The 72,089-nt window shown below is 45.6% G+C and overlaps 3 protein-coding genes across 3 annotated transcripts in view; 1 reads left to right on the top strand and 2 right to left on the bottom strand.

Moving 5' to 3' along the window:
• LOC149361510 (uncharacterized) overlaps nucleotides 1-244 on the top strand; it is a 17,009-nt gene extending 16,765 nt beyond the window's left edge. Inside the window, exon 2 of the mRNA XM_089572695.1 lies at nucleotides 1-244. This exon is cut by the window's left edge and continues 2,313 nt beyond it. The gene's annotated coding sequence lies outside the window, so the exon portion shown is untranslated.
• LOC149361509 (uncharacterized) overlaps nucleotides 1-1,209 on the bottom strand; it is a 3,897-nt gene extending 2,688 nt beyond the window's left edge. Inside the window, exon 1 of the mRNA XM_089568100.1 lies at nucleotides 544-1,209. Coding sequence (XP_089424226.1) covers nucleotides 544-1,101 — 558 coding nt within the window. The 5' untranslated portion in view covers nucleotides 1,102-1,209. The remainder of the gene's footprint in view (nucleotides 1-543) is intronic.
• A 12,829-nt stretch (nucleotides 1,210-14,038) lies between these two features.
• Nucleotides 14,039-49,597, bottom strand: LOC149361508 (uncharacterized). The gene is made up of 12 exons (XM_089568099.1): nucleotides 49,513-49,597; nucleotides 26,060-26,193; nucleotides 24,635-24,860; nucleotides 23,944-24,039; nucleotides 22,701-22,967; nucleotides 20,756-20,844; nucleotides 18,509-18,803; nucleotides 15,844-15,927; nucleotides 15,709-15,756; nucleotides 15,259-15,306; nucleotides 15,089-15,133; nucleotides 14,039-14,148 (listed from the first exon to the last, which is right to left on the bottom strand). Exons 1-12 carry the CDS (start codon nucleotides 49,595-49,597, stop codon nucleotides 14,039-14,041), a joined length of 1,527 nt encoding a protein of 508 aa, XP_089424225.1.
• Nucleotides 49,598-72,089: the final 22,492 nt, after the last annotated feature.

Here is a 72,089-nt window from a genome sequence, read left to right as displayed (position 1 = left end):
ATTTAGCCCAACGTTTCGGGACCAACTCGGTCCCTTCATCAGGGGTGACTAAAGTGTGCCAGCAGCAGCGGGGTGTTGCCTTCGCTCTCCCTTTGTTAGCACGTGGCGGAGTCCACTAACGTACGCAGAGGGGGGCGTTCCTGGAGTTCTATTCATCGCCGCCTTTGTGAGCCGGATGTGCTATGACTCCACATGTCGCCTCTTGAACAGGTTTGGCTCCACGGCCAAGACGCTCACCTCCTCGAAGGCTATTGGATGGTCGGCGCGGTCGCAGTGTTCGGCGAGGGGGTTGGCTTCCGAATTCATTAGCCGGACGTCATTCTTGTGTTGCCTAATTCTTTGGGGCAGTTTTTTCGTCTCGCCGACGTATGAAGCCGGACTCCTGGAGCACGGGATTTTTTAAATGACACCAGGTTGTTTTTCTTTGGGGACGCGGTCTTTCGGTCGTGGCAAGAAGCGGCTTATTGTTGAAACAGGTTTGTCAGCAACGTAGATTCCATATTTTCCCGGAATGCGTGCAAGTGCTTCGCTGGTTCTCCTCACGTAGGGAAGCACCACGCGCGCGCGTTTCGTTGTTTCATTTTTGGCTGTTGTTCCCCCTGTCCTCTGAGCCTGACGGCGACCAACTCGTTGAATGAAGCCGCGTGTGTAGCCATTCCTTTGTAGGTCGGCGGGAACGGTGGCCTCTTCGGCAGTTTTTTCTGCTTCCGATGAGCAGATTGCCTTTGACCTTCTCGGAAGAGAGGAGACCACGGATTCCTTGTGGCTAGTAGGGTGGTTGGAATTAAAATTTAGGTAGCGGCCGGTGTGGGTTGGCTTCCTATAGACACCGAACTTTGGATCTGCCCCTTCTCTTCTTATGAAGACGTCCAGGAATGGCAATGTGTCGTTCACTTCTCGTTCCATTGTAAACTGAATTGAAGGTTCGACTGAGTTCAGGTGTGCCAGGAAATTTTCGACCCGCGACGTCTTCAGAATGCAGAAGCAGTCGTCAATGTAACGAATGAAAACCTTTGGTTTTCCTTGAAAGGTCTTGAGTGCCTCCTCTTCGATGGCCTCCATCGTCAGGTTGGCAGCAGTCACCGAGATCGCGGCGCCCATGGCAGTGCCGCTGGTCTGCTTGTAAAATTCTCCTTTGAAGGAAAAAGCTGTGCTCCTTAGGCAAAACTCCAAAAGCTGGCAAAGTTCCTCCGGGCTCAGGCTCGTCCTTGTGGCTAGGCCAGCGTCCGCTTCGAGGGCTTCCTTCACTGCAGAAACAGCAAAGGGCATAGGAAGGCTGGTGAAGAGCGAGACCACGTCGAACGAAACCATGCACTCGTAAGCTTCCAGTTGAACGTGGGACAGACGCGCGACGAAGTGGCTGGAGTTTCGCACGTGCGTTGATGTTTTGCTTGTTAGGGGTGATAGGACACGGTGGAGGTAGGCTGAGAGTGCCTTAAGAGGTGAGGTTGTGAAGTTGCGAAGAAAGGGCCCAACTTCGCAACTTCAGACCAGAATGAACAAACTTCTAGCATCCATCTTCAAGCACCACCCGGAATCAAAATATCTCTACTTACGCTTGACCTGCTGAAACGACTCAGCACCGGCCTTTTACGGACTGCCAAAAATCCATAAACCTGGCGTTCCGCTGCGCCCCATCGTCGACTCCGTGAATGCCGACTTTATGGCTTATTACAAAGAAAAAAACACGTGCCAAACGATAAGGACAGCAAATTGAGGTATGGAAAGAAAAATGATAAGTCTAACATTAGGAGACAAAAAGGGGGCGGAGTGGGTGAGGGAACAAACGCGGGTTAATGACATGCTACTTGAAATTAAGAGGAAGAAATGATCTTGGGCGGGGCTTGTAATGCGAAGACAAGATAACTGCTGGTCCTTAAGGGTAACGGAGTGGATTCTAAAAGAATGCAAGCATAGCAGGGGGTGGAAGAAAGTTAGATGGACGGATGAGATTACGAAGTTTGCGGGGATATGGTGGCCACACCTAGCAAAGGACAGGGTTAATGTGGAGACATGGGTGAGTACTTTGCCCTGCAGTGGGCGTAGTCACGCTGATGATGATGGTACGTGTCGCGCTTGCTGCTTCGTGCTATCAGCTGGCCCATGCTTGGCCGACCAGACTAGCCAAATTTGTGATGTGGATTTTCTATTGCACCTGCATTTGCGTACACAGAGGACTTGAATGGTAGCAGGTGATCCTGTGCATCTGTTCCCGCCACAGCACACATGACCCACACTGAAAGCTTCTCTGCCTTTAGCTTCTCTGTAACCCATTCGTGTCGATGTAAATTAGAAAGTCCTTAGAGCCCTCTACTTTTTAATGATAATAACAAGGTAATGCAGCAATTCAATTGTACCTGTTCTCTTTCAACACAGTAAAGTGCTGCTGGGTCGAGTTCACAGTTTCACTTTGTAGGTGTGCTCAGGATGTCATCATCATCATCAGCAGCAGCAGCAGCAGCAGCAGCCTGACAACACCCACTGCAGGGCAAAGCCTTTCCCATGTCTCTCCAATTACCCTGTCCTTTGAGAGTTGCGGCCACTGCATCCCCACAAACTTCTTAATCTCATGCGCCCACCATTATCATTACCAAGCTCATACAAATGGATTGATGCACGTAGAGTCAGGTGCGTAATGTGATACCACCAGCTCACCCAAGCTCTGCTCAGATTTGCCTCATTGCTGCAGGAGAAATAAGGCAGGCTGGAGGCTGAGAGGTGCAAAAACATGATTTTTCAAGAATGTCTTTGTGGAAATTGCAATTAATCATGTGAATTTGCTTTCATTTTAGGAGCTGCACACACGCTGTGCGCCGTTCCATACTGATCATGCTGGCCAGGTACGCTTATGGTTACATTACTAGGTTGTTTTCATAATGGCAGTTGTGGATTTCTGTGTGGTTTTGAAACATAAATTGTATAAGTATTTGGCCTGCCACAAAAGTATAGTGGTGCATTCAGGGCCAGTGCTACAAAGGGATGTTTTGATTGCTGCAAGAACTTGAAGGCGCCTGTGTGGTCACTGTGGAAGGCCCCCTCCCTACTTAGGAATTGCTATTTGGGTTACTCAGTCATTTGGCAGAGGAATAGTGTATAGAGATAAGGGATGGAAGAATGCTTCCAACTAAAGAAAAAAATCCAGCAAGCAGTCATAGAAGCAGAAGTACAAAAATGGCAAGGCTTTCTCTAATTTACATCGAATCTTTTTCATTTAGACTTCTTATTGCATAGAACGGCTGATGCTTGGCTTACACACATATTTTCTTTAGGTATGCAGTAGGTCTCATATTCTTGTATGGTATGGTCACGGTGCCAAAAATGATGGTGGTGTTAGAAAACTCGGAATACAGAGGAATGTCTTACAATCAGCAGCGACACGTGAGGCCAGTGTTCCACGAACTAAGTTCGTACACCTTTCATGTCTGGCTGATGCAGCAGCTGTTCTGGTTATACACCTTCGAGTACAAGTTAGATACAGAGCACCAATAGCACTATCTAGACAAGTCGCAGCGTGCTCGATACTGCACTCGTTTCGCTTACATGCTCCCATCTTTCATTTGTTAAAAAGTGGCCAAAAGTGCTCAATAAGCTGAGTAGGCATCAGAAAGGCACTTCGACCTCGTGTATAGCAGTAGAGTTCTTACAGAATAATATAACTTGTGTAAGTATGGAATGACCACAATTGAAAAGCCACATTTCTTTTCAACTAAAGTGGCTGTTTGGACTTGTTGGTCAGTGATCATGGTTAAAGAATGCAGTGTGAAAAAACAAGGACAAATGAAAAAGTTGACAGGACTGGCGGGTGTCCATTTCTTCGTTTGTTTTTGTCATTTCGCACTGTATTCTTTAACCGTGATCACATTTCTTTGTCCATTACATTGTTTTACAAAGCTTGTGCTCGAAAATGTTAGAACATACAAAAAAAATGAAGCCTGGCTGATAACCGCCAGAAATTTTGTCCTGCCAAATATACTCACGAATGCAACAGTGAGACAGGTGGGCAAAAACAGCAGTACAGCTTTGTTAGATTTTTGACAGTGGTGCTTGTACTGCAGCTACTGCTAGGATAACATGTTTTGCCTCTGCAGCTCTGTTGCCTTCGTGCATATATTTTGTAAATGAAAGGTTTTTGTGACTTTTAGCAGGCCTTCAAGGTGCTGGTGTTTTGGCATCTGTTTTAACCTCTGTAGCAAAAGCCTTGCCAAAAATATCTATCAGGAAATGCGTCCATTGGAAGAAAAGTGACATAGGATTGCGATCATTCCGTACATACACCAGTTATCGCATTCTTTGAAGAATGCTGGAGCCAGGTGCAAGGTTGTGAGGGCCTTTTGGCCCCTAATAAGCTTGAGCACCTTTGCCCACTGATTGACTAATGGAAGGCAGGCATTAGTGAGTGAAAAAAGCACAATATCAAGCACAGCTTAACAAATGTGAACTGTGCTCGGTTGTGTTTTTTCTCATTCCTTTGCTACATGATTGAAGATAAAGGTGCTATCAAAGTAAATTAAAGTAAATGGAAGGCAGTATTAGTGAAAATTTTTGATTTCGTAGCCTAATTTAGAGATTGTGCAAATTATATAGTGCACCAATAAATTTCGCACATTACGGTTTGAAGGCAGGTGTACTTTGTCCAGGCACGCTGTTGCATCAACCCAATATTAAGGGAGTAGAACTTGCATACCGAGCTGCCTCATCTCCACAATCTTGTGGGTCATTGTAACTTCTCCATCTGGACAGGGGAATTTTTCCAATGCTGCCTTTGTTTTTCGGCACCATGTCTAGCAGATGCAGGGGACTGCCAAGCTCCGGACCGCTCAGCTAAAAACAGTGTCATGCGCAATGCAAGCATCAACCTTCCTACATGATTACAATTGTAATTACGATTACAATGAGGTTTCTGGCAGTAAATTCAGTTGTGAGTCATTGCTCATGCTGTGCACTTCCTTTGCCCCTCATCTCTGGGTGCTATTCCTTCTTGATAGTCTTCCTGGTCTGAGCTTCTGTCATAGCCTGTTGACATACACGAGAGATGGCATCTATGAATTTAGTGTTTTATTGGCTCTGACTGGGAAACATGCACTTTCCAGGACTACTACCTGCAGATGTGCCGTATCTGTTTTCATAGCCACTGTAGTGCTGTAGTTGTCTATCCACTTCCCTATTTTGTAATGGAAGATTTCTAGGCTGTAGCAGGCCAGACATATATAACTGTAATGCATAGAGTGCTGTATACATTAGTTAAAATTCATCGTCATCAGCCTAACTACACCCACTGCAGAGCAAAGGCCTCTCTCATGTCTCTCCAATTAACCCTGTCCTGTGCCAATTGTGGCCACCGTATCCCCGCAAACTTCTTAATCTCATCCGCCCACCTAATTTTCTGCCGCCCCCTGCTACATTAATCTCCTCATGGAATCCACTCTGTTACCCCCAAGGATCAGCGATTATCTTGCCTTCGCCTTACATTCCTTGCCCGAGCCCATTTCTGCCTCTTGATTTCAAATAGGATGTCATTAACCCGCGTTTTTTCCCTCATCACTCCGCCCGCTTCCGGTCTCTTAACGTTACACCTATAATTTTTCTTTCCATAGCTCGCTGCGTTGTCCTTGAATTAAGCTGAACCCTCAATGTTAGCCTCCACATTTCTGCCCCATAGGTGAGTACCAGTAAGATACAGCTGTGTTAGAATTTTCTCTTGGGGGATATTGGCAAACTGGCTTTCACGATCTGAGAGAACCTGCCATATGCGCTCCACCCCGTTCTTATTTTTCTAGTTATTTCCCTCTCGTGATCCGGATCAGCGGTCACTACCTGCCGTAAGTATACATATCCTCTTACTACTTCTAGCACCTCGTTACCAATTGTAAACTGTTGTTCCCTTGATAGACTGTTGAGCATTACGTTGGTTTTCTGCATGTTCATTTCTAGCCCCACAATTCTGCTCTGCCTGTCTAACTCATTCATCATGCTTTGCAGTTCATATCCTGAGTGGCTTAGCCAGGCAATGTCATCAGGGAATCGCAAATTACTTAGGTATTCTCCAATAAATCTTGTCCCCAACTGTTCCCATTTCAGGCCCCGGAACACCTCGTGTAAACAGGCGGTGAATAGAATTGGTGAAATCGTGTCTCCCTGCCTGACACCTTGCCTTATTGGAATTTTACTGCTGACCTTATGGAGAACTATGGTAGCTGTGCAGACGTTATGAATATCTTCCAATATTTTCACATAACACTCTTCTACACCCTGATTCCACAATGCCTGCATGACAGCTGTGGTTCCATCGAGTCAATTGCTGTCTGGTAGTCAATGAAGGCTATATATTGGGGTTCGTTATATTCTGCCCATTTCTCAATCACCTGATTGATTGCATGAATGTGGTCTCTTGTTGAGTATCCTTTACGAAAGCCTGCCCGATCATTTGGTTGATTGAATTCGAAGGTTGTCCTTAGTCTATGAGTGATTACCTTAGTAAATACCTTGGAGACAATGGATAGTAAGCTGATCGGTCAGTAAATCTTCAAGTCGTTGACATCTTCTTTCTTATGAATTAAAATAATGTTCGCATTCTTCCAAGCTCCTGATACGCTCGTGGTCACGAAGCAAGCGTATACAGGGTGGCTAGTTTCTCTAGCATAATCTCTCCTCCATACGTCAACAAATCTGCTGTTACCTGATCCTCACCAGCTGCTTTACCCCTTTGCATTGCTCCTGAGGCTCTCTTTACTTCCTCCCTCGTTACTGGCGGGATGTCCCATTGCTGTGCTCTACTGCCTCTCTCTGTAACGTTCTGATTACATTCACTGCTGTAGAGATTTGTGTAGAACTCTTCGGCTACTTTAACTATCTTATCCATATTGCTTATGACATTGCCCTCTTTGTCTTTTAGTGCATAGATCTGGTTTTTACCTGTGATTAGTTTTCTCTTCACTGATTTTAGGCTACCTCCATGCTTTAGAGCATGCTGGGTTTTCTCCATGTTAAACGTTCTTATGTTGGCTACCTTGCACTTATAAATAACTTCGATAGCTCTCCTAGTTCTATTCTATCTCTGAAGTTAGACGTCCTCATGCGTTGGCGTTTCTTCATCAGATCTTTCGTCTCCTGAGATAGCTTTCAGGTATCCTCTCGAATGATCTGACCACCTACTTCTGCAGCACACTCCAATGAATTTAAATATGTATTTAAAGATAACAGTTAAGGTGGGAGATTGAGCTTTGAGATTTGCACTTCAACTCTGGAGTTATGCCGCTGCTACACAGAATACTTGGTCGCCGTAGAGATATTTCATCATCTCGCACTAAGCTGTTGTGGCGCCACTGTCACAGTTGGTAATTTAGCCGGGAAGCTGTTGTAGCACTCACGCAGTTTTGAAAAGGTGGTATTTATTGTTTTTGTGCTATTGGCAACAGTGATAATATGCTTGCTGCAGTGTTTTGTGGCCAGCCTTCTTTTTTTTTTCAGTGAAATAAGTTGTACATTTCATGTTGAGTATTCTTTCAGCGATTAAATTACTTTGATTTTATTGCTTAGTGTATAGTTGCGAGTGCTCCATGTCTGAGTGCAAATTTCTACCACTGAAAAGTCTTCAAAACCTTGATAGATGTCCATACTGTTCTAGGGACTCTGTGGCTACTGGAAATCCCCATTTAGCTGCATTCAAGTGCGACTGAGTTCATAGCCATTTGAAAGCCTTCAAAATGCCTGTGTGACACGGTTATTAGATTTTGTGCAGGTTTGATGCTGAGCAGCCTGCGTGCTTGAGTCGGGTTTTCCAATGTCTGTATTTCAAACCTGAAAGTTTTCGAAATCATCATTAGTTCATTAATGGAGGAACTACTTGTGCCCTTTTCTGGACTTTCCAGAAAACAGATTAACTGATTTTTTTTGCATATAATGCTGCGTTTTTGCAGGTGCTGCATAGTGAGAACCTGTATCAAGACGCCAACCTGCAGGACTTGGAGAAACTGAAGAAATTGTTTAGCCACTTTGTGGCACCCGTCATGAGGGATGTGGCATTAATAAAGGCAGTTAAGGTGACCTTATCTGTCTTTTTGCAAGCATGCTACACACATGAGAGCCATCCCACGAAGCACCATTTCTGCAAAGCTTGTTAGCTCACAACCTGCATGCTGAATGAGGCAGTGACAGACAGATGAGGAGGCCTTAAGTTAGGGCATTGGCGTAACTTGTTGAGCAGTGATGTAGGAGCCTTGTAGCAATGCAAGGTTTTATCGGTATCATGATGGTAACTCCATTTGACACTGTCTAGTGCTCTGTGAGCCAGAGTCGGCTTTGTACATTTGGGGCTCACCCTTGGCTCTCGGACATTCTGGAAGCCTCACCCGGCTTGTGCATATTAGGCGAGGATGTCTCCTGCTGTGCGAGCCTGACGCGGCTTGCGCACTTTCTGTGAGTGATGTCTCAGGTTTGCGAGCTTGCTCGGCTTGCGCAAATTATGTGAAATATGTCTCGCGTTCTGTGACCTCGCTCAATCGTCGCATTTTGCGTGGCAATAAACACGCAAAGATAGGCACGCAGAATCCACGCTCAATACTTTCAATAGGGTAGTACTATCAATAGAACTATCGATATACTATCAAAATAACTATCGATAGCGCGCTATCGATAGTACTATCGATAGTCTTTTTTTACCATCGATAGTTTGACAGTGACTCAACAATCGATAGTATGGATAGTACTATCGATAGTTTTGCCTCACTATGTAGTCCCTTCTTGCTATGACCGGCAGCAGCTTTCTCTTTCCTCTCCTCTCCGATAGCTGCTTTCGGTGGCATCGCGCACACCTTGCACAAGCAGCCGCCGTGTCTCTTCCGGCCGCATTGTTCGTATCGGCCGGCACACCCAGCATGGCGCGGTCGCAGGGAAGTGAGGTGGAGGCCCCGTACGTCTCGCGACAATCCGCACCGCTGCCGCCAGCCGTCGGTTGAGCGTGAAGGGGAGTACCAAGAGTTGCGGTAGGAACCCCGAACGAGGTGGTCCTGCATCTCCTCTCCCACTAAAAAAAGGGAGTCGCTAGGTGAAATTCACGCTTTCAGCCTCCCGCGACGAAGGGAGGGAGAAACAGGGGGTTGTAAATCATCGTCGAGGCAGCTGAGAAACAATGAAAACAATACTTTGGAAACAAAGAGCACGGGTGGTCCCGTTGTTATTCGAGACGTAAGTGGGCTGCTTTCAACCTGGACAGGACGCTGACGAGTTAAAAAAAATATTCAGGAATTATATGGTCTCGAACGAAGCAAAATTGAAGAAAAGAAAATTTGTCCATTAATCATGCCCAAGGGGTCGTAATTAACGCGGAGCCCTCGAATACGTAACTCTCTTTTCCTTTCTTCTTTAACTTCCTCCTTTACCTCTTCCCTTACAGCGCAGCACGGGTCTCCATCGAGATACGTGAGGCAGTTACTGCTCCATTTCCTTTCCTCCTAACCAATGTTCAATTTTCGAAGATTGTCCATTGGCATACCATAAGTAACGGCCATGAGTCAGACCAGTCCTAAACCTGTAAACCTCCCAAAGCAGACGAAACCCCACACTAATGGGACTGGGCGGGCGCCAGTACTTTCACTCTGTTGTTTAATCGGAGGTAGTGCTATTGCAATGGCACCCTTTTTTTTCCGCGCACTCAGAGCCAAAGCAGACTTCTTACGGCGTACGTCCCCAGCGCAAGTGTGAACGCGTTCGTAGCAAAAACATTCGGACACTGAAGTAAGTTACATAGCACAACCTGAGGCCTCTGTAATTATGAGAGGAAAGGCACGAGATAAGCGCGTGAAGACGAGAGTGGAACGCGTGTGATACACTTGTAGGTCACGTACACGACACGTGGTGAGGCCAAGAATGGCGTTTCTATCCACGATGTCACTCCAGCCCCGGTCTCTTAGTCACTTCGTTTATATGGAGGGGGGGGGGGGGGGGACGTAAGTCTTTGCGGATCGTACTAGGCACGCGCCGCGTAACACCCGTTCATTATCAATTGGCGAGGCTTGACAAAATTTGTTCACTGTTATGCCGGTTCGTCAAAAAGCATCTAACGGTCTGGTGTACCAGCCACAGACTACCTTGCCGCATTTGCTTGCAATTAACTCAAAAACAGCGATTAAGGGCAGTGACATTTCCCCACTTATCGCGCAGTTGCATATCCAGTTCAAAACGGCAGCTGCATATCGTTGCACATTCGATGAAAACAATACCATTCGGTTAGATTTCGGTAGTCGTGAAATAATACCATATTAAGTAATCGGGAGCAGTATTTCGCAATTCGACTGTTTTCGTGCCTTAACAACTTCAGAATAACTTAGAAATAGTTACATAAAAAATTTCCTGCTGCTTAACTCATGTTAAACCTGGAGTGATGCGATATCTACAGCTGGGTGAGTGTACCTCGCTGAGTCGAGTTGCAAAGCCAGTCTTTCGCCGCTCCGTTTCTGTGGGCGTTCCTTCTTTATCTTCGTCCCTGAGCGTGGATTCGCTCTCTCCCTCTCTCCCCTTTACCACTCCTCCCCCTCTCAATTTCGCCGCAGTGCCGCGCCGCCGGCATCTGCGCCGCAACACGTGACCAGCCACGGCGCCGCCACGATGAAGGCTGGAAATGCTAGCGTAATGTAAGCGTGCGGTGCGCACTCCAGCTGCGTGCTTCGACGTCACCCCGTGCATGTGAACAACTGACGTCACTCCTAACATGCGAACAACTGACGAGGCTGGCGGCGTCTGCTCCACCGTCGGCGCATTTGCGAGGCCTACTGCGTGCACACCAGCAAGGGCTACCCGTCACTCCTCACATGGGCACTGCTGGCGGAGTGGTGGTGCCATGGCTGAGCGCCACACGTCCGACCGGAGCAGCAGCGCCCGCTTGGCAGCACTACCGTAAGCCGTGGACGTTTAGCTGGAAGGCTGGCGAAGATGTAGAAGATTGGCTCACCAATTACCCGGTCGAGCAAATACAACCATTGGGATGCCACTCTGGAGCTGGCCAATGTCGTTTTCTTTCTGGATGGTACCGCTTTAACATGGCTGGCAAACAATGAAGCCTCTTTAACGAGTTGGGACCGCTTCGTGGAAGAGCTCCACAGCTGCTTCGGGGACACCGTTGCGAAGCGAAAATGCGTTGAGTAGTCTTTTATTCAGAGAGCGCAAGTGCCTGGATAGACCTGGAATACGTACATAGAAGAGGTATTGCAGCTGTGCAAAGTCGTTAATCCCAGTATGTCCGACGAAGATCGCGTTAGCGATCTCCTCAAGGGCATCGCAGAGGACGTCTACAGTTTTCTTATTAGTAAAGAAAACTTAGACTCCCCCACGGATGTCATCAAGGACTGTCGCACCTTTGAAGCTCTTAAGCTGCGGCGAATTCCTCCCAAGTTCGGCCGCCTGCCTAGCGTCGCCACTCTCGCCAGAGTGGATTTCCACGAGCCTGTGAAGATGTGACCCTTCCTGACGTCATTCGTCATCTTGTGCGCCGCAGTGACTTTTCGTGTGAGAGCTGTTCTCTGCAGGCTGCTCCGGCCTACCGCTCATCCCCTTCGAGTTTGTCCAGTCAAGCTACTACCAGTGCCACTTGCATCGACTACAGCGACGCTCCCTGGATCACTCGCCCCAACCCCAGAGCGGCAGTTCGTCCGCAACGCCACCTGCGGCAGCCAGAGTACGATGGCCACTTCGACACTGGATACGAAGAGTGTTATTTCGAGTGTCCCCGTGACCCACCTGTTTGTTACCGATGGGGTTGATCGGTCACATCTCCAGATTGTGCCGTCACTGGGCCCTGTTTTCCCGCTACCAGCGCCAACGGTCGCACCCCCATCCCAGTTCCAATGCGCCTGTTCATGACCGTGTCTTTACGTCATCTCAGCGCCCATCCAGCTACGCGCCACTACAGAACGAGGCCTCTCACCGTAGCCTCACTCCACCTCCGCACCGCTCTCGCCGCTCGCCTTCTCTCTAACGTCGTTCCCCATCGTCACCGGGAAACTAACGTGCGCGGCCGATGCAGGAGCAGGTCGCCCGGTCATCGATATTGCCAATTCCTCTGGCAATTGTTATGTTAAGGAACCGCATTTAAGTTTTAGTGGACGGTACTTGTGTCGTGGCCTTAGTGGACACTGGTGCCACAGTGTCGGTGATGGGTTTAAAGTTGAAAGTTGTTGAAAGTTTATTGAGGAATACAATAAAAGTTGCAATTGTATACAGCGAGAGGTCCCATGGTACAAGACCGCGGGCGGGACCTCCCATGAAAATAAATTTCAATATGCAACATAATATAAAATACACAACACATTAATTAGCGACGCAATAGAATAAATATATGCACATAGTGCAATATTAGTTACTGAAAATATTTAAATACAAACAATGTAATGCACGATAATGTACAATAAAACACTCACAGATGCCGCGATACATAGAATCAATAACAAAAAAAATCAGAAATTAAGAACAAAAAGCTTTAGTTTGACCTTGAATAAAGAAAGCGTATTAGTTTGTTTGACGTCTATGTTCAAAGAGTTCTAAAATGATAAGGATGAAAAATGAAGGCATTGTTTCCCGTAGTTAGTTCTGACCTTAGGTAGTAAAAAGTTATTACGCAGCGCAAAACGTTTGACCATGTTGCTCATGATCGGGCCGGCAGAAAATATGCTTAGCGGGAGATAATGATGAAGAATCTTAAAGAATAGGATTCCAATGTTGTAAAAATAAAGGGCCGAGACAGGTAGAACGTTTAAATCTATGAACAAAATGCGGGAGGGTGACATTCGAGGGGTATTGGTTATGATGCGCATGGCTTGCTTTTGCAGTTTTATTGAAGACCAGAGATGAATATGATAGGCGTTACCCCAAGATGAGATACCGTAGTTTAAGTGGCTGTGGATGAATTCGTAGTAAAGTGAGAATAAAGTTTGGACTGGAAAATAGCTTCGGGCTTTAATTAGTGCGCGTAACCCATAAAAAAATTTTCTTGCACGTTTCAGCTACATGATGATGGAATTTTAAGTGAGGGTCAATGATAATACCCAGAAAAGAAACTCGATCTTGCGGCGAAATATCAGCAGAATTGAGGTATAGAAGTGGTGTGATGGGCAATAGCTTCTGACGGGGATGGCAAATCTGAAAACAAGTTTTAGTGACGTTCACGGACAGGCGGTTAATGTGGCACCAGCGCTCAAGAGAATTAAGACCATTCTGTAGGTTAAGTATCAGCTGATTATTGTCCGGGTGCGATGATGCCCAATTGAAAATTCCACCAGGCCGTATGTGGTGTTAACACCAGAGTGGAATTTCAGACACGGTTCTGGTGTTTCCGGGCTGGTGTTTCCGGGCTGGTGTTCCCGGGCTGGTGTTTCCGGGCTGGTGTTTCCGGGCTGGTGTTTCCGGGCTGGTGTTTCTGGGCTGGTGTTTTTGGGGCTGAGAAACCCACGAGGTTGTGCCTGGTGTTAACACCAGAAAATACGGTTTGGTGTCTCCGGGCTGGTGTTTCCGGGCTGATGTTTATGGGCATAAAAATCCACCAGGCCGTGACAACCCTATCAGAAAATCCAACAGGCTGTAGGTTTGTTGGCAATCCGTAAATTGGGACCCTGCTGGTGTCGGGCCTGCTGGTGTTGGGCCTATTGGTGTTGGGCCTATTGGTGTTGGGTGTATTGCTGTCGGGCCTATTGGTGTTGGACCTAATGGTGTCGGCCTACTGGAATCGGCCTACTGGTATTGGCCTGGTGGTGTCGGCCTACTGGTATTGGCCTGCTTTTGTGCATGCCTGAAGGCCTGTTGGCCCGTGAGCATGAAGCTCACGCAGACACATGACCATGGCACCTTCACATTGTTTCAACACACAATCCTGCTGGTATCTTTGGACAAGCTTAAAACGATTATCTGAATACTTGAAAAGAAGAACTTGGATAAACTGGAAAATTATTTCTGCATGCTGCAAATAAACGGTGCAATAACTTTTTTAGCAAAATGTGTGTCTCTAGATAACAGTCACAAAAAATTTCACAGAACACCTTTATTATGTTGCGCACTATTTGCGCTGTACATCACCCAGTTTCTGAGCAAGATGCTTGCGCACCGCTTTCAGCCGTTTTGCAGACTCCTCTGGGCTTGTGTCCCCCATGTAGAGGCGGAACAAAGCTGCAGAAAGAATAAATATTAAGGGCAATGTATGGATTGAGGGGCATTACACAAAAATTTCCACAAGCAACTCTCAAAAGAAGAAGTAAAGCAAAGAAACCCAATGCAGTCAAGGACTGCAGTTTCAAAAGTTGCATATAGTGCATTATATATAGCCAAATGAAAAATTGCTTTGTGACTAAGGGCCAGCCCAATCTGGAACACAATAGCCACTGGTGGTTCATACAAGTGCATTGTAGCACTTTGCCTTTGGCAACATACATTTTACACAATAAACTGACAAAATAGTGGCAGCATAAAAGCACCATCATGTTACTCTGCAAGGTAGAAACTTTTTTCTGAGATGATTCGACGCGGTCAAGAGCTTTTAGGTAGTCAGTGCAGACTGCGACATATTCATGAGAAGGACTAGCTGTAGTTGCTTAGTGGTTAGGATTTCAGAAACCGAGCCTGAGTATTCAGGCTCGAACCCAGTCGCGGCCACCCAATTTCGATGAAGGCAAAATGCAAAAGGCGTCCATGTGCTGGACGATGTCAGTAAAGGTTTAACACTTCTGGTGATGTAAAATTATTCCAGAACACTCTACTACAGCATCCCTCATAGGCTGAGTAACCTTGGGACGTTAAATTCCACACACCGCAACAAATTTATAGCAGCAAGTAATAAGTTAGCCAACTACCGAGGCTTTTTTCTCCCAACATACGACTACGATCGAAAACAGCGCTAAACTGTCAGATCACTGAACCCAAAACATGAAAGAGTATCTTACCAAGCAGACCTGGGCTCTGGGAAGCAGTGCTCGTTGAAGCTTGTCCTGTAGGTGCAGCAAGTAATAAGTTAGCCAACTACCGAGGCTTTTTTCTCCCAACATACGACTACGATCCAAAACAGCGCTAAACTGTCAGATCACTAAACCCAAAACATGAAAGAGTATCTTACCAAGCAGACCTGGGCTCTGGGAAGCAGTGCTCGTTGAAGCTTGTCCTGTAGGTGCAGCAAGTAATAAGTTAGCCAACTACCGAGGCTTTTTTCTCCCAACATACGACTACGATCCAAAACAGCACTAAACTGTCAGATCACTAAACCCAAAACATGAAAGTGTATCTTACCAAGCAGACCTGGGCTCTCCAGGGAAGCAGTGCTCGCCGAGGCTTGTCCTGTAGGAACAGCAAGTTATAAGGAGCTGCAGAGGAATTTCTCTTCCATAATTATTTGCAGTAAGGCATGCCAGTACTTCCGACTGTTGCACGGCCACATCAGACAAAGCAGCCGTGCAAAGTCTTGCCAGTGAAAGGTATACTTACGTCACCACTTTCATTTTAGCCTCACTTTCAAGGAGTTAAGCATAGCATCTGTGTCAGTCTACATGGTAATGCAACGGTGCTCTATCATTCTGATAACTCTCAAATTGACCCGGTTCAACTAAACAGTGTTCTCTCCCTAGGTTCAAGAAGTTTACAGATTCTGCTTACAAACACACGTCCTGAAATGTCATGAAACTGCCACCAGCAAACCCCATGTCAACAAACCAATACGTGTTTAGAATGTATACACCTTACCATGCTGAACTTGGCACTGTGGGGATGCAACGCTCGCCGAGGCTTGTCCTGCAGATATTACAAGTAAAGAGCTTCAGAGGCATTCAAATCAGTTTAGAAAAGTAAAAGAATGCAAGTGGACAAATAATTACTTACCATTCTTCTCCATACTATCTAGTGCGGGCTGATACACAATATTCAGTGGAAGATCAGAGGCAGCTGCATATATCAGCCTCACTTCTGAAAAAGAAAAATAAATTTAAAAGTAATCCCTTCTTTACCCCTTACATATCATAGCACATAAGAGTGAATAATTCGGTTTTTAAGTACATAAGTTTAGTTGCCTAAAACACTTCTGTTAATTCATTACTCCAGCTTCCTATACCTGAGGATATTAGTGCCAATCAGGTATCACATAAATTCATCAAACACAGGCCAGTGAGTTGGCACTTAATGATTTTGCTCACAGCGCAACTTAATACCGAGAAAAGATTACTGATAGCATTACCTTGTTATCTGGAAAGCACATACAATTACTTCCAATGTCATAATTGAGTAAACATTGCCGGATCGAACAATAAATTTTCTCTGAAGTAGAGTTTAGAGAAAAGGTAAAAATTTATTGTCCCCTATGGCAATGTTCACCAGTGCCACGACACTGGAAGAAATTGTATCGGCTTTACAAACAGCAATGCAACGCTACCGATAATCTTTGCTAGGTTTCTTCATACAACTCTTTTTTTTACCTGTATACAAGAGTTTACTTCCACGTTATCCAGCTTGTCGCCTTCCACCATGCTATCCAAATCTCTGCTATAGTTGCAAGCAGTACCTGCGTGTCATGAAACTGAACTCCTGATGTTGGATACTGTTTGCAAACGAAATCTGCCTTGCCTACTCTGCAACACTGAGGCCGCAGGAGGGATAATTCCATGGTTCACAGGCTGCAGTACTGGTACATACTTTAGCAGAAAAGTTGCGATCTGGGTCAGCTGGTGCACTGTATTGAACAAATAACCCAAGCAAACGCTGAAGGACAAGGAAGGGACGAGGCGCACACTGCAACTGGAACTAACAACAGTGTTCTAATGAAGCACATCCATCTCCCAAGAAAACTTGCTGCACAGTTGTTAGTTTCAGTCGCAGTGTGCACCTTGTCTCTTCCCTGTCCTTCGTCCTGTGGCTGGGTTATTTGTTCAATACAATGCTAACCTTCCTGCTTCAGTCTGGCAACTTCTATGACATACTCAGGCTTCCTGTTTATGATCAAAAGCCTAGCTATGTGCATGGAAAAATCAGACCTTTTTCACTGATTTCTAATCAGCTCAGTCCTGTGACAGCCGCAGCTAGCCTATTTTAGAACATTTCTTTTGGTGCCGGCACTGCCTGGTTGTGGGCACACTGCATCTTCCAAATAACAGCACTATAGAATGCTTACACCTTGTTTATTCTACTGCACTGCAATTATAATGCATGAACGAGGAACAATATTCAGCACTTATACATGTTAGTTTCATTTTTTTTTGTAGTCTTCCTAAATTAGAAGCAAAGAAATATCTATGAGGAATATGTTAAAGGGACGCAAAACAAAAATTTAAGTTCACCTGTATCAGTACGGTAGCGTGTTCAAAACAAACTGAAAACAAAGCTTTCATAAGCTAGAACCTAGAAACGAAATACAGGTGTAGCCATCACTGGCCGTTCTCATGAATGAAGCATGTGTATCAACATCAATTTTATTGCGCGCATCTCAGAGGATATGCTAGACCATCATTAACTTCAAAACGGTGGCAACCTGTCCTTTTCAGCAAAGACTTCAAAAGTTTGAATCAGCCAGTGGAAAGATTTCCAATCTGATTTTACCAGCAATAATTATGTCCTTTGCTGCCAAATTAACAACAACATACCAGTGAAGAGGCTAAGATTCAATTTTCACTGAAAACAATGCAATTGTTCTTTATACCCAATGGAAATCTGGTACTCAGCACGAAGGGCTACATAAAACACTAGATCATTTCTGTAATGCAGCTCATCAGCTTATAATGGCCTAAATAGAAGCGAAACATGCTCTTTCTTCTGAGCTCCCAACAAAAATACTGCAGATTACTGTTTCATAATGCACTAAGATTTCACTTGGCCACTTAGCAATGCGCGTCCACCATCAACTAGCCTCCTTTCCAACTTTTGTTGACATAAGCAGTGCCGAACTGTGTGCTGGCATGCCATTAATGTGCGCTACCAAAGTCATGCATATGCCACCCTGTTTTTTTAATGTGCAGTGAAAATGAAAGCTAAGAAATTAAGGAAGCTTCCGCTAGCTAAGATATTGAATGAATGAATATGCAGAGCATGCACTGATATATATTCTGAACGCGATGAGCACATGCAGAAACAAAAATTTCCGATAAATGAAAAAGCCTGGCCTGCCTCAAAAAAGAAAAAAAGATTTTAAATTCTTTTTTAATGCTTAATGATCTCCCATTGAGTTAAAAGGCACATGATACACCGAGGGTTCTTTGCACAGACCAGCTGCCTATCCTCTTCCTGTCTTTTTGGAAACTTATAGCCAGCGAGTTAACTGGAAATTTGAGGAAGCAATCACGACAGCAACAAGCACCCCTCCACACAGCTATGATGGATTTCAGAAGTTTAGAAGTACCTGTTCCCCACCATCTTCACAACACATTTACAAGTGTGTGTCTGTGTGGGGGAAACAAAAAAATTGTTTCACACTACACATGATTCTGTAGATGGATCTGAAAGTATGCTCTGCATCAAGACATAACAGCTCCAAAGAAGCTAACTTTTCAAGAGGATTTACCAGCATCGAAGAGCTTGGAAGTAAGGCTGCGCTGCAGTTCCATATTCAGAATACGGAGCTGTCCAACTTCGTCCTTAAGAGCTTCAAATTCAGCTGTAGCTGGCTGGTCACCCCTTGCTTGCTTCAACGCAGCCAGTTCAATCTCCAAGGCCTCTGTTTTGCGCTTCAGCTCGTTGTGCAATCCAACAGGAACCATGTCGACGGCTCCATCCACCACTGCCTCCTCAATCAACTGCAGCTCCTGTTGGCGCTGCACATCAAGCCGTAGCTTTTTTGCTGACTTTGTCACCTGCAACTGAATAGGCGCAATTAAAATTTCCTACTGAACTGTTGAACACACCAAAATATGCAATCCATCAGGATTAATCCTGACAGCAGCACGCCACAGCATAATGGGGAAAGTTGTGCAATGCACTAGTACAGGGGGGAGGAGGAGGGGGGGGGGGGGGGCAAACTGTAGGTCGCGAGCTACATGTGGCTCTTCACAGGTCCAAGTGCAGGTCGCAGTTCTCCTATATCTGCAACTTGCAACTTCCGACGCAAGAGCTCAGCTTCAAAAATTCTTTTCTCCCTTTAAACAAAAATTACCTCGATTAAAATGTAAGAAATGAAAGGCAATAAATTGTTCTATGTAACCTGTCATTGTTTGTATTTTTACTTGGATCACCACAGGGTGAAATTAACCAGTGTTTTTGGCTCAAAATGCACTTTTTTGCAACCTTAGTATTTTTCTTACTTCAATGTACACAGTTTCATCACCTGTAACATTGGTTATAAGTTCTAGACGTCTAGAGAAGCCAAACGGCTATTTATGAATATGCGAGAGCAAGTTGGTATAAAAAAACAGCAGAAATGGTGCATTTTCATATTTTCTTTAATTAAAAAAAAAGATTTGAGCCGTAAAAACCTATACGCTCTGATTTATGTCGAAAGCCAGAATCTGCGCAAATGTCACTGAAAAAATTGTGGAGTGTTTTCTAAAAATTTGTTTTTCATTAATCTTTTCTCTTAATTGGTTTGTTCACAGAAGGTTGTGGCCAAGTACTACACCAGGGTGGCCAAATCCTGCTCTGGTGAGGAAGTGCGTTGTCGGTTCTGGTCACCGAGATCAGGCCGCACTTCAGGCCTGGTTATGCAGTTCCATCGACAGGCAGAGTATTTTTTTTGTGGGGGGAGACATGGGAGAGGCCTTTGCTCTGCAGTGGGCGTAGGCAGGCTGATGATGATGATTAATCTTTTCTAAATGTTATTATTTTCCAAATGTTAATATTATAGTAGAATACAACTTAAAAAAACAGCAGTTGCTAACACTGGACCGCAGTCGCCGCTTTCCAATTGGAACAGAAACAAAATCAGCCTGACTTTTATAAACGGAACAGTAAACGAATTCAGCTTGAATGTTTGATTTTATCAAACAATCCCCATATCAAAATTCAAAAGCTCATTATTTTTTTTCTTGCAATAAGCTTGTTTATAGGTAACAAGGTATGTTTAAGCAACGGACTACTTTTTCGTCGTGGAGGAATTCTTGCGCGGAGGCTAAATATATGGGCGGAGCTTCACTGCAGACTTAAGTTGTATCCGACTATAAGTGTTTTTATTAAAACCTTCTCTAAATGTTCAAGCTGCACTGACCTCACAAATAAATTTTTTCAACGAAAATGTTTCAGGCTTTGATTAGGCACATTGGCATAACTTGCCATGAATATTTTTGAACAAACTGTAGATGGCTGTGTGCAACGTCTGGGGTGTTTGGCATGGAATGACCCAGTAGAACTGTGTTTGGTCACTCAGAGTCAACCCCTAAGAAGGCTGCTAGCCTGGTGCACAAAGGTCAGCTGACCTTGCAAGCTGATCCAAGTTAAGCCAGGAATCACGTGGAAGAGTGTGTGGGGAAAGGAGCATACTAAATGTCAGCACGGCATCCTAGTAGGCAGTGTATTTAATGTGGAGCAGTCCCTGAATATAGATTAGCTGTCCGTTCATCTTCGTGTGTACACCTTCTTCCCATGTCCATATTTTTTAACACTGCTTTCAATAAATGTAACTCACCTGCCCGACAACCTACTTAGGATCAAATATTTTACAGCTTGAAATAGAAGTGGATATCTGGAGTCAATGATCTGTCTTCAAGGCCAGTCACAAGCCCCACCTTGTGAGCTGTTCATCAAGTAGACACACACTTTTACAGTGCAAAACTGCACATTTGAAAGTAATATTACCAGCCTTTAAAAGCTATGACTTTACCTTTCCTTTTGTCCTTTTCTTCCCTTCGGGTGGTATAAGAGGTCTTCGGTGTCGTTTTTCATTGTAGATGTCCATTTCCTCCTTTGATTCTGCACAGCACATAGAAAGTTAGAAGCAATGTGCATTGATAAAAGGTTAAGAATGTATCATGGAGCTGCACCGCATATTATTTTGAATTTTTCCAATCTGATATGCACACAACCTTTACAAAATGTTCAATTTTTTTGTATTGTAATGGAACAAACCTGCATCCGCGAATTCTGTGTACAAGTTCCTCTCCGTCTACTGCAATCATACTGTATGCAGCTTACCAGATGATGATGATTGCAGATCTTACTGGTTTAAAGGCAGCTTTGTCCAAAGAGCACCATGGCACAAGGAATTTTCGTCTACTCAAGGTGAAATTAGAGACACATTTTTCGAGCATTTTACCGCACATATGCCAAACACCAGGCCAAGGGAAACGTTGCACACACTGCATGATCTCTGAGTACCTGGGGGCACTGTATGGGGATTGAACCCAACACCGCTTGCACGCAAGGTGGATGCTCAAACCAAGAGGGCACAGCTGCGGTACTTCACGCTGCATTCATATGTCCTTTGTTGAGCAAGAATTAGTTGAAGACACATTAATTAACGTCTTAAGCAGTAAAAGCTTGATTACAATTTCTAAGCACATACACACTTCATTTTAGTGTTTGAGGTTGAGCACATATCCCCTCCTTTTGTCCTGCCTTGAGGGCAAGAACTCTGTAGGGTAATAAATTATAAAACACTAAAAACAGAGAAACACATGCTCTGCTGAGCCACTATAGCAACATGTACCCCACAGCGTTTTGCCTCAAGGAGGGCATCCCTGCTGAAAAAAACTTCTACGATGCAATAACCTCATAGAGGCTTCATCATAGAATATCATGCAATCTGAATGATATATCATACAATTTGTATGATATTCTATGACATCTCTATGATGACTATGATTTATAGAAATGTATGACATTTCTATGATAATTTTCTATGATTTGTATAAGTCTATGATATTTGTATGATAAACTGTATGATTTATTGCAACATAGAACTTTTTTCAGCAGGGATGGCAGTTAAAACTATTACCATTATTCATAAAATATACCTTAATTTAATATATATACGTGTATACATACATACTACATAAAACTTTGTATGATGATTTCACATTTGGATTTTACGCTCCGCTAGCTGCAACAGTTACTGAGTCATTAAAACTAATACCCTCATATAGTCCTCCCCAGGTCATCAATAGTTAAGAAGGAAGTATACAAGTGTATAATTAGTAGAACACAAAGCCTTGTTGTGTGCAATAAAGCCATTTTTTTCTTATACATGAAGCCCAATAATCACTGAAATAAAATTAAAAACACGAGCAGAAACCCGCGAAATACACGAGGCACCGCGACCCGCGGAACCGGCGGCACCGGCACCGGGAGGCACCGGCGGGGTATCAGAAGCGCAATTCGTTGACAATGTTAGACAACTACGCATGAGAAAACAAGTCATTTTATGAACTTCGCAACCTTTCGTTATAATTATTCGCTAGAAGACAGGTGAAGACACGAGAATTACAAAAAAAAAAAAGAGAAATCGAAACTTTAGAGCACATGTTTTCCATTCGCCGCTTCCCGCGACCTCAACTTGCGCGCTTTGCGTGGTTTACTTGTCATGCCTCAAAATATTTTCACGAGCCCTTGACGAAGCGACAAATATCTATAATATAGCCAATGGATCCCCGAAAGTGCTCCATTTTGAGCTCTCAAGACGGTTGTGTCGTTGCGTAGAGCAGCGCGCGCACAGGTGCGGAAGTCATGCATACTTAGGGCACGCGCTTGTATATACACCTTCCTAATACCGCAAAAAGTTGTTCAGCCGCAGAAAAAGAAATAAAATGGATGACCTTTTGGCGACTTACCTGTCATGTGTATGATTCTGGCATCGTAGTAACCGCCAGCGGTGAAGTCGTCGCCGCACCAGTAGACGCTGTAGTTTTTTCCCGGATCGAAATCCGCGACGTTCTTTGGTTCAAATGACTGAACTTTAGTGTGTTCAACAACAGCAGTTGTATGATCACACACGTACTCACAGTAGACGAACATTTCGGGAACAATTAAAACGAACCGCAAATGCCCACTAAGTTTGCAACGCGACGCGCCTTGATTTGGCAATGGACGCATCTCAACTACGCGGACAAAACTATAAGGCGTGCATAGGCTTTCATGCATCATGCGCAGCAAAATATAGTGCCACCTGTAAGCGATCGTACGACGCAATTTCTCATCGGCGCCTACTCCCGTCGAGATGGCGGCAGTCGTCCCCTCGACTCAAGAGGCTCACGTGAATCTGTCTCGGTTCGCCGGTCGGTCCAGAGTGCACACCGCATCGCCTGCCTCGAGTGGCGCTCACGTGAATGTGGCTCGGTGCGTAGGTCGGTCCGGAGAGCATACCGCATCTCCTGGCTATCCTCTTCCATTTCCTTCGAATCGAATCGAGCCGCGATTCTTTTCTATTAGTGCACAGAAAATTACCTATGACACGGAAGTAGACCATCCGAAGCAAAGCATGCTGACTGAATAACCGTACGGGTTATCTTCATGGCATACAGTGTCAATATTTTGCTGCGCATACAAATTTACCTGTTTGCACGTTGCTATTGGCTACATGGCGTGTTCACCCAACAAGTTTCCTGCTTGCGATTCAAGCCACTTATTGGTGTTGGCTTACTGGCGTCTTTGGCCAACAGCTGTACCAGTCAGGATTTTCTTTCCAATTCAAGCCACTCTGTTGGTGTTGGCATAATTTCGCGTTCCGCCAACACGGCCCAATAAGGAATCTGTTGGTGTTGGCTTATTGGCTTGTTTGACAAACAGAGTGCCAATAGCAATTCCTGTTTGCCATTCAAGGGCCAACAAGGAGAGACTGTTGGATTTTTTGATAGGGACCAGACGATGTTTCCATGCATGCAGGCATACAGGCTCGTATCACGAGCCTGGCATGTGCCCTGCTGCATTCGGTATGTATGGTGAGACGTAATGGTGCATTATATGAAGAAAGTTGCAAAGGAAAAAATCCCATGCCACTTCTCGGATAAAGAAACATGCAATTTTCTATGCTTACGCAAGATGTTTATTTCGGGGGCCTCTGTCGCCGTAGCTCACAGGCTTTTTGTGATAACCACATTCGAATATTCTTCGAGGCCTTGGCGACGTCCTCCTCTCCGTAGCCCTTTCTTGATGCGTAGTGCGTGAAAAACACTGCGTAGAAAAGAAAATGCACCATGAGTGTTAGAATGCCGCACATTTGGATCTCCGCACTAGTTAATTTAGCTGCGGTACATTAGAATGCAGCTGTAAAGAAACAAAAAAAATTTGAGGGGACATTTAAGCTCTGCGGCTCACAGTTTTCTTTATTTCACCGCCACCTCTCACAACCAATCATTAATTTCACTGCTACCTTCCATGATGGGCAGTTTTCTCACAATCCAGTCGGGATGTTGTGATGATGCCACAACATATGGTCCTTTCTTCCACTAGCTGTCAAATTATCTGCTATCAAAATTCCTCAATTGCTTTCCCACTGTGAACAATAAACCTTTCAGGCATTATTTTCTTTTAAAAACACTTAAATATTTAATTTCATGGCTGGAGGTGGAAGCCCAATATCAATCACACAGAATGTTTAACACCAACAGCAATCAATTTTTGCGGACACAGAGCACATTGAGTGAAAACTTTAGTCTGCTTACTAATAAATTTCAGAGTTAAACTGCAGTTAAATTACAGAACTAATAAATTTGAGAGTTAAACTGCAGTTAAATCACAGAACAGAGAGCAAGATGATCGCGTTCACCTTTCAGTGCATCAACTTTGTGGGGGGTGAGGGGCTGTTGAGGCGGCTTCTCTCCGCCTTGGGCGGCGAACCGGTTTGACTGTGTGCCCGTCACACTCCGCTTAGCCAGCACTTCCGTCGACCAAATGGCAGTCGCGGCTCGCGTCACGAAGTGTGAGTCCTTGGGCACTGTCAGCAAATGGTCATAGAACTCTTTGGTCAGATGTACCCCATTGGCCAGGTGAACCTGCATGAAATCAAACCAAACTACTTTCAACACCACTTCATAATGTGAAAAAACACACACAGCCATACAGCCCATAAAAACAGCTGCTTCAAGGCAATCTGTGTTCAGTGTAGGTTGGAATATAGCAGTTAATGCAGCACAAAAAAAAGGTTACGTCACTTTCGTATCTGCCCTCAGCTCATGACAATATTGCGGCCCCTGGCCAACTAATAAAACAACAAAACAAGAAAAAGGTAGGCTCTTCCAAGAAATAACAGTTATCAAAATTGGCCATGTTACGTCCACTGCAACACAAATGCCTCTCCCACGGATTTCCAATAACAAACCTGAGGAATTCACAGCCCCAAATATTTTCAGAATGTGTCCTCTCACTAGCTGTCGAAGCTTTCACACTCGCAGACAACCAGCTATAAACCACACATCTTCCCTAAATCAATACCCAGGTCCCATGCAAGTCTATTGTTAAGCTCGCATATTCCGAACCAAGAGTTGTGCTTCATTCCACACTGCTCTTGTCGCACCCGAGTGCACCTGACCACCATCTGGTTGGATCTTTGTTTGACTTCAATGGTTTCCGGCCTGTTTCAAAGAATGCCCTCCCACAAAAATTTTCTGTATTGACCATTTAATATTGGAGATATAGCTATCACAATCAAGAAATTTCGCTGCCTTCTGTTTTGGTTCCAGCAACTGAAAAGTGCAGTATTACCAAAGCACGCACACTTATACTGCAAGCCATGAAAAGATGGAAGTACAGGTGTGTTTTTTTGTTGCATTCCTACACTATCATTTAGACGAACACACAATATAAATTTCAGTTGGCATGCATCCCGTTATATTGTCAAAGACCACTATCATCCAAAATGTGAGCTTTTATCAGCTAGAAAACACCAAAAAACGATGTACAGATGTTGGTACTAGCGGCCCAATTTATCCAGAGTACTTGTTTGTTTGTAATCTCTGAACATGGTCAGGGGACCTTTAATGTTGTGGCTGTCACTGAAGGAATGAAGCTGCCTAAATAGTAATTGCCCGGCAAATTTGTTGCTTGTGAATGTACTCTGCTTCTGCCACCTTGCCAGTGCCTGTGGCACAAGACACAAGAGTTTCATTGTCTCGCCTTCGCTATTATGTGAAACAACTAAGTAGTAACGTTAATACTAATATTAAATATTATTAAGCTGTATCTTTAAACATACCCTCCCAACCTCTGCTACTGTGCACACTTGTGTGCCTTCCCTGGTGGGGCCTTCCTCCTGGCTACCCAAGCCCTCTGTGAAGACCACATGAGCCAGGGCTCCGGGAATGGAGCTCGGTGGAGGCTCAGAGGTGGCTGCAGGCGGAGAGGAGGGAGCTGATAACACTTCAGCCCAAGGAGCATCTATTCCAGGCGCCCAGGTAGCAGCTGCCGATGTAGGCGCCATCAGTGAAGAAGCTGCTGATGCCGCAGGTGCCAATGCTGCAGGTGCCAATGTCGCAGGTGGAACAGAAGCAGACGCCGCAGGCGCAGATGCAGCAGAGGCAAATGCAGCATTGGCAGGTGGAGCAGAGGCAAAAGCAGCACGGGCAGGTGCAGCACTGCCAGATGCAGCCGCCACGGCCGCGGAAGGTGCAGACGCAGCAAGTAGCGCTGCAAAGGGTGGCACAGATGTAGACCAATGAAAATAACTTCACCAACGATCATGGTTTTTTGTAATGCGAAATTTGAGCACAGCTTAATTTTTTTATATATTGAGGCAGAAAACAGACAATACTTAAGCTACCCTCAAGAGTACAATATGGAGCACTCCCGCTTTATCCAGTGCAAGGCCTCTAAACTACAACACTGAAAGAACGCTCCTCAGCGGTGCGGAGTGGAGCAGTACAACCCTTGCCTGGCTGCAGCGTCCTCTCCTGTGTTTACTGCTCTTTGCAAGAATGCATTGCAAGTTGGTCGCCTCAGTGCTTCAAAGAGAAATGTTGAAGCCACAGAGGACGAGTCTTGAGTCTTTGTTAGGAGCGGGCCGCGAGGCACATGTCCCGTATATTTATAATATTGTGTGCCTGTTCCCATGGTAAACGCCTCGCACTCCACAAACAGCCCTCATACACACTCATGCATGTGCTCGTTGACAATTCGACTGCAGATTCATACCCGACTCAAGTTTAGACGCAGTTTTGTGGTAGATGTTATACTGATTCGAACATAATCAGCCATGCACCTGTGCGAAAAGTGCCTCCAAAATAAGCTCCACTACAACCTTATCTACCGTTATTCCTTCCCATAGCTGGGGATTGTTTGCGGCATGGCTCACTGCTGTGCCAAAAAATCTATCAGTTTGTGTCCCACAAGAAACTGCATGTTTAGATATGGCTTTGTCAGGTATTTATTATTTTTTTTCTAACACCTGAACTAATGAATTTTAAGATCTGACATTAATGGAAAGCTTGGTCTTATTGAACAAGCCAACATGACTGAGTGAACTACTAGCGTGTTGACTTTGTGAACAAATAAAAAATTGTGATTTATGGCTTAACCACAATTTACAATTAATCCATGTCCCGCAGCGACACACAGGCTATGAGGGACACCGCAGTGGAGGGTTTGGGAATAACTTTGACCACATGGGGTTTTTAATATGCAGACGTTGCAGAGTACACGGACCCTTTTTGTGTTCTGCCTCCTTCAAAACGCCGCCACCACGGCCAGGATTGAACACAGGTGTCCTGGCTAAGCAGCCAAGTGCCCTGACCACTCAGCCATTGAAGCAGGTACAGCAATTATTGGTATGGTGTTTTAAAGAAAGGGAAGAGAGTAAAAGAGGAACACAAAAAGATTTGTCGGCAGTCATGGCTAGGTTAAATCCTTGAAAGTGAGAGCAAGTTGCTCTTCAGTCCGCAGATTTCAATATGCGCCGTAAGCTATTCCCCCCCTCCCACCCCAACACACACACACTTCCTTCTTAAACCACACAAAAATTTTTCCCAGGTTATGTGACCTGAAAACATTTAATCAATAAGCTTGCACAGCAGGAAATACCGAAAAAAAAATTGATTATAAGGAGTGTACCATCAGCTGAGAGGAAGCGCTAGAGCTGGTGCTGCAGCTTGATGCTCAGCTGGCGCAGCTCCTCGTTTTCTCTTCTCAGCTTCTGCACCTCTTTCTCTGCTGCTGTCTCTGTGCCTCTGGCCATAAGGTCGTCCGTTGCGGCCTGCTGCGCGATCATCCGCAACTTTTTGATGTTTCAAACCTGCAGTAGTTAACACAGTGTCAAAACACATATTCACCCATATTGTCTTTAACATTATAAAAAAAATTAAATTTCTTTCGATGCAAACTGCAGAAATGCTTGCATGTGACACAACGTTACTGAAAACAGATTAAACATCACATTTCATTACAAGGTTCGGGTTTCAATTGCGCATACATACTTTATTCTGTGCCAGGTCTCGGGCGTTTTGCGGGGCGCGCGACTGCGCCACGGTGTCATTGACCAGAAATATGTTGGTCCATTTCTTCTTTGGATTCTGGGAAGAAAAGCAATCTCTTTTAGGGGTATGTTCGCACAATTTTCCATACATTGATTGTAATGATAAAACGCAAGATAATGTTTCCTGCACCAAGCCTTTTGCAGCAGCTTCTATTCTAAATTATTTAATTGACAGTGCCTATCTGGCCATCAGCCAGAATTGCCCCAACACTCATCAGAGACTGGCTGCTCAATTGAGTAGTCTGTCCTTTTTTTTAGAATGAATCATTTTCGCCACTGTTCAGCAGCAGTAACAAACATTGCTATATGAAACTGCAGCCCCAGGTTTTTTTGTTTATGGGGGTTCAACGTCCCACAGGAACTCAGGCTATGAGGGATACCGCAGTGAACAGCTTCAGAAATTTCGACCTCCTAGGGTTCTTTAATGTGCACTGACCGCACAGTACACGGGGCCTCTAGAATTTCGCATCCATGTCAAGTTTTCAAGAAACAATGCAGAATCGACACTTCCTTCCTAGAGTGGCGTGAGAACCTCTGTCACATTTGGCAGCTTTCTCGGCTACAGAGGCCTTCACAGTTTAATACTCAATACACGCAGCTAGGACATGGTCATCAACTGAGCTGTAACCGAGAGCAGTGAAGTATATATTCTATGCTTCCGAACTAGTCCCAAGTGATACACACAACCCCCCCCCCCCCAAAAAAAAAAAAAGCAACGGATTCACCCTGGGAAGACCAGCCAATCATCACTTGTACATAAGACAGTTCATTACTACAACTGAAGAATGCCTGGAGGGGCACCAGTGAGAAAAAAAAAAACGTATTCACGAGTCCCAGTTGATGGAGGTGCCGGGAGAATTTCAGCCGGGCGACTCTACCAACTACCGGACACTGCCAGATTAATTTCGTTACATCCATCACCATGCAACATGCTGCAAACAGGACGGAATTCGCAAACCTGCAAGTTGAACGTGAGAACTGCACAACAGCGGTGCGCGTTACGAAAGGCAGAAAAGCTCAAGAACACATTCCTATAGCCCTGACAAGCAAATTCGAGTGCTGTACCGCCGTCAGCACGCTTAACAGGAACGCTCGCTTGCGCGTCCTGCACTGATATTACAGCCTCTGAGCGCTGGGCGCAGAGTCCAAGACCATACTGCACGGTATGTTCGTGGACGTTGGAGACAGCTCGTGCCCTGCTTCCACTTTAATTTTGTCTCAGACGCAGCGGCCGACGCCCAGCGGCACTAACGTCAGTGAAAGACAATCGCTCGAGCGTCCGTGTTAAGCGTGCTCACGGCGGTACATACATAGAGGCTGAATGAAGTTTCAATATCAATCAACGCCCTACGTAAATACAAGGGTAGCCACAGCTGCCGCAAAGTAGAAATTACAAAAGTACTCAGACAGTAATAAAGGTGTTCTTACCTGTCATCTGTAGGATTTCAGCGTCGTAGTATCAGCCCTTTGTTTTGTCATCCCCCTCCCAATAAACCTGATAGATATTTCCCGCCGCAAAATCTTCTGTGCTCTTTGGGTGGAAATCTTTCACTAGAACCGATGAAGTGACTTTTTTCACGTTGTCAAGCAGAAACTTTACATATACGTAAAACACCATTGTACTGATGCACACTCGGGAGGAAGTCACCAATGTCGCGCAGTATAGAACAAAAAGGATGTTGGAACGGTTGGAACAAACTCTCTACATGATGTTTTCGTAATGGTGTGTGTGACGCTGCAGTCTTGTCAAACAAAAAATTGCATGCTGATGAGACTGCACACAGCTTTAGCGCGTTGCTAAACAGATTATTATCTGTATTATATGTTCCAAATGTATAGTAGTTAACTTTGTAAGCGCCACTTTCTTTTTAGCTAGATTGTAGCGTTTGCCTTGCTGGGAGAGGCGGGCACGCTTTGAAGCACGCTATAAAACAAAAAAAAAAGGAAAGGAGAGGCGGGCGCGCGGAATTTCCCGCGCAGTCTGTCGTCGCCTCCTTGGCTGTGCGTTCCATCTGTCTTCAGTGTCGTTCTTGCACCTTATACAAGCCAACGCCTCATCTACTTGTACAAGCCTGTTACAAGCGTGCAAAGGAGGTGCTCCAACATACCTCCCAAAAAACGCTACCGCGCCTATTTGGAGCCAAATGCGCTATCACCGAAAATTCCGCGGCAGACGACATGGAGCCGGCTGCAACGTCTCAAGCACCGCAGGTAATTCACCGACTTGTTTACGTCATATGCTAGGGCCCATTCACTTTCTGCGGCGAAAAGTTTTACATTCCATGAACTCATAAAGAATGCGCAAGTGTTTTTTTTTTCCGAGCTGTGCAATGTTGCAAAAGCGACCTTTGCCATTAGGCTTGCGAGCCGTGAGGAGAAGCCCGCTTTTCAGTGAGTTTTTGAAGCAAAACGCGGGGCGAGCAAGTGCATATTTGTGGGTGTGGATGCGGAAAGGAGGTACGGGTCGCTGCGAAATAAAAGGCATTACAGAAGTTGAGCGAAGTAGGGACAGCAAAGAAGGGCAAACGGGTGCTGGAGCTGGACAGCTCGAAGCGCCGAGCACCGGCGGCACGGATCATGACGGCACGGCTGCTGCTGTGCGATGTGCTTGCATTATCGACCTATTCGTTTATTCTGTATTTCAACTTGCCCCCCCCCCCCCCCCACCACTTTTTTTTCTTTGTGAAAGGGGTGGGGGGGGGGTAGAAAGCTAAAGTCAGATTTTTTTTTTGCGGAATCGCGAGAACCTAGGGTCCTTACACCCACCGCAGGCAGTGGTCATGCTCTTGCCTGCGCGGTAAGCATCTAAAGAGAGTTCCTGAAAAGGCGGAGCTTACATGGCCTTTCAACGTCCAAAACATTGTCTGTGATGGATGCAGACGGCTGATAGCAGAACGCAGCATGAGAAACAGGGCAAGGAAACGGAAATGATGAATTCATGCGGCATAAACCATGGCAAAAAAGTTTGTCGGTTCAAAGATTGCGGCCGAAGAGAGCAAGGCAGCGCGGGTGTACAATGATCAGGAAAGAAAAGCACTCCACAGCATCGAATTAAGAGGAACAAGAAACAGAAGCAGAAGGAGACTGGTGAGGTGAAATGTGGATCGAAATATTGCGTTGTGAGGGCCTTTTGTAACATAGCCAGGCTGAAATACAGCCAAATAGCAGCCAAATTGGATGTAGCCGCCATCATTTGGGGACTTGAGCACAGGCGCCAATGAAAAATGCTGCGTATAGAAGAGTTCATCAACATAAATGCAGTCAAACACGAACTCCAACTGAACACTATAAATGTGTGAGAGGTGTCGACTACATCGGCATACTATATGTAGATGTGTCAAACATGAGTTTACGTGTCGTACATTAGCCACCACCTGTCATTTCTCACCATCCTAGGCGATGGTGTAAAAGACATCCGAAGGAAATAAAGCTTTGATTACTGACAACACTTGGTTAAGTATGCAACAAATGCCGAGAAGTATGCATGCAATTCTGCTCTGACATCATCTGTGAGCAGCACGGATTGCACTGATACTTTTTAAAGCCCGTAGTAATTTTTATGGAAAATTCCTCTGCATACCAGCAAGAATGACAAAAAGTAAAAACACTGAGCCCTCAACATAGCGGATCTCCCAGGTCTCTCTCTTTGTCCAGCAGAACACCGGTTCAGACAAATCTTCTCATGTCAGTGTGTGAAGCTCACTTTATAGCACTGTGAGAGCTGGAGCCGGTCACTTGGTCAACATCTTATCACAGCCAATGGCAGAGTTGTGTGCAGTGGACGCAATTACAACTGCTGCCCTCTCACATCCATTCCCATTTCATCAGCTGGAGTAGTCCCAAATGCTCAATCTGGGTAAAGAACAAGCGGTGTGAGGATGGAGCAACAATTCAGCATTAATTGGGCTCACGTCATGCCATGATAAGATGCTGACCCACTAATCGGCCAGATTTCTCAAAGCATGCCACTCGGGCTTTCGTCACTGTCTGATGTAGCTAATACATTCCTCTTTTGTTTATTCTTTGCAGTCAGCTGCAGTAAATGAGATACCAAGAGGGGACGCTGAGGTTACAGACGAACAAACTGAGAGTGAAGAATGTCTGCTGCCACAACCTCAGCTCTCTGAACAAGCAGGAAGTGCTGCCTCTTTTAACCAGAATGCTGAGCAGGGAGACCCTGATGTGTATGAGGAAGCTGACGACCCAGATGATGATATTTCTGATTTCATCGCAGCCAACTCAAAGACGACTCTTCCTGGCCAGTCCACAACCCAACTGCAAGCCATGCTCCTGATATTATCATTTGTTGTGGCAGCTAAGCTACCAAGGACACAAGTTGACAGCTTGCTCAAGCTTCTGAACGCCCTCTTTGCTGAAGAGGTTTTTCCTTCAACCAAATATGGCTTTCGAAAACTGTGGAAGCTTCAGCAGTCAAAAATGGTGAGCATTCATGCCTTCTGCCCGACTTGCCAGTTCTTAATTGATGGCAATGGTACCAGCCACTGGCGTTGCCGAATTTGTTCAGAAGTTGCAAGCCTAGGAGAGGTTTTGAAGAAGGGGAGCTTTTTCATCACTCTTAACTTGAAGCGACAACTGCTACAGCTCCTGCAACGCGTGGGCAAAATAGTTGGAAGCAACCTGCGTCAGCTTGCTTCATCATGCCCAGAGGCTCTCACCGATATCACAGATGGCCTGCTCTACAAGAAAGTTCGCAGTGACCATGAAATGAAATGGAGCGACCTAACCTTGACGATGAATACTGATGGTGCACCGGTATTTAAGTCAAGCAAAGGTTCTGTGTGGGCGATACAAGTTGCCCTCAATGAGCTTCCCGTTCCTCTGCGATGGAAGAATATTTTGGTTGGAGCAGTTTTGTTCGGCAAGGAGCATCCACCTGCACATCTCTTTATGAAAACCTTTGTGGACAAGTTCCAAGAGGTTGGCAGCCTGATGTGGACCTTTGCTGATGAAGGTGTGGAGTCTGCAGTCAGAATTGTGGGGTGCTGTGTGGACTCACCGGCCAGAGCTGCTTTGCTCAGTGCAAAGCAGTACAACGGGTACTACGGCTGCACTTGGTGTCTTAACAAGGGAACTTTAGTTGACGGTGAGACTCCTGCTTTCATTCAGTCTTATGAAGGACACAGATATACAGCAGATGTTTTACATGGCAGATTGGTTGCCAGCGGTAAAAGTAAGGAATAACAGCCTACTTGGCTAGTTGGATGTTTTATATTTTGCCGGTGTTATATTCATGTTTTTAATTATTTTCATTTGTTCTTTACTACTGCTTTGATCTGTGCGGCATGAAGTGAATTTTGATTTTAATGATTTGTTGTGTTTTTGTTGTAGGCACAGTAAAGCACACGTTTGAATGCGGCGCCATGGTTAAAAGGTCCCACGACACTGTGCTGTCAGCCATGTCCCTTGCAGTTACACGAAAGTGCTCTGCCGATGGAGTGAAGGGGCCATCTCCAGTTACGAAGCTAGGTACATTGGACTTGGTCTCGGGCTTCCCTCCCGATTATATGCATTGTGTCCTGGAGGGTGTGACTGCACAAATGACAGAGCTTTAGCTGTCTGCAACTGGGAAGCCTTGGTATGTAGGAAAGAGAATTGCCGAGCTAAATCAGAGTATATTGAAAGCACGGCCACCAATAAGCTTCTCGAGACTGCCAAGACCAATTTCAGAGAGGGAATTCTGGAAAGCCACAGAATAGAAGTATTGGTTTCTATACTACAGTGTGCCATGCCTTCAAAACATTCTGCCAGATAGATATATTAGGCATTTTTCATTGCTGGTAGAAGGCATTTTTATGCTGCTGAGAGAAAGTGTTGAACGCAGTGACACTTTTATTGCAGAAAGGTTGCTGAAACAGTTTGTGGAGGAAGTGAAAATATTTTATGATGAAAGTGCGCAAACGTTCAATGTTCATCAACTTCTACATCTGGCGAAATCTGTTAGGATGACAGGTCAACCTTCCCATTTGAAGGGGGCAACGGGGACATCTTGAAGCTTGTGTCTGCTGCGAAAGGGGTTCCTCGGCAAATACCAGAAAGATTCATTATGAATGGAGTTCTAAATTCTTTGAAACGTCTGGTACCTATTCCTCCATTTTTGAAAAAGCAGCAGGAGCTAATTTCAGGTACAATTTCTAAACAGCGCAAATCTAGTGTCTTAGGTGCAGCTTTGCCACCTTGTGTCTATGAAGAACCCATCCAAATACTGTTGAGGCAAAACATTGGTTCCGAGGCATGTGTAAGTGAGTACCTTAGAGCTCGTGTCAAGGGGTTCACTGTACACAACGCCCATTATCAACAAGCAGAAAGAACATGTGCATGCTACCTGGAAGCAAATAACGGCAAACTTGCTAAAATTCTCAAGGTGTTTGCTGCTGACAGTAAAATCTTGCTGTTGTGTCAAGAATTGATTACTGAAGTGTTTGAGCTGCCCTTTTTGTTCAGAATCGAGCACCCTCCATTTGGCATCGCTCTCTGCATGCTTTGCGAAGAAAGCGTTGTTTCATCTTGTGTGCTTGTGGAACAGGAGAGCACATTCTTAGTGAAGATGCCTAATCTTCATGAAAGTGATTAGTCATTTTCAGTACCATGAGGGAACAGCATGAAAATATTCTTAAGTAAGACACTTGTATCCCACTTGCTTCAAATGCTGTCAAATGGGAAAATGCTGCCCCTGTGCACCATACTTTTGCATGCTGGATACTACCGAGCTATGAAACAAACCTTTCGGCATATTTTTAACTTTTAGGCCTCCTTGGTGTTATGTTTTTACAAGCACGGGTGTACAGTTCGACACGGCCCACTTTTGCAGGGAAACAAAAATTTAAACTTCTTCAGCTTTTGAGCTTTTTTCATCGGTGAACTGCATCATAATACTTCTTGAAGCAAGTTTCAGTGTACATGCAAGTCGTCTTATACATCCAAAGGAATGCGGGATGGATATTTACCATATTTGAGGTCTTTTTATGAAGTGATTGCTACAGCTCTGTTCCTCTTTTTTTTCTACAAAACCAGTGGTCAAAACTGCTTCAAAGCGATGTCATTCTGAGCACAGTTTTACGATATGTATGCAGCATGTGAGACACAAATACAGCTTTGTGAAAAATGCAAAAATGATGATGCTGATCTTTTCGACAAAGACAAAATACCCTTTGCCCAGTCTGTTGCACATCTTCCTCATAGCAGTTTCACTCATCCACTTTTTCACTGATCTCCATTTATGAATGTGGCCAACTTGCTATTGCGTTTTACAAAATTCAAAATGTCGTGAGACTTGACAGCCATTGCAAGGTACCTAGTTAGTGTTGTTTGAGGTTGCAGCGTGTTGCATTATCATTAACACACTGTCTTGTTTGTTGTGCATGCTCACTGTCACATGGCAGTGGCATCCAGTACACTGTCTTGTGCATGTGCAGCAAGAAAATGTTTCGATAGGCATGTTTTTCTTTGCATTTGCCAACACGTCAACACATACATGCTTCAATGGCAGCTTAGTAAAAAATTCACATACGTACATGCCAACTGTCTCCATCAAGGGAACACGTAGCCTTAAAAATTGAGCCCGCTGGACAGACCAACCAAAGCTCCTGCAGTGCCGCGTTTCACATGAGGTTCGGAACTTAGTATTCGGAGAAGCCTTTGCCCCACAGTATATGCAGTTTAGCTGATGATTTCTCTGCAAGATATATCCCTATATATATGACTTAGCAACCCGAATGAGCCAGCTTTTTTGTAAGTGTTCATTTGTGTTAAATGAACACACTTATCAGGGACTGTTATCTCTGTGTTTTCAATCTGTTCCGAGTACATGAACAGTTCTTTGAAGCAGTTCTCATGCATTCGTTTATATCCAGTGAAAACTGCACCCATTTATTTTTATTCTTTGCTTACTTCAGCTTGATAACCTGACTGACATTGTATCCTGTGATATGAGCCCTTTTTATATAATATTGTGCCTTATTAAGTAATGTCAAGTTGCGGTGTACTGTCTTGTGCATTATTTGTTGCTCTGCTGCTGAGCACGAGTTTTCGGTTTCTTGTCCTTCATGCTTCGAAGTAGGCATTGTCGTGAAAAACAGCAACTCATGCTGAAGATGTTGTCTACAGTGTATTTGCACTTCCTTTGCACCTTTCCATAGCCTTCAGTGGTAATGTACAGCGGGGAATTTTTTCAGTGCATGTAACTTTGGAAGGGCATTGTTTTTCAAGACCCTTTATATAATGATATGTAAAATGTGTTTTGCTTGTTTTTTTTACCTACATGTGCTGACCTTGAGACCTTGTTTGGCTGTTGATGAAAAAGTTGTCTGGGGCATCTAGCCCCATTAACACCGGCATCCTAGCCGGTGTTAAAACAAGTAAACTACAGTAGCAAAATGCTCCTTTTAGCAGCTATGCAATTGGTGATGTTTGGTCAGTGCACGAAATAATCCTCGGCCATTTAAACTTGATAGTTCACATTCTCTTCTGCATCTCTTAACAATGTACAACTCTCATGTCAGTCAGAAAATTAAGCTCTTACAGGCAGAATCTATAGCACAGAGGGAGCTTAGGATGTTTTCGGCTGTTTTGCCGTGTGGCACTTTTCACTGTTGCCAACTCAGCCATGCCTGTTTCTGTCTTGCTGTTCCTTATGGTTTCTGGCGTTGCGTCGATGAGCAAATGCACAGTGCTGTGTGAAGTTGTCTTCAAATGCCCTTGCAAAATTTGTTATCAACTCAGCTGGCATTTGCTGTTGTGCTTAATGCAGCTGGCAACACTTCAGTACTTTCCCACCTGCCCGTCAAGTATTGTGTCTGCACAAAAGCCCACCTCCTTATCACCATTCCGATTCCAGTAATTTTATTGCCTTGATCACTGTGAAAGGCACTGGTAAGGACTGTGGAAGCTGCCTGGCTGTATGAAAGGCCCCACATTGCTACAATTCAGGGGAATGAATTGATGGTGTTCTTTTGTGATGCTTTCAGGGGCACTTTCCCAAATGCCCATTTCGCGAAGGCACTACTGCAGCCCTGAAACGAAGGAGTTCTATGCTGAATTTTGTGAATAAACGTGTTTTAATTTCTTTCAAGCTTTTCAACCTGCTGTCATGCCTTTATGTTTTCATAGTCACACCAGATACAAATTTTTTTATTGCCCTGGCTGATATGAGCATTTAACTATACCTGGAAGCTAAAAAAGTGTGCCTTTTTGTCCACATAATAAACAGACTGCCATTCATCCTTAGTGTAATAGTAATAAATACTAAATTATATGCTGTATGATATGCAAATGCACCTCACAATTTACCTTTGACTTTTTTACGGTTTGACTGTGGTGTGAAGACATGAACACCCATAGTTGCAACAATGGACTATGCAATTAAGCAGGACAGAAATCTTTCATTAATCTCAGTAAGTACCAAACCAACCTACATGTTGGTCAGTGCATGAAATAATCCTTGGCCACATGTCTGGCATGTGCCTGAGATTGTATCTGGTACATCTTGCATGCAAACTAGAATGAACCGAACAGGTAGATCTTTTTGGTGGCGCTCGGCTCCCGCACATGAATACAGCAATAGGTCTGGTGTGCTTGAGCTGGATCATACACGCCAGATGACTCGAAACCAGTCTATTGTGCACACCAGACGACATGAAACCAGTCTTATGTGCACACCAGACGACATGAAACCAGTCTGGTGTGCACAACAGACAACACCACACCGGTCTGGTGTGCACATCAGACAACACCACACCGGTCTAGTGTGCACACCAGACACCACCACACCAGTCTGGTGTGCACACCAGCACTACCAGGCTGGTCTGCACACCAGACACCACCAGGCTGGCCTGGTGCCCACACCAGCCACACCAGGACATCCTGGTGTTAACACCAGGACACACCAAACCATTCTGGTGGATTTTTCAACTGGGTAGCATGGTAGAGTCATCTGCGTATAGTATGTATAATATTGTAATTCTTTAAACAGGATGGTAAATCATTAATGTAGAGTAAAAACAATACAGGGCCAAGAATTGAGCCTTGTGGAACGCCCTTGTTAAATAAAGCTATGTTAGATGTATGGTCATTAATAGAGACTATGTGCTCTCGGTCACAGAAAAAGCTCTTCAAGAGCATCAGGGGAGGTCCAGTGATACCATAAGATTCCAATTTGTGAAACAAGGTGGAGTGATCAATGGAACCAAATGCTTTTCTAAAATCTATGTAAACTGCTCCTGAGAACATTCCTTTATCAATTGTTAGCCTAACGTAATCTTTGAGAGACGCTATTGAAGCATCTGTAGATAGTCCGCACTGAAAGCCGTGTTGACTACCTGTCAATACGTTAAATATTTCAATATAACTAGACAACCTTACTTCAATTAGTTTTTCTAAAATTTTGTCAAAAAAAGGAAGAATTGCAATCGGTCGATAGTTATTTGACAAAGCTGGATCACCTTTTTTTGAAGACCGGTATTATTTTCGCTATCTTCAACTGCTTGGGATAACTTGCAGATTTAAAAACTAGATTGCAGATGTGGCTGAGGACTGGTGCAAGCAATGATCGGATACTTTTCACATGCTTTCCATGGATATTTCAACGCCGGGGACGGTCGTCTTTCAGTTAGCAATTACAGATAGAACTTCGTCTGGACACGTGGGGGTAAGAAAAAAGGAGTGAGGGCAACGCTCAAGAGAAGGTGTGCATAACGAAGAGAAAGGATAATTAGCTGAATTGAAAAAATAATTGCTAAATATATTCGCCATTTCCACGGGATCAGATAAAGTAACACCACCGTGGAAAATAGATTTAACTACATTATGTGACTTACGAATACTCAGAAATTAGTCAAGCAGCTGCCACTTTCGTTTAGAATTGTTAGTATGCCTGGATGACTTGTTTTCATAATAACATCGTTTAGCTTTCTTTAGAAGCGATGTTAGTACACTGGAATACCTTTTATATCTCAATTTAAGACGAAGATTGAACGGCTGGTGTTTAGTTTTCTTATACATGTTTTCTTTTTTCTTCAGAGAGTTTAACAGAGCAGTAGTTATCCATGGGGAAATGGGGGTAACATATTTTCTTGTGGATGATTGGAGCAATGCGCATTTATTGATTGCTGATTTCAATTATTTTCGACAGCTCAAATACAGCCACTTCTGGGTTCGAGAGTCCCAATATATATGAAAGATCAGTATTAGACATGGCTTCAAAATATTTTCCGCTATCAAAAACTGACTTCCTTGTGGACATGTTGTTACTACAGCGAGATGATAGTGCGCAAAGAAATACCGGAAAATGATCAGTGACATCACATTCTATCACGCCAACTGGAGGAGCAGTGGGAAAATTCGAAAGAATATGATCAAGTAATGAATGCGAGCCATGGTCAGTACAACCCGTAGGCGTGCTAATTAAATTTGCATAACCATAGCTGTATAAACAGGTCGTGTAGTCGACACAGATGGGATTAGTCATGTCTACCATATTGATATTAAAATCTCCCATAATGAAGACGTTTTTATTTTCGAGAGATAGTTTATGGAGTGCTAGTTCAAAAGCCCGGCAAAATTCAGACGCATCATTTGAAGGAGACCTATATATAGCGCCACATATAACCTTCTCTGTGCCACCAGTAGATCGGCAATCAATTTCTATCCAAACCGATTCGCATTTACTCACATTCAAACACAAATCAAGACGTCTTTTGTAAGCAATGTGCTTTGAAATGTTGATAGCCGAACCACCACAGGGGTTATCAACACGGTGTGCGTATTCGCATGAATAGCCAGGAAAAGCATACAAATCTTTATCAAGGGATGATAACCAAGTTTCAGAAAATGAGATGATGGAAAATTGATGCTGAAGGGAAGTAAGCAAAACGGTTATGTTATCGTAATTCTTCCGTAGGCTACGAGCATTGAAATGTATGGCAGACAGACCTTTAGCTTCGGATAAGATCGAACGAGCATCTTCCGGGCAATATGATGCCGTGATAGCGATTAGAAAGATGTAGAACGCCCGCACCCGTATGTCTATTCACGGAAAATTTCAAGGTCGTCTACATTATTTATCCCAAAGACTGCGCTGTTCTGCTCCTTCCTAGCTAGAATAACACAGTTCGATGTCCACAACAAGGCCCATTTGTTATCTTTCTTAAGCTTGTGAGCCTTCGAAAAAAGGTCCTTGTTGTCAGGTGAAAGATGGTCGTTGACATAAACAGGAGCCTCTTGCGTTTGAGGGAAACCAAGGCATGTCGTTGTAGGATGTGTTTTCCTAGCTTTTGCCAGGAATTCCGCCTTCTTATTTCGCGATAGGAAACGAACAATTATGTTTTTTTTCATTCTTGTTTCGTGTTGGAACCCTGTGCACGGTATCCTGAATTTATGGGCAGTCAATCTCGCTGCCGAGAACCTCAACGATCTTGTTGCAATCTTCGCCCTGAGTCACAGGGACACCTCTAATTTCTAGATTGTTCAGACGCGAATATTGTTTCAGGTGGGCAACCCTGCGCACTAGGGCCTCATTGCTCTCGTGTAGTTTCTTGTTCTCGGCAGTAAGACTGGCGTTCCGATTCTTTATGGTTTCAAACTCCTTGCTCATGAACTCAAGAGATTTTTTCATCTCTTCAACCTCATTTTGAAGCTTCTTTGCAGTATCATCACTGCGCAAGGCGACGGAATTTTTCACAGTGTCAAGTACATCAGCTTTCAAAAACCACCTGGGTCGTAAATAACGTTCGCTTGGTATAGTACTGTCATATTCCGTGGTGTACGCGGAGAATCATTGCTTCCGATTGCTATTTGTTCTGGCCACGTGTTCCTAACTGAATTCATGGAGCTTCCTCGTTCTACGGAGATCACCCTAAGTATTGACTTTCTGCAGCAGTGAGGCGCTACCCTCGACTTCGGCAGTGACGGCATATCATTAAGTCCTCGCCTTCGGTCAGCTCTCATAGAAAATGCACCGGTGGTTGCCAAAGTGTTTTCTGCCTCCGCAGATACCGTCGTTCCAGCGATGTCTGCCATATTCGTTCCCGTTGTGTCGTCTAGCGCTGTTTCTGATGCCTTTGATGCTGTGGTGGAACCTGGTTCCCTTAACTGCGCAAAATAAAGTGTGCTGGTACCCCGCGGCCTCGTCCATGTGACCAAGGGCCATGCCACTGTTTGGACTGTTAATCATTCCAACGAACTCGCCGTGTTGTCATGTGGTTTAAAACTTGCCGGCTTTGAAGAACGCGTTTCTGTACCAGTTGCCGTGATCACTGAGAACGTGTCTCGTCCAACTAGACGCCGCGATCTGAGCGATTCTCAATTCCTAGCCATGGTCAATAAATGCCTACCCACTAGCGACCGCCAGGTACTAGTGGCCGTTTTTATGAAGCATGCGGACGTGTTTGACTTCGGTCGCGACCAACCACCGCCGATTCCAGCTTCCCGTACCCATCACATTTCTTTATTTTTATTTATTTATTTTTATTTATTTATTTCCGATACCCTCATGGCCCACAGGGCATTATTGAGGGGAGCGGTACATAGATATAAAATGAAACTTACAAAAAAGGGGGGTAACGCATACATAAACATGCGTACAAAAATGATACGCATGATGGAAAAAAGAAAACTAGCTGCAAGAAAATACAGAATTCAAAAAAGCGAAAGAACACAATAATTAGGAATACCATCACCGAAACAAATAAATTCACAAAAACAGTCGAAAAACGTCGCAAGTAAACACAAAGATATGAACAAGAACATCACCATTCGTAGAAACATTGTACGGGTACGCTGGCAGAAGGCTATTAATGAAACAAAGTGCATACGAAAAAAAAAGAACAGAGCTAAATACACAATCTTCAAAACGAAGTGAACCAATTGAGGCTATGGTAAACCATATTGTAATGACAACAGTGTCCTAAACTCATCAACGTCCTTTGAAGCTACAATATGTGGTGGTAGGTGGTTCCACTCCGACAAAGTTTTTGGAATAAAGGAATTTATGCAGGATGTTGTCCGGCAACGAGGAACGCCAACTTTCCGTGAGTGATCGATGCGGGATGAAACATATGTTGGTGTTGGGATCAATGCATCTTTAAGAGTAGAGTTCATGCTGTAAATTTGCCGCCGCGGTGGCTCAGTGGTTATGGTGCTCGGCTGCTGACCCAAACTACGCGGGTTCGATCTCGGCAGCGGCGGCTAGAATTTATTTGGAGGAGAAATTCTAGAGGCCCGTGTACTGTGCGATGTCAGTGCACGTTAAAGAACCCCAGGTGGTCGAAATTTCCGGAGCCCTTCACTACGGCGTCTCTCATAGCCTTAGTCGCTTTGGGACGTTAAACCCCATAAACCAAACCAAACCATGCTGAAAATTTAAAAAAAAACAGACACAGACGGGATACTTTTCTGCGCAGAGCAAGAGGGGTTAACGATAAACTATATTTTTTTATTTCTGTGACACTAGAAGCACGATCATAGTTGCGCACAATAAAAGGCGCTGCTCTATTCTGCACAGTTTCTAGGGCGTCGATAAGTGTGTTAGTGAAAGGGTCCTATACAGACTTAGCATATTCTAATTTTGAGCGCACAAGTGACTTATACAGAAAAAGCTTGACAGGGGTTGGTGCTAAGTAAAAATTGCGCTTAAGGTATCCAATCATGCGGTTAGCGGAAGCCGTGATAGAGCTGACGTGCGCTTTCCAAGTTAGATCTGATGTTAGAATGACGTCGAGATATTTATAAGATTCCACGGGTATTAGCAAGGAAGTAGAAATAGTGTAGACAACGGGACTGGAATTTTCGCGACCGGAAAAGCGCATTACTTTGCATTTAGTCGTATTAGGAGTCATTTGCCATTGTGAACACCAGTTAGAGATAGTGGTTAGGTCTGCCTGAAGTAATTCTACGTCATTCATATTTTTTATTTCGTGGTAAACGACACAATCGTCCGCAAAGAGTCCTACTGAAGATGTTACATTGTTAGGCAGGTGATTAATATATACAAGGAACAGCAAAGGACCTACAACAGAACCTTGTGGGACGCCGGAGGTCACAGGAATTGATGACAAGTTAAAGCCATTAGCGTGTACATACTGCAATCGGTTAGACAAAAAGACAAGGTAGAGCACCGGACGCGTAATTCGGAGGTCGTGGGTTCGGATCCCACCGGCGGCAGTGGTTGTTTTTTCTTCTGCTTTTCTAATCAATTCGCTTTAACCGATAACATATTCAGTAATATTCTAAATTAATCAACACCACAAAATAAATAAACAAATTTAAAAAAAAAATATCCCCTGTGCCCCTTGGTTTCTGTGGCTGTTGGCTTCTTTCATATTTATAACGAGCTCCTCATTCCCCTTCCCTTGTTTGCTTAATTGCTTAGCGAGGGCCTCGGTTCTGGCAACCTTGACGCCATAGGGAGCATAAGAGGGTTCTCACGCAGCTTCCACCCTCTCCGTTCGATGACGTTCTACGTCACACCTGCTGTAACTCAGGACGTTCTACGTCCGCCGCTTATGAACGTGGGTGGCGCTGATGAACACTCTCAAAGTTAGGTTACTTGTAAACATAAATACCCCCGAAAGCAGAAGATTTGACAGCCGTCGCCGTAGCTCAGAGGTAGAGCACCGGACGCGTAATTCGGAGGTCGTGGGTTCGGATCCCACCGGCGGCAGTGGTTGTTTTTTCTTCTGCTTTTCTAATCAATTCGCTTTAACCGATAACATATTCAGTAATATTCTAAATTAATCAACACCACAAAATAAATAAACAAATTAAAAAAAAATATCCCCTGTGCCCCTTGGTTTCTGTGGCTGTTGGCTTCTTTCATATTTATAACGAGCTCCTCATTCCCCTTCCCTTGTTTGCTTAATTGCTTAGCGAGGGCCTCGGTTCTGGCAGCCTTGACGCCATAGGAAGCATAAGAGGGTTCTCACGCAGCTTCCACCCTCTCCGTTCGATGACGTTCTACGTCACACCTGCGGTAACTCAGGACGTTCTACGTCCGCCGCTTATGAACGTGGGTGGCGCTGATGAACACTCTCAAAGTTAGGTTACTTGTAAACATAAGTACCCCCGAAAGCAGAAGATTTGACAGCCGTCGCCGTAGCTCAGAGGTAGAGCACCGGACGCGTAATTCGGAGGTCGTGGGTTCGGATCCCACCGGCGGCAGTGGTTGTTTTTTCTTCTGCTTTTCTAATCAATTCGCTTTAACCGATAACATATTCAGTAATATTCTAAATTAATCAACACCACAAAATAAATAAACAAATTAAAAAAAAAAATATCCCCTGTGCCCCTTGGTTTCTGTGGCTGTTGGCTTCTTTCATATTTATAACGAGCTCCTCATTCCCCTTCCCTTGTTTGCTTAATTGCTTAGCGAGGGCCTCGGTTCTGGCAGCCTTGACGCCATAGGAAGCATAAGAGGGTTCTCACGCAGCTTCCACCCTCTCCGTTCGATGACGTTCTACGTCACACCTGCGGTAACTCAGGACTTTCTACGTCCGCCGCTTATGAACGTGGGTGGCGCTGATGAACACTCTCAAAGTTAGGTTACTTGTAAACATAAATACCCCCGAAAGCAGAAGATTTGACAGCCGTCGCCGTAGCTCAGAGGTAGAGCACCGGACGCGTAATTCGGAGGTCGTGGGTTCGGATCCCACCGGCGGCAGTGGTTGTTTTTTTAAGCATGAAATGCTTTTAGCCCCCGTTGTCGGCAGTGTGGTGACGTCACGCCGAGACCGAGATCCACTCATAAGGGCATTGAAATCCGGGCACTGAAATCCACTCATCCGGGCACTGAAATCGAGTCATCCGGGCACTGAAATCGAGTCATCCGGGCACTGAAATCGAGTCATCCGGGCACTGAAATGGAGTCATCCGGGCACTGAAATCGAGTCATCCGGGCACTGAAATCGAGTCATCCGGGCACTGAATTCCAGTCATCCGGGCTCTGAAACGAGAACATCCGGGCACCGTACGAGACTTAACGAGATTTAACGAGACTCTCTAAGCCCTCCTACGCGACCAGCATGCAAGCAACGGTTGGTCTCCAAACGAGTCACAAAAAATAACTGCTGCCAGTGCCTTCTCAATGTTTATCAAGATATCAGTCGCGCTGTGCGTTTGATAATGCACGGAATTATAATTTCCGATTTCTAATAACGCCTGCAAAAAGCACATAAATGCCACGTACACTTCGTTGTCGTACGTGATCTCTTAGGGGCTTCGCGCATCGAAGCAAAGCTGCGCAGGTGCACAGGGGCCCGGGGGAGAAGCGCTGCGTTCAAAGGGCAAGGCATCGCGCCGAACGGGTGGTGGCGTTCCTCCCTTGCTTTACGGTGCGGTTCGGGTGTCCACCGAGATGGCAGAGAATTACTGCGCCATTTCCTTTCCTCAAAAAACCAAATGGCAAGGCATCGCGCTGAACGGGTGGTGGCGTTCCTCCCTTCCTGTACGGTGCGGTTCGGGTGTCCACCGAGATGACATTAGGCCCGTAAACATTTCATGCTTACTCTACTCTCGGTTACGGGAGAGGCAGAGATTTTTAAGCATGAAATGCTTTTAGCCCCCGTTGTCGGCAGTGTGGTGACGTCACGCCGAGACCGAGAGCCATCATCCGGGCACTGAAATCCACTCATCCGGGCACTGAAATCGAGTCATCCGGGCACTGAAATCGAGTCATCCGGGCACTGAAATCGAGTCATCCGGGCACTGAAATCGAGTCATCCGGGCACTGAAATCGAGTCATCCGGGCACTGAATTCCAGTCATCCGGGCTCTGAAACGAGAACATCCGGGCACCGTACGAGACAACGAGATTTAACGAGACTCTGTAAGCCCTCCTACGCGACCGGCATGCAAGCGCCGGTTGGTCTCCAAAGGAGTCACAAAAAATAACTGCTGCCAGTGCCTTCTCAATGTTTATCAAGATATCAGTCGCTGTGCGTTTGATAATGCACGGAATTATAATTTCCGATTTCTCATAACGCGTGCAAAAAGCACATAAATGCCACGATACACTTCTTTGTCACACGTGATCTCTTAGGGGCTTCGCGCATCGAAGCAAAGCCGCGCAGGCGCACAGGGGCCCGGGGGAGAAGCGCTGCGTTCAAAGGGCAAGGCATCACGCCGAACGGGTGGTGGCGTTCCTCCCTTCCATTACGGTGCGGTTCGGGTGTCCACCGAGATGGCAGAGAATTACTGCGCCATTTCCTTTCCTCAAAAAACCTTGTGTTCAAATGGCAAGGCATCGCGCTGAACGGGTGGTGGCGTTCCTCCCTTCCTGTACGGTTCGGTTCGGGTGTCCACCGAGATGACATTAGGCCCGTAAACATTTCATGCTTACTCTACTCTCGGTTACGGGAGAGGAAGAGATTTTTTTGTCGAGAATCTTTGTTTGTATATAATGTAATTTAATTATATAAATTTCGCACACACACACACACACACACACACGCACGCACGCACGCAAGCACGCACGCGTGCGCGCGTGTGTGCGTGTGCGTGCGTGCGTGCGTGTGTGTGTGTGTGTGTGTGTGCGTGCGTGCGTGCGTGTCTGTGTGTGTGTGTGTGTCTGAGTGGAATTAAAGATCGAAATGTACTCAATTCACAAACTTATTTGATAGGTACGGAACTCGTGCGTGTCGTTTTCTGCGCCATTTTTTTCTTCTGCTTTTCTAATCAATTCGCTTTAACCGATAACATATTCAGTAATATTCTAAATTAATCAACACCACAAAATAAATAAACAAATTAAAAAAAAAATATCCCCTGTGCCCCTTGGTTTCTGTGGCTGTTGGCTTCTTTCAATCCATCTTACTACGTTATGGTCAATGTTAAGTTTACTTAGTTTGTAAAGATGTAAGTTGTGCGACACTGTGAAATGCTTTGGGAAAGTCTAAATAAATACAGTCAGCCTCGTTGTCATGATCAAGTATGAAGTTAATATTGCTTGTAAGACTTATTAATTGTATTTCGCAAGAGAAGTATTTTCTAAAACCATGTTGTGCACAGTTGAAGAACAAAGATGACTCAAGAAAGTTAGGTAGGTGAGACAGGATGACGTGCTCCACTATCTTGCAAGGAATGCTGGCTAATGATATTGGTCGATAGTTGGGTGAAAGGTGTTTGTCGCCTGATTTGTGGAGTGGAACCACGTTTCCTAATTTCCAGTCATCAGGGAGTTCACCGTCTTGTAGGGATTGCTGAAATAATTTTGACCGTATTATGGCAGAATATACTTAAGTATTTTTCAGAATTTTACTGCTGATATTATCTGGACTGCAGGAAGAGCATAATTTCATGTGATCTATGATACTTATGATGCCTTCAAAATCAAAATGAATACTGGATAATGAATACTGATCAATACTGGGTCTGCACAACCGACTCGACAGAAGCCATACCGCGTCTCCCCTTCTGAACGTCAGATAACCGATGAACAAGTCCGTGACATGTTACGCCGCGGCATTATTCAGGAATCTTCAAGCCTGTGGGATGCTCCAGTGATCCTCGTCAAAAAGAAAGATGGCACATGGCGATTTTGTGTCGACTATCGCCGGCTTAACGCTGTCACAAAGAAGAATCTTTACCCGCTCTCACGCGTTGATGATGCCATTGACTGCCTCCTCTCAGTCTCCTACTTTTCCTTGGTGGATCTGCGGTCCGGATACTGGCAAATGCCGATGCACCCGATAGACAAAGCGAAGATGGCGTTCTTGACACCTGACGGGTTGTATGAATTTAATGTTATGTCATTCGGCCTTTGTAACGCTCCTGCCACTTTTGAACGATTTATGGATACGCTTTTACGTGGCCTGAAGTGGGAAGTTTGCATGTGTTATCCGGACGATGTTGTTATTTTTGGAAGGACCTTCGCCGAACATAACAGACGCTTAGCCGTTGTCCTAGACTACATAGAGAGAGCGGGTCTCGTACTGAACTCCAAGAAATGTCGCTTCGGTGAATGCCAAATTACTGTGCTTGGTTATCTCGTTGACAAGGATGACGTCAGGCCCGACCCGCAGAAGGTTAAAGCTGTAAGCAGTGTCAAACAGTCCAGATCAGTGAAAGAGCTCAGGAGTTTCCTAGAGCTTTGCTCATATTTTCGGCGTTCCGTTCCCAAATTTTCTAATTTAGCCTACCCGCTCCAAAATTTCCTGCAGAAAGACACTCCTTTCCACTGGACTCCCGAATGCGACTCCGAGTTTCGCCAGCTCAAGTTTCTCCTTATCTCGCGGCCAATATTGCGTCATTTCTGCCCGACAGCACCCACTCAACTCCGCACTGACGCCAGCGGCATCGGCGTGTGTGCTGTGCTTATCCAACGCCGTGAGGACAATCAACACGTTGTCGATTATGCAAGTCGCGCCCTAAGCAAGTCGTAACGCAATTACACTGCAACAGAGCAAGAGTGTCTCGCCGTTGTTTTCGGCGTACAACGGTTTCGTTCGTACCTTTATGGACGTGCTTTTACAGTCGCTACAGACCATCATTCTCTGCGCTGGCTTGTGAACCTACGCGACCCCCGGGGTCGGTTGGCCCGCTGGGCATTACGCCTGCAAGAGTTCAACTTCAAAGATTCTTACAAAAGTGGCCGCCAACACGCCGACGCAGATTATCTCTCGCGGCTACCGCTCACGGCTAACACTTCCGATGATGAAAACTATGACTACTATTTCGCTACCGGTTCCCAAGAGTTTCCGGATCTTGGCACTTTCCAGGCCGAACGACGCAAGGATCAGCACTTGGTGCCACTTTTTGCTGAGGCCCGTTACCCGACATCCGCAAGTACTTTCTGCATTCGCGATGATTTGCTCCATAGAACTCATTACTCGCCTGGAGGTCCACGCTTTCTCCTCGTCGTTCCGGCTACTCTGTATTCCTCTCTTCTACACGAAATGCACGATGACGTCACTGTTGGGCACTTGGGGTTTGCCAGACCCTTAACCGCACCAAGGAACGTTTTTACTGGACAAAAATGCATCGCATGGTTCAGCGCTACGTGGCCACCTGCGTGCAGTGTCAGCGGTTAAGCTTTCCACAACTTCTCCGCCTGGAGGCCTGCATCATGTGCGACATCCAAGCACACCATATGAACAAGTTGGTCTCGATCTTCTCGGCCCGTTTCCGCGCTCGTCCAACGGTAAGCGCTGGGTATTTCTTGTGCGTTGATCACCTCACACGTTACTGTGAAACCACCGCCCGAACTTGCGCCACCGCTGCTGAAGTCTCGCTCTTTCTTCTTCATGCTGCCATCCTCTGGCATGGATCTCCTCAAGTTGTTTTCAGCTCCACCTACGCTCAGAGAAAAAACACTTCTAACAATAAAGTTTTTCATTCATTCATTCAGTGACCGTGCTCGCCAGTTTACGGCAGACGTTGTGGAAGAGCTTCTGCGTCTTTGTTCATGCTATTTTCGCCACTCGACGCCGTACCACCCCCAGACGAATGGACTGGTTGAACATACCAATCGGACACTTACGAACATGCTTGCCATGTATGTCGATTCCCGCCATAAGAAATAGTACGACGTGCCTCCCTTCATTACATATGCCTATAACACGTCGAGGCATGAAATAACTGATTACAGCCCGTCCTTCCTTCTTTATGCCCGTCCGCCTCGAAGCTGCCTCGACAGCATCTTACCTTTCTCTCTCGACACAGAGCCTACTATTGCAAACACTCTATGTCGCACCCAAGAAGCCCGTAGGATTGCCCGGATACCACCTTGGCATCACAGGATCGCTCTAAACAGCGTTATGACCACCGGCGCAGGGATGTCTGCTACCTGCCCAGTAACGTTGTATGGTTGTGGACGCCTCTACGCTGGCGTGGTTTATCACAAAAGCTGCTGTCCCACTACAGAGGCCCGTTCATCTTTCTTGCTTGCCTCAATGACCTGAACTATGTGGTCTCTCCAGAATCTACGCCTGGACACCGCTCAAGGAAACCCCAAGTCGTGCATGTCGCACGGCTAAAGGGCTTCCACTCTCGGGACCCAGATTGGTTGACTGGCCCAGAGGGCTTCGTTTGCGAACGGGGAAATGTCACGAACTACGCATGGGCCCTGCCGAACAACGAAGAACTGTGCACGAACGAAGAAAAAGATGAAGTTCGGTATCTTGCCGCTGACGCGCCAGGCTCTGGTCGACCTGCCTATGTAAATAACCTTTGTAAATAGAAGCTGTAACAATCTAATTGTTTTTTGGGGGGTTGCGGGGGACAAAGAGGAAGTTCGGTATCTTGCCGCTGACGCGCCAGGCTCGGGTCAACCTGCCTATGTAAATAACCTTCGTAAATAGAACCTGTAACAATTCATTTGTTTTTTTCTGGGTTTTCGGGGGAAAAAGAGGAAGTTCTAGATCCTGCCGCTGACGCGCCAGGCTCGGGTCGACCTGCCTCTTTAAATAACCTTTGTAAATAGAACCTGTAACAATATAATTGTTTTTTTTCTGGGGTTGCGGGGGAAAAAGAGGAAGTTCGGTATCTTGCCGCTGACGCGCCAGGCTCTGGTCGACCTGACAAATGTAAATAGCCTGTGCAAATAGAACCTGTAACAATATAATTGGTTTTTTTTTATGCTTGGGGGGAAAAAGAGGATGTTCGGTATCTTGCCGCTCAAGCGCCAGGCTCGGGTCGACCTGCCTATGTAAATAACCTTTGTAAATAGAACCTGTAACAATTGAATTGTTTTTTCTGGGGTTGCAGGGGAAAAAGACGAAGTTCAGTATCTTGCCGCTGACGCGCCATGCTCGGGTCGACCTGCCTATCTAAATAACCTGTGTAAATAGAATTCGTAAGAATTTAATTGCTTTTTTCTGGGGTTGCGGGGGCAAAAGAGGTAGTTCGGTATCTTGCCGCTGACGCGCCATGCTTGGGTCGACCTGCATATGGTGGGTCTGGCAGCGGCATGGCGAACGGTTGTTGCAAACACGTGTGCTTCATTTTGCACATAGCCGCAAGCATCGCTGGACCATACTTCCTGAGCAATGCTTCCTCTTCAAGCTTCCTTCATGGGAAATGCATGCTCACGGACCCTCCATTCAGTTCCTGCCGTCAACCTATAGATGGCAATGCAACCATGACCTCATCTTCCGTCGATCTTGCTTGTCTCGACCACGCATGGCACAACCCCGGAACGTCGTGGATACGGACCCGACGGGATATAAAAGCGACACACCGACCAATCCTCTTCAGTGGGTCTGGCAGCGGCATGGCGCACGGTTCTGGAAAACACGTGTGCTTCATTTTGCATGTAGGCCACAAATACGCTTTCAAATGTTACAGCAGAGATAATCGTTTCTGGTTGCTGCTGCCAGACCCTAGCACTTTGCGTGTATTTTTTCTTGCCTACTGCATTCGTTAAGAATTTTTTTGCAGCTGTCCGGCGATGTCAAGACAAATCCAGGCCCAAAGTCAGAGGAAATGCTAACGGAGCTGCTAGCTGGACAAGCACGAATCAGCGCACAGCTTTCCGCGCCCAACTCTAGAATGGCTACCTTTGAACAGCGTATTACGCACATAGAGGCGTTGGCTTCAACTGCTAACGATGCTCTTCAGCGTGTTCATGATCTTGAGATAATTGTTGAGAACCTTAAAGATGTCATTACCAAACTTGACCGCAAAAATTATGACCTGGAAAACCGATCCCATAGGAATAACTTAATCATCTATGGCTTGAAGGTACCATCAAATGAAACTTCTGAGGGGCTATTAGCTTCTGTATCGGAGTTAATCCATTCCAAGCTTGGAATCCATTGCGAAGGTATTGAACGCTGTCACAGGCTTGGCACGCAAACAACTGAAAAGACGAAACCTGTCATTTTTAAACTGCTAGACTTTAGAACCAAGCTTTCCACCCTTAAAAAGGCCAGAAAAATAAAAGGATCTGATACGCACATTAGTGAAGACTTTTCAGCGCGTGTACGGCACATTAGGAAGGCTCTCTGGGACAACTCGGTTGATATCCGCCAAAAAGCAGATAATTATAGGTTGCAATACGATTCCATGATAGTCGACAGTGTTCGTTACACTTGGGATGATGTCAAGGCTGCACGTGCTGCAGTGCCTAGGAACACAGAGTGACTCGTTAATGAGCAGAAAGATAGAAATGAGCAGAAATAAAAGCAGAAACTGACGGACGGACGGACGGACGGACGGACGGACGGACGGACGGACGGACGGACGGACGGACGGACGGACGGACGGACGGACGGACGGACGGACGGACGGACGGACGGACGGACGGACGGACGGACGGACGGACGGACGGACGGACGGACGGACGGACGGACGGACGGACGGACGGACGGACGGACGGACGGACGGACGGACGGACGGACGGACGGACGGACGGACGGACGGACGGACGGACGGACGGACGGACGGACGGACGGACGGACGGACGGACGGACGGACGGACGGACGGACGGACGGACGGACGGACGGACGGACGGACGGACGGACGGACGGACGGACGGACGGACGGACGGACGGACGGACGGACGGACGGACGGACGGACGGACGGACGGACGGACGGACGGACGGACGGACGGACGGACGGACGGACGGACGGACGGACGGACGGACGGACGGACGGACGGACGGACGGACGGACGGACGGACGGACGGACGGACGGACGGACGGACGGACGGACGGACGGACGGACGGACGGACGGACGGACGGACGGACGGACGGACGGACGGACGGACGGACGGACGGACGGACGGACGGACGGACGGACGGACGGACGGACGGACGGACGGACGGACGGACGGACGGACGGACGGACGGACGGACGGACGGACGGACGGACGGACGGACGGACGGACGGACGGACGGACGGACGGACGGACGGACGGACGGACGGACGGACGGACGGACGGACGGACGGACGGACGGACGGACGGACGGACGGACGGACGGACGGACGGACGGACGGACGGACGGACGGACGGACGGACGGACGGACGGACGGACGGACGGACGGACGGACGGACGGACGGACGGACGGACGGACGGACGGACGGACGGACGGACGGACGGACGGACGGACGGACGGACGGACGGGGTGGTGGCAATTGCCACCATGCTCAGCTTTTCTTCTTTAGTTTTTTTGTTTACTGTGTTGGCAGTTCTCATTAAGAATCGCCATCTTTACCTACGGTTTCCTACAATTCTAACCTTATGCCACATCTCTGCTTTTCATCCACCAATCCTCGAATCGCTTTTTGCTGACTTCCACTGCAGATTTATTTACACGACCATTGTTATATTTAAACCCTAGGGCCTCAGGAAGAGTGACTGCGCCTGCATCGACATCCGGATGGATACCGTCACATTTGATTATGAGGTGTTCAATTGTTCCCACAGATCTACCACACACTGCACATGTGTCATCTTCTTCGTTAAATTTCTTTTTGTAGCTGCGCGTTATAAGACACCCTGACCTATCATCAAAAAGTAGGCCACTGCCTCTTGAGTTATCATAGAAAAAATCTTTCCTGTTCTGCCTTTTACAGCATCGATATAGTTCTAGACTATGTTTCTTTTCCATTGAATTCATCCAATTTTTAACTTCCGCGTTTTTAACCTGTCGTTTAATGCTCTTTGTTTCTCCGTCCTCATGACCTGCATACTTACTGGTTAGTTTTCTAGTTCTTTTCCGCCACTGAGAGTCAACGCTCTTTCTGTATAAATATTTAAATACCTTAGCTGCCCACCTGTTATCGTCCAATTTCCTCAGGCGTTCTTCATATAGTATTTTACTCTTAGCTTCCCGTGCTTCGAACGATGCCCAGGCCATATCCCCTTGTACTGCCTCGTTTGTGGTTTTGGCATGGGCACCTAGGGCTGATCTTCCAACCGCTCTCTGATTTACGTCTAATCTCGACTGAACTTCTGCCCTTAAGCACAGAACCGCATTGCCGAAAGTCCCCGCACCATTATTCCTTTCCAAATACCTCGTAGTACTTCATATTTGTTGTACCCCCATAATGCCCTATGTTTCATTATCCCGGCGTCTCTTCGTCCTTTTGTCCTAACAGCCTGTTCGTGCTTTTCCGTGTATATCTGCCCTTCGTTCAGCCATATCTCGAGGTATTTGTATGCGGCCACTTTGGGTATTTCGTGGCCTTGTATTCTAAGCACCTGGTCAGTTGTATCGTTAAAAACCACCACACCTAATTTAGTTGAGCTAAAATTGAATCTTAGAGCGTCTCCTTCGTCTCCACAGCAATTAACCAATGTTTGTAAATCTTCCTGGCTATCTGCTAACAGTACAATATCGTCCGCATACTTTAAACCCGGGAGTCGCTGCTGAACTACATTTCCGCCTAATCTGTACGACAGATTACAAACTAGATTAGTTTCTTCTAGCCTTCTTTCCATATTTCTGACGTAAAGCATGAACAGCAGCGGTGATAGAGGACAACCTTGCCTTAATTCTTTGTGCACCCCCACAGTTGTGGTAGTTTTTTTCCCTTCCCATGTAATTTTCGCTTCATTATCTCGGTAGATTTCCTGTAGAAAATCAATTACGTCATGACCGATACCTAAATCTTTCACTACGCTCCACAGGAGTTCCCTGTTCACGTTATCGTATGCACCGCTTATGTCCAGAAAGGCTAAAAACAGAGGTCTGTTTTCCGCCTTAGCTATTTCTATACTTTGGGTAAGCACGAGCAGGCTATCATCTAAACGCCTACCCCTTCTGGACCCATTCTGAAGTTCTCCAAGTATCCGATTACCTTCTACCCATGCCTGCATTTTTAATTTCACCGCCTGCATGGCCAGCCTGTACATAACAGACGTTATCGTAATCGGACGGTAGGATTTGATGTTCATCTTATCTCCTTTCCCTTTATAAAGTAAATTCATTTTACTCTGTCTCCAGCTGGGCGGAATATGCTGATTTGTTATGACTGTCTCCAGTGCTTTTATCAGCGCTTCCTTGCTTCTTGGGCCATGTTCATTAATCAGCTTAATTGGAATTTCTTCTATCCCTGCGGATGTGGTTTTAGGAATATTCGCTTCCGCCTTTTCCCAGTTAAGACTAGTCAGTTCTAAGCTGTTCTCTGTGTCCTGTGTTGCCGCCTCACTTGGGAAGATTACCCCATTGTCGTTGCTAAAAGACGCAGCTATAAATAATGTAATGTAGTTCACAGCATCGTCTCCCTCTAAACATTTTCGTTCGTTTCGTTCGTTTCGTTTATGGGGTTTAACGTCCCAAAGCGACTGAGGCTATGAGAGACGCCGTAGTGGGGGGCTCCGGAAATTTCGACCACCTGGGGTTCTTTAACGTGCACTGACATCGCACAGTACACGGGCCTCTAGAATTTCTCCTCCAAAGAAATTCTAGCTGCCGCGGCCGGGATCGAACCCGCGTCTTTTGGGTCAGCAGCCGAGCACCATAACCGCTGAGCCACCGCGGCGGCCCTAAACATTTTCCCTCAGCATCTACAATCTGTTCCTGCGTTCTTTTATTTGTTTTTCCCAACCAGCTTATATGGTTCCAGAATTTTCTTGGCCCCTCTTTATTTGCCTCGCGAACTTCAGCCAGCCATTTATCAGAGGACTGCTTCATCTTAGCCTAGACTAGCGCCTGAACTTGCTGTTTCTTTTGTCGATAAGATTCCCATTTTTCGCCTATTTCCTCTTCAGATAACTGCGCCTTCTTTGCTTCTCTGTGTTCCCTTGAAGCCACACGTCGTTGCTCGATGGCCTCCTTGATTTCCATATTCCACCAGCTTCGTGGCTTTCTCTTTCCTCTCCAGCGGTTTACTCCTTTCACTTCTTTCATTTTTGTAGCGATGAGCAGTTCTAACTGATTATAATCCCACTTTGCCATGGGGCGTTTCTCGATTACTTCTTCTATTTCGGCTGATATTAGTGCTATTTGTTCATCGTTTAATTTTGCGTTGTCTTTTTCACTTCGCTGCATTTCTCTTTTGACTAGGGCTCCCAACTGCAGACTAATACGTTTATGATCACTTCCTAGGCTGTACTTCCCCTCTTCGTCTATTTCCATTATTGCGAGCTTGCTATAGATGCCCTGCGACATTAGACAGTAGTCAATGGTTGTTTGCCTGTTACGGGATTCCCACGTGATTTGTCCCTCACATTTAGTTTCTCTGTTGACAATAACTAGGTTGTGCCGCTCACACAAGTCTAGCATTAACTTCCCGTTACAATCTGTGTATCCATCCAGATCCTCGATGTGGCCGTTCATGTCTCCAAGCAAAATAATATCGACACCGTCTCCAATCTGCTTTATATCGTCATTGATGCACTTAACTAGATCCTTGTTTTCTTGCCTGCATTTGTCCCCGGTCCCTAAATAAACTGCCCCTAGCCATGTCCTTTTGCCAGCAATTGTACCTGATACCCAGACATGTTCTTTGCAAGTTGATTTTATCCTTTGCCAATTTGTTCCTTGATGTATCAGCATACCTACTCTTCCTCCCTTCTTCTCCGTTGTTGTTCTGTTGCACCCTTCCCAGATATAGCCATCTATTAAGTGTGGATCTTCTAGATCCCTCAGATGTGTCTCGCATAGAGCGTACACACCTACTGCTTCGTCCTTTAACTACAGTTCTATTTCTAGCCATTTCGCTCTCTTTCTACCCCCTTGCATGTTTCTGTAACTGATCCTGGCGTTAAATTTTTTTTTCGTAGTTTTCTTTCTGGGCCTCTTAGTGGCCATTTTGTTGGGCTCAGCCGCCATTGTTACATTTACTACATCGCTTCTACCTACCCCTACGCCCTGAGCCACCGTGCACCCCCTAAAAAAGCTACCGCTCGGCCTCCCAGGCGCCCGCCTATCTCTTCTCCTACCCTTCCACTGAAATGGATGTCATCTCGTCCAAAGTCTCTGCCCAAACCTGCTCTGTGCACTTCCTTGTTTATGTCTACCACCTCAAAGCCCTTGTCGAGGCCTAACTGCCTTACTCTCGATTAAGATTCACAACGTCTTTAGCAACCTCTACATTCCTTTCTTGTACCTCGGCACTGTACACACCACGATCTGCGCTTGCTGTGCTATCGCCCTTATACCGTCAACCCCCTCAGCTAATCTTTTTCCTACTTGTGCGCGTTACCATTCAGGACATCATTTAGCCCCGCCGCTACCACTACCAAGTTACGCCTTGCAGCCTTCTCGGAAAGTTCACTTTTAGTCGCTCTCAGAACATCGTCTATTGTCCTTCCTGGAAACACCCCGACTGCTACCCGCCTAGCACCCTTCAGTCGGTCGAGAATAGCTCTTTTGCAGCGCCCCATGTTTGAGTCACCAGCGATAAGCACTAGGGTACTCTGCCCCTCCTCCTAACTTCCGGATCTTGCTGCCTCTTACCAGCCACTGTGACCTCATTTCCTTGAATTAGCTCGGGTCCCTTCTCAGTATCGCCTCTCGACTTCCCACCTGTCACCTGTTCGTAGCTGTTCCTGCCTGAACATATCTGACATGCTGGCTTCTCGCTGTCCATGCCAGTGCAAGCCCCATCCACGTGGCTGGCGCTGGAATGCCCGCCAATGTGGCTTCCAATGGCGGTGTCAGCCGTTTTTAACTCCAACTGACAAAGCTGTTCTTGAAGCTTACGCTTCTCTGGCCTCTCTATCTGTAACTCTGTTTCTAGAACATCCATCCTTATAGCTAGTTCACTGTTCGCCTGTTAAGCCCTATTCAGGCGTACACCTAATACGCAGAATTTGCACATAAAATCTGCGCCTTCGGCCTCCTCCACCGAATCGAACCGCGTTTCTTTTAAATTCATCGACGCCTCACACTCCGTACAACTAACCTTCAGTAGCTTAAACATCTTAGCAACACTCGATTGCTAAAGTAACTACAGGCTCAAGACAAACACACTTGAAAACGCGTGCACAAATAAAATAAAATTCTGCCTACCGCAAATGCCGATCTATCACTTAGAAAAAAATAGGTATCTCTCTAAAGGATAACGCACAAAAAAACCACTGGGAAAAAAAACCTTCCGGCCGAATAGTCCCGGCCGAATATAGGTCACTGACCTAAATTCTATTCCTTAACAGGCACTTCCCCTAACAGCCTAAAAAAAACTAAGCACACTTTTAAAACTATTAAAGGAAAGTACTCATTTATTTTACGCAGTCGCTCTCGCAGTCGGTGCGGTCCCGGTCTCCACGCGTGATCGGAAGAGCACCTAAACCTACGTCCGCACAGCACGGCTGTCAACTGTCAACGGTTATCAAAAACGACAGGCAGTTTGCTAGAGGAGGGGGCGTAGCTCTGTTCATTAGAAAAGGCATTGAAATTTTTGTATTGCCAGAACTTCCGAATACTGAGTCTGTTTGGTTTCGGATAAATATTTCTGGTTTCGTGACAGTTGTGGGTGCTGTGTACCGTCCGCCCGGTTCGGAAAACATTTTCTCGCACATTACAGAATACATAGCGAAACACAGGCTCCACAAGTATAAAATGATCATTACAGGTGATTTCAATGCTCCTTGTATCGATTGGACGTTGTTAATTTCAACAGGTCGTGACAAGGCTGTTTGTGAATCCCTAATTAATATGGCTATATCATTTGACTTAACACAAGTCGATGAATGTCCAACTCGAGTAAACTCTGTTCTTAACCTTGTTTTTGTTAAAGGGATACTGAGGCGGTTTTATAATCAGCTAATTTTTTAGGGTTTTGAATTAGTGTCATTGCTGATCACGTCTGCGAAATTATTTTTTCGATTTTTGCTGAAACAGTGGCGCAATCACCAATTAAAAACGCGATGTTCAAATCTCCCGCGCCCCGCGCGAGCGTAGGAGAGGAGAACAGCGGAGAGCGAAACCTCGTCCATGTCGGCCAACGTGACGTCACGTTGAGGAGCCGGGGATACTTCGGCGCTCCCGAGCGAGCTTTCAGCGCGCGTTGTTTTTCGTACTGTGTGTGTTGTGACGTACAAAGTGTGTCAGCCGACCTTGAGAATCAGATTCACCACGAGGTACTACTCTTGCGTTCGTGTCATTGAACAAATACGGCCGAGACTGTGTCGTCTTCCACTGTTTTTCGCAAGATCATAAGCTGGCAGCGCAAGCGCTCGCTGCTGTGACGAAGAATTCAAGTTGACCAAAGCAAGCCTACTCTGCTCGAAGCACTTTCGTAAGAGCGGCTACATGCAGAGCTTGTCCCTAATGTGACCTCTGGAGATTTCTGTCGAAAAGGCGCGGCTGAACCTTGAGACAGTTCCTTCGATTTTCTCGCGCATGAGAGGCTTGTCACCATTCCGAAGAAACGCCTCTTCTAAAAGTAGAAACATGCTCACTTAGCCCCTGAAGAAACCTTATAGAGGCTTAAGCATGTGTCGCTCTCCTCAGCTTAGGTGCGGCCAGACCACTTGAAACGTGCTCAGCATGGCTCGGTTAGTAATTTTATACTCGGTTCCATGTGTGCAAGCAAGCAAGCAGAGGAAAGCAAGCAAGCATCGAAGCTCTTCATATGCGGCATCTCGTTTAATCGTAGCTAAGCGATTAAAATGAAAGCGTTCGACGTTCTGATTAAAGATGTAAATTTATGACAGAAATGAATGCCAACTGAGTTCTTGCAAAAAAACACCGCAACCTTACTCGGTTTCTTCATCAAGTTGTGGCAGCCGGCGAGTTGCAGCTAGCTTGGGTTTTAAACACACATATAGTTGGCAACTACTTCACTGAACCTAAACTGCAAATCTAGGAAAGGAGAACGTTCCCGAGGCAGCGATTAATATTTTCTGGCATCTGCTGAACGCGCCACGAGTGAAGCAGCAGCCTTGTGCGCGTATTTGGCTTGGTTTCCAGCGCACAATGATTGCGTCACTATCCTGTGGTCACATGCCTCGCAGTGCTTGGCTACTGCGCTTCGCTAATTTTGACATCAACTTTGTGCTCCTTCATCGTTTCCTTGAAATACTTTCTGGCCCCCACCTGCAACGCCGGGTACAGAGAACAGGATTTTTTGTACACAGTGCTTTGGGCCTCTTCTTTAGAATGACGCTCTTCCGGGCGAGCCAGGAGGCGTCCGGTGGTGGTAATATACTTGAGTATTGTTCGCACCGCTTCCTTTCCGAGAATACGAGCCGAGGTTGTGCTGGCACCTTTTAAGCATGGTCTGCATCGCGTCTTTGACGCTGATGTATGCTTGTGCTAGGCGTAGAATTTCTTGCTTGTGTCTTTTTTGGTTTCAGTCGATACGTGGAATGAGCAAACTGTAGTGTCCTTTTCTTCGGAGGTCAGTAAAAAAATAGTCACCGTATTTGCTTTTACAACGACACGGAAAGCTGCGATCTGCACTCAACGCAGCGCCGGATCCGCATCGGCAGCTTCTCCAGTCCTCAAAGTGACGTCACGACCTCTCTTGACCAATCACGGGCGGCGGCGCGCCGCGCAGCGTGCCCCGCGGCACAGGCCGCATATCTCGGCTAAAAAAGGCAACTCGCGCTTATTTTTGCCTTATTTGGATGCGATATTCCAGTATACAGCATGGAAAACTATTGGACGCCGCTGCCAACCTGATTTTCAAAAAATGTGCTTCAGTCTCCATTTAATGAACTGTTGCTACAATACAGATTTCAGTGTGATGTAGTCGACGGACTGTCAGCTCACAGGTGTGTTTTCATGCAATTTAATGTGGTTTGTGAGCCCCATAAGCCGAATTTCAATATTGTTAAAGATTTTACCCGTGCCAACGACCGTGCTATTACTGAACTGCTAGCGTCTTCTTTGGAAGATTTCGTGACAGGCATTGCCACGTGTGGTGTTGATGCTTTGTTAGAGCAGGTTTATTATCTAGTACATAACTGTGTGCTTCATTTCCTCCCCACAAAATGTGTGAAACATAACCCCAAGCATCCGTGGTACACAAGAGACATAATTCATCTAATAAGACGCATCAAGCGCTTGTGCAAGCGCAGCCGGCCAGGAAACGAAAGCCGCGACTCACTACTACTTTCACTCAAGTCGGAGCTAAAGAGAAAAATGACGCAAGCTAAACACTTTTACTTCAACACAACACTGTCTACATTCATGGAAAAGAACCCATCGAAATTTCGGAAAACAATATTACCCTCTTCCTCTGACTCTGTGCCCTTCATTATCAACGAGCATCCTTGCACTGGTCCCGTAACCATTTCTGAAGCCTTCAATAGCTACTTTCACTCTGTCTTTCATCTTGATGATGGTACCAATCCTCCTTTCATTCATAGACCGGAACACCAGTTACCCAACATCGAAGTAAGGTACGCTGGGGTTCACAATCTGTTAGTAAAAATTGACACAACTAAAAGTGCGGGACCAGACGCCATACCCAACATGTTTTTAAAGAGGTGCTCGTAATGGAGTGCCCGTTACCTTACAGTGATTTTCAACAAATCACTGACCACATCCTCCGTTCCCCAGGCTTGGAAAATTGCCAATGTCATCCCAGTGTTTAAATCTGGCGATAAACACCAAATTAGTAATTACCGACCGATCTCCCTAATTTCCACTTGCTGCAAGCGTCTTGGGCACATTAGTCACTAGCACCTTGTTCAGTTCTTAACTTGTCATAATCTACTGTCACACTGTCAGCACGGCTTTCGATCTGGTTTTTCCACTGTCACTCAGCTCATTGAATTTACTCACGACATCGCTTCCGCTTTAAATAACCGTGATCAAATCGATGCAATATTTATAGATTACTCCAAAGCATTTGACATGGTCTACCATAATAAGCGTCTGCGTAAACTACGCACCATGTTTAACGGCAATAAGTTACTGGACTGGATAACCGACTACTTATGCTTAATATCCCAGTTCGTCACTTTTAACCATGCTCAGTCATCGTCAGTCACTGTAACTTCAGGTGTGCCCCAAGGGTCGGTGCTTGGGCCTCTACTCTTTATAATTTTTATTAATGATGTAGCTAATGTTACTAACGACACCGCAGTGAAGTTACGCCTATATGCCGGTGACTGTGTGCTTTACCGCAACGTTGCTAACGCCGATGATCAACAGGAACTAAACAAAGTGTTTGCATTGTTCTGTGAATGGAGTAATGCATGGCAAATGAAAGTTAATTTCACTAAAACTGTTGCAATCACCTTTGGTAACAAAAACAATCCGCTGCATTTCTCTTACAGTAACAACTGTAACTGCTTGACCCACGTCAGTGAGTTCAGATACCTGGGCGTTATATTTTCGCATAACTTAAAATGGAATGCTCACATAAATAAAATATCTGGGAAAGCACTTCGCAAACTTGGTTATCTAAAACGAACCTTAAAAAATGCCAAGAAGGAATGCAAATTTACTGCTTACAAATCAATAGTTCGACCCATCCTGGAGTACGCCTCAATTGTCTGGTCCCCTCATTACGCCGCGACATTGACCGTTTAGAATCAGTTAAAAAAAGCAGTAAGATTCATCTTCGGCGGATATGATCGCAAGTTTTCACCTTCTTCCTATATGCACAGTTTATGTTTACAAATGCTCACATAAATAACATATCTGGGAAAGCACCTCGCAAACTTGGTTATCTCAAACGAACCTTAAAAAATGCCACGAAGGAATGCAAATTTACTGCTTACAAATCACTAGTTCTACCCATCCTGGAGTACGCCTCAATTGTCTGGTCCCCTCATTACGCGCGCGGCATTAACCGTTTAGAATCAGTTAAAAAAAAGCGATAAGATTCATCTTCGGCCGATATGATCGCAAGTTTTCACCTTCTTGCCATATGCACAGTTTATGTTTACAAACTTTAGAACATAGGCGCCCACGTGAACGCATCATTATGCTGCACAAGATCGTTCACACGTCATCTGGCATTCAGGCACCCTTAATATTTGTGTCCTCAAGCGCACGCAAACCCGACGGACCCACCCATTAAACATTGTTCCCTTCAAACCACATATAGATTGTTTTAAATTTTCTTTTTTCCCTCTAACTATTGAAATTTGGAATGGATTGGACGGCTCACTTCGTTCATTGCCAATTGAAGAGTTTGTTGTTGAGTTGCCTGACAATTTGACCCGTTAATCTGTTTTTGATACTTCTGTGTTATCTATTAATATGCTACCCATGTTATTTGTTTTTACTCATGTATTTACCCAGTCCTGCTATGTCTCTCCTCAGATACAGCAGAATTTGTAAATAAATAAAAATAATAAAATAAATAATAAAAAATTTGAACTTGTAACAATTTAATTGCTTTTTTCTGGGGTTGCGGGGGAAAAAGAGGAAGTTCGGTATCTTGCCGCTGACGCGCCAGGCTAGGGTCGACCTGCCTATGTAAATAACCTTTGTAAATAGAACATGTAACAATTTGTTTTTTTTCTGGGGTTGCGGGGGAAAAAGAGGAAGTTCGGTATCTTGCCGCGGACGGGCCATGCTCGGGTCGACCTGCCTATGTAAATAACCTGTGTAAATACAACTTGTAACAATTCAATTGCTTTTTTTCTGGGCTTGCGGGGATAAGAAGAGGAAGTTCGGTATCTTGCCGCTGACGGGCAAGGCACGGGTCGACCTGCCTATGTAAATAACCTGTGTAAATAGAACCTGTAACAATCTTATTGTTTTTTTCTGGGGTTGCAGGGGAAAAAGATGAAGTTCGGTATGTTGCCGCTGACGCGCCAGCCTCGGGTCGACCTTCCTATATAAATAACCTGTGTAAACAGAACCTGTAACAATTTAATTGTTTTTTTGTGGGGTTGCGGGGGAAAAGGAGGAAGTTCGGTATCTTGCCGCTGACGCGCCAGCCTCGGGTCGAGCTTCCTATGTAAATAACCTGTGTAAACAGGACCTGTAACAATTTAATTGTTTTTTTCTGGGGTTGCGGGGGGAAATAGGAGGTTCGGTATCTTGCCGCTGACGCGCCAGCCTCGGGTCGACCTTCCTATGTAAATAACCTGTGTAAACAGAACCTGTAACAATTTAATTGTTTTTTTTCTGGGGTTGCGGGGGAAAAGGAGGAAGTTCGGTGTCTGTATAAATAACCTTTGTAAATAGAACCTGTAAGAATATAATTCTTTTTTTTTATGGGGTTGCTAGGGGGGGAATTGGAGAAGGGGTTTTCTATTCTTATCTGCGCGATATAGGTGCCGGCCCACCGTACAATGAGGCAGCGATGGATCCATAGGTAGTGCATGTTGCGCACATAAGGTTTCTATTCTGATGGACGTGTATTATAAGGGTGGTCTACAATGTCCTTTCTAAGGCCCTTAGAAGTTGAAAAGAAATTGAAAGCAATGTTGCTGACCTTTTATCTAGAAATGACAAGGAGATTAAAAGCACTACTCGAGATAAATTCTTAAATACAAAAAGCGGTGGATTTTAAAAACTAACATGCACTAAAAAACTAACATTTCAAACTAAAATGCACTGTGAAGGTTTAGGCGCCATTTCCCATTCCTGCGGGAGTGGTGGTCATGAGAGGATTAGTAAAAAGAACTGAACGTGTCTAAGGATCTCAGCACTTCCTTCTTTGCAAAACGACAGGAAAGTGCCTCGCGAGAACCGCAAGAAGCGGACGTGAATTCTGGCGTCAGAGATGCAATGGTGGATTTTCCGCACTACTTACTAACAAGGGCACAACTTCAAAAAAAAAAAGTTAACGGAGTTTTAGCTTCGGTTGAACCGAGTGAGCAGCGGCAGCTTCACGCTTGTTTAGCCGGCCGAAATCTTCTTATGCTGTCGGTTGGTCGTTTCTTTGGTATCTTCCAGGCTAAACCATCGCCAAACTACCACTTCTCACACGATTTAGTCAAAGCTAAAGTGCCGCTTATTTTTCATGCTCAGCTGAACGTGTGACGTCACGTCCTAGCACGCGAACATCACATGTGAAGTACGCGCGAAGGCGCGGCCCTGCTAACGATCGACAACCTTAGACTCGACTGCAGGTTAAGGAACATGTCCCTTCACGTTTAGGAGCCAGGGGTACACCACAGGACGCGGTGCTCTCCCCTTTTATTCAATCTGGCTATGATGCACCTACCGACCCAGCTGAGCTCTGTCGCCGGTGTGCAGCATGCGCCTACGCCGATGACATCACCCTGTGGGCCACACAGGGTTCCTTCCGAGACGTTGAGGCCAACGTGCAGGAGGCGGCAAACATAGTGCCGTTATGCTCGCTTCTGCGGCCTCCAATGCGTCACCCAGAAGTCTGAATTTGTGCACACACACCCGTCACCAAGATGGACAGCCAGAATTTCATTTTCTCTTGAGACAGGTCTGCCCCTGAAAATATCGAAGTCCGGGTACTGGAGCTCTTTATACATCAACACAAAAGCTCAGGAACGACATTGGCCAAACTCCGTCAGGTGGGGGAACAGGTGAGCAGCTTGGTCCGCCGTGTTTTTAACAAGCGCTGGGGTTACGATGTAAGGACGGCTTGAGGCTGGCACATTCATTTGTAACGAGTCGAATTATAGAATCGACTCCGTACCTCCACCTGCGGAAGCAAGACGAGGATGCACTAAGAGTCATCCTGCGCAAAATTATCAAGCGGGCTCTGGACCTCACCGCGAACATGTCCAACAAGCGCCTCCTGGAGCTGGGCATGGCGAACACATTTCGGAATCTCCGGTAGCCACTTGACCAACCGATACACACATTTCTCGAAGACATCGTCGGGTCGCCGACTCCTTGCCCGACTACATATCCTGCACACCGCTCTCATAGAAGAGCGCCTACGCATTCCATCCTGGTAGAGATATGCCCTCCACGTTCACCCCCTTCCCACGAACATGAACCGTGAGGATCGTAATGACTGGCGCTTGGCGCGGGCGGATGCCCGGGCCCGCCACTATGGCTCGAAACCCTGCCTATTCTACGTGGATGCCTGACGCCCCCACCATGGGAAATATTACACGGCCACAGTCGTCCACCAATCAAAACAGTGACCGGCCTTTCTTTCCGAGCCCGTGGCATAACACACGAGGATGAGGTCGCCACGGCATTGGCAGCATCTGATCCCACTTCAAAAACAATTATTCCGAATCACGCAGGACCTCTCGGAACGTCCAGCAGGGCTGGGTACCGTACCTAGCCTACCGCCTTCTTCAAAACAGCGTCTACACCGGGGACGCCGCTCACTGGCTTATCGTTTGGGCTACTGCTCACATGGGCCTTGAGGGAAATTAGGCAGCTGACTCCGTCTGCCGCGCGCTCTCCAGCTGGACATTTCCCTCCGACCCCGACGATCATGAACTCAAATTCACTCCAGCTTACTCCTTCAAAGACATGGTTTTATTATATAGATCCGGCCACGGTCTTTATCCCCGCCCGTGTAAAGGTCTCTCAAAGGTGGAGGAGCGGCTTCGGCTACGCGTGTATACTAATACTTTGCTGTGCCCGGCAGCTGTCAATCACTTCCACCCTTACTTTCAGGCAACTGTTCGCACTGTGCGGGGAAGTCTTCGGACATCTATCACATGGTGTGGGACTGCCCCTCCAACCGTGCTAACCCCCATCACCCCAATACAACCCGGGAGAACTGGCAGGAGTCCCTGCTCGGCTGCTCTGACCTGCAGGCCCAACGGGCCTTAGTCGGGCGAGCCCGGGCGGCGGCCGACGGCACTGTGGCCCCCTTATAAAAATTTCTATAGACAGTCCATAGACTGTCTATAGACTTTAGTCTATGAAGTCTATAGACTGTCTATAGACAAATCCTTTAGACTGGTCTATAGACAGTCTATAGATTTATGGCCATACACTTTTAGTAGACTTGTCTATAGACAGTCTATAGACAAATGTCTACTGAAAGTCTATAGTTCTATAGGAAGTCTATAGACACAGGTCTTATAGACAGTCTATAGACGATCTATAGACTTATGGTCATACATTTCCTATAGAGTTGCCTATAGACCGTCTATAGACACTTGTCTATAGACGACCTATAGACTTATGGCCATAGACTTCCTGTAGTTTACTGTCTATAGACAGTCTACAGACAAAAGTCTACTGGTTCAGTAGACATATATCTATAGACTGTCTATAGACATTTCATAGGTGTGTGGCGTGGCAGTGGTACAGACCTTTGTCTATAGACAGTCTATAGACTTCTGTCTACTAAATTATTAGTAGACCCTCATCTATAGACTGCCTATAGACAGACAGTCTACAACCGTTGAAAAAGGCCACCAGACAGAGTTCATAAATGACACAATCAATATGCTTACAAATTTAGTTGATTTCCAAGCTATCCAGGCTGGGAATATGCAATACATGCACCATAAGAATGCACCACAGTAACATAAATGTTGAAAGTAACAGTCCGGCTAGTTTCCTCAGAAGCATTCCTGCGGCCTGTTACCTGCAGTCAGTCATCCGGGCATGTTCACCTGTACAGCACAAAGGAAAAAAAAAATAAGTGGAACTGAAAAAAAAATCCCATTCCATCTCTAAGCATGTGCTTTACAATGCAAGGCATATCCTGGCTATGCCATTCTGGAAAGGCAATCTTGATCTTTTGGTTTTATGGGGTTCAAAGACCCAAGGCGACACAGGCTACGAGACTCTGAAGTGGAAGGCTGCGGAATAATTTCGGCCACCTATGCAGAATACACAGGCATTTAGCATTTTGCCTCTATTAAAATTCGACCGCCTAGGCCGGAATCGAACCTGCATCTTTCAGGTCGCCAGACGAACATGATAGCCACTGAGCTATCGCGTCGGTTTAATCCTTTCAGTAAATACACGACAGATAAGTGTCTTCATAAAAAATTGCAACAAAGCCCCATAATCCCTGGAGCACTCTACTCTTAATCCAGTACTGATACTGATTTCTGTATTGCAATACTGCTACAGCCAATACAGATCTCTGTATGGCAATCCTTTTACTTTTATTTATTTATTTTATTTATCAATACTGCAATCCCCTCTGGGGATTTTAGCAGGGTGGGATACAATGAATACATAATGAAAACCATATCACAGACAAAGCGTATCATACCAATTAGATCCATGGAGCGTATAAACAGTTAAAGACAACACGTTTCTAAACAATACCTTAAACAAATGCCGATAGTGATGGTTTGGAAATTTGATTATTGGTTATTAGATTCCATTCAGTTACTGTTCGGGGAAAGAAAGTACTTAAAACAGTTATTATGGGTGCTAAAGGCGGTTATTGTGCGACTATGTCTCTGCCTTGTAGAATACCCAGATGAAAATCTAATTACTCCCTTGAGGTCGGTTTCATAATGACCGTTAATAAGTTGAAAGAGGAATTTTAGTCGTGATACACGATTTCTTTGCGTTAATGGCGGCAGGTTTGCTTTCATTAGTAGTTCGGTTACTGATGTACGTCCAAAGCTATTATACATGAAGCGAACTGCTTTTCTTTGCACCATTTCCATCTTGGTGATGTTAGTCTTGGTGAAAGGGTCCCAAATTACACATGCATAGTCTAGTATCGGCAGAATTACACTTTTGTATGCGAGCAGACGGACAGAAGGGGTGGAAAGTCTGAAAGCTCTCCTCAAGAAGAATAATTTGTGGTTAGCATTAGCTACTACATATTCAAGGTGCTTAGTCCAAGTGAGATCATTAGTGATCCAGAGTCCTAGATACTTGTTTGTGTGTTACTTCGGAGAGAAATATGCCGTTAGTAGCATATGGATATTTAAGCTTGTGCTTCTTGCGTGTAATGGACATAAAAAGTTTTTTTGAAAATTAATTGACATTTGCCAAGCTTTCCACCAGGCAAAAACTTGTCCTAAGGCATTGGTCAGCAGTTCCTGGTCAGCGGCGTTCTCTATTTCCGAGTACAATACACAGTCGTCAGCATAAAGCTTAACCTTAACGAGATTACCATGCAGTGCATCATTAATAAACAAATGAAACAAAAGAGGCCCAAGCACCGAGCCCTGCGGGACGCCAGAGCCAACTGAAAGTCGTTCTGAATGGTGGTCATTAAAAACAACATTATTTGTAACAGAAGACTTCAAACAATTGTGGCACATATCTGCATTCACTCGCAAGGAGCTGTTAAGAATGTCACCTCCATAAAATACACATTCAGTGCACCTCACACAGGGATCCAAAAAGGAGAATATTCCAGCATTTATTCTTATAACCGCTATAGAAGAAGCGCTTCAAAAATACCCTGCGTGAAGAATGGTACACCCGGCTAAATTTTTAACTGGCTCGGGTGTTGCATCGCTAAATGCACCTTGTAAAAAAGGTGCCTTTCGGCTACACTGCTGGCATATTCATGCAGTAATTTGACGATTGAGATGGCATTTCGTGGTTCCTTTTTGTTCATATAATATTTGAGTGCAGTACTTGATTGTTTAGATCAACATTATCAGAAATATTCCTCTGCCACTACGAACAGCTGAAACAAGCGGCATACGCAGCAATGGATGTGGTCCATATGGCCTCATCCTCAGGGTAAACTACCACTCCTTTCAAGGCGGACAAGTCGTTTACCCAGAGTAAGTGCAAATGCGCCACCAGAACCATTGCTGCGTATTCCGCTTGTTTCGGCTCTTCGTAGCGGCAGACGATGAATATTTATTATAACTTCGATCTAAACACGCAAGTACTCCACTCAAACACTATATTAACAAAAAGAAACTATGAAATGCCATCTCACGCGTCAAATTACAACATGAATATGCCAGCAGTGTAGCCAAAAGGCACCTTTTAACAAGGTGCATTTAGCGATGCAACACCACAGCCAGTTAAAGATTTGGCCGAGTGTACCTAAGCCGATACTCAAACGGGCACGAGCTATACAAAACCAGCAGGCAGAAGCAACTAGTTCACCTCAGATTTGCGCCTATAACTTGAACCACAATGACAGAACAGCATGCTCATACATCAGCGCACGTTCTTAGAAACAAGCGGGTTGCGGCGCTTCCATGCCACGCTCATTATTCAGAAAACTCATACAGCACACAGAGGCTGCAGCTGCGCCGTTTCGAAAGCAGTCGCGAGGTTGAGACAACATATTACTGTCACGATAAAATACTGTCTGAAATCCACTTAGTTTTTCCTTCAAGTGCAGCCCCAAAAGCGCAGTAAAGACGTGCTTTCGGCGCTTTCGTAACGTAGCAGTCTGAAGTCAGAAACACATACTTTGCCTCTCGCGCAAATGGTATTCCAGAAATCTGTGCACGCGTGAGCGGGATTCATGTACGAACCACTCGGAACGAAATGTAAGCCATCTCTTGTCGAACCGACCTTTACCGAGCTTTCAAAATGAAGTGCCCGCAGACGAGCGGCGGCGGCCAACGGCTCTGATGACAGACATGGACGAATCCGTACGTCTGCAACGAAGAGGAGACGGGATGGAGCTCGTGGGTTTTTCGCAGTGTTTGAGCACGCCGGCCATTCGCTCTGGCAGCGAATTTTATTTACCCATCACACTAAAAGCATTCCTCCAGCGCCGCTTGACTACAACTTTGACAAACGTCTCGCGCTCCAGACAATAGCGTTGCCAGACACCTTTGCTGAAACGTCGGCGTCCACGACGCGCACCGAGCGAGCGTCCATACGTAGCAAGCAATGCACACCTCAAAAAGAACAACACTCCATGGTCCAGACAGGCGATAACACAAAGATTAGAAAATAAATGTAATCCACCACAGAACGAGAGTGTATGTAAGTACGTGTTCGGAGGTGCAAAGTAAATTGAGCTCACACGGCGCTAACTAACGCACAGTTTCATTTCAGCCGTCATTCACAGGCTAAACAACATTTCTGGCCGCAAATATACCTTGAAACACGAAAAATCTGGTAGACAGCTCGCGAGGAGCGGCTTATCATCAAGGGCATCGCACAAACTGCCTTTCCGCGAGCGGCACAGAGATAAGCGGCATTAGTCGAGAACCCGATGGCTTCCGCCTTCGAAACGAAGATAAGACGTTTGTCACTGCGCACATAATCTGTTCCGCACACACAGCTCTGCTTAGAGTGGTTTAGGGGACCAAATGTATAAAATATAAACGTGAGACTTACCGTAAGCGGACGATGAAGCTGGATTTTGAAGAAAACGTATCCGCGAAAAACACTCCAACACCACCGATGCAGCCACGCGCAGGGTTGTTTGCAGCCTGAATGATTTTCCGCCGTCTCGCGGTAAAACGGGTAAAACGTGAAACAGAAACCCACTTTACGGTCGTATCTTTATCGCTCGAACTCTTGCCGTGTTCAGCTTGATCTGACACCCAAGACCACAGAAGGCAATTGGTTTATAAGCTTAAATTCTTCGCTTACCCTCTAAAAATCTTATTGTTTTCGTGAAAACAGAACCGAAATCTAACTGCTTGTCCATATACGCGCCGCATCTCCCACCGAATAGTATGTGGTACAATTCTCGAATAATAGTTATAATCTTGCATAGCATAACGTCCTTTTTGCGTGTGCTCGTGTTTAGAAAACTGATATGCGCGACTTCTGCGTGTCATCGGCTCCAAAGCAACAGGTGCAAGGGTAGGAACGAAAAAATGCTGGCTTTGTGACTGTTGCGTCGCAGCACTTATTCACGTGAATACAAACTGCAAAGGTATAAATGGCAGATGTTAATCGCAGAGAGGACCAGGCTCTTTGAGACTATTGTAAGGTGTTTCTAAGGGATGGGCGCTTCCTTGAGTTCTCACACCCGCCTTTCCCCCTTTATTTTCGGGACGTTTTAAAGAGAAATGTAGAGCGTTGATAAAATGTTTCTGATTTCAGCGCGTTGGGCAGGAATGATGGAAAGTTTAAATGGAATTTTGTCGAGCGATTCCTTTAAGGGACAGCGTATTCGTTCGATGTGGTATAA

Source organism: Amblyomma mixtum, chromosome 2, assembly GCF_055824585.1.
Source record: "Amblyomma mixtum isolate Tamu chromosome 2, ASM5582458v1, whole genome shotgun sequence".
NCBI classification, from domain to species: Eukaryota; Metazoa; Arthropoda; class Arachnida; order Ixodida; family Ixodidae; genus Amblyomma; species Amblyomma mixtum.
Note: the sequence above shows the minus strand (reverse complement) of the source record. Positions and strands in the feature narration are given on the sequence as shown.

Excerpts from the sequence above, each read along its gene's own strand:
- LOC149361508 (XM_089568099.1), bottom strand. The coding sequence starts at position 49,597 with ATGCCAGAGGATGGCAGCATGAAGAAGAAAGAGCGAGACTTCAGCAGC. Across the intron at positions 26,194-49,512 it reads CGGTGGTTTCACAGTAACGT|CCACCTCTGAGCCTCCACCG; the intron begins GTGAGGTGATCA and ends CTCCGCCTGCAG. Across the intron at positions 18,804-20,755 it reads AGAAAAGGACAAAAGGAAAG|TTGCAGGTGACAAAGTCAGC; the intron begins GTAAAGTCATAG and ends GCGCCTATTCAG.